Source organism: Staurois parvus, unplaced genomic scaffold (assembly GCF_062004578.1).
Source record: "Staurois parvus isolate SC_StPar_1 unplaced genomic scaffold, SC_StPar_1.0 ptg000209l, whole genome shotgun sequence".
Classification (NCBI taxonomy): domain Eukaryota; kingdom Metazoa; phylum Chordata; class Amphibia; order Anura; family Ranidae; genus Staurois; species Staurois parvus.
The window spans coordinates 7,006,525-7,078,613 of NW_028318005.1; the positions used below are offsets into that span (position 1 = coordinate 7,006,525).

A 72,089-nucleotide genomic window follows, 5' to 3' on the forward strand; every position below is an offset into this window, starting at 1 on the left:
GAGGTTGAGAGGGCAGATTGACCTTGTCAGTTTGCTAATGCTTCTTCACTGTCTAATTCACAGGCTGAATTGTGCATTGTGTTCAAAAAAATTTGAACACAATGCAAAAACAGCTTTAGTGGCATGCTAGAACTGCTGTGGTGTGTAAAACACATGACACGCACATATATACCTTCTGTAATATGGATCTCTTCTTTAATACACACCAGGAGCCAACATATGTCTTCCTATGTGCCGAGGGATTCAGACAATTCCACATTCAACCTCCTTATGATCTATGTGATCAAAATAAAGTATTCTCTGTAATTACCTAACCTACATTACTCCGCGTGGATGTTTAAGTAACCACTTTCCCTCTTGGGTGGTGTTGCTCTTGTCACACTACCATATTTTCTATTATACTCTATTGTAGATTCAAGAAGTTTAGTCTTACAAACCCAAGAATAGCTGTCACCCTGTACTTGACTTTATTTTGTAATATTCTAGAATATTCTTTAAAATATACTTAGAAAATAAAGAGATCTGTGAAAATAAAAATTGAGAAAAAAAGTAAAAAGCACAGACAACTGGTATCTTGCTATGTTGAAATAGTTCTTTTATTGTTCCATCAGTGCAAGAACATCTAGCATAGCAGGCATTGAGAGATTATATTACTCTGTCTTTTTAGTATTCGATACATCAGGCTTGTGACCAACCTATTCTCAAGTATATTTTTGTGCTGGGGCTAGACTTGATGTTCTTGCTATAATGAAACTATAAAAGAGTAGTTTCTACAATAGAAGATTCAACAATTTGGTTTCTTTGTTAGATGTATTTCCTAAGAGTGCCTCAAAAATAGGAGACATTGCATGGGGCCATTAAAATAGGTGTTAGGTATTGTACATGTACATTTTCCCTGGGATGTTTTAGTCTTTTGTTGCGAATAAAAATACACATCAGCAAAATAATACAGTAAATAATGTCACATGACACGCATTATATGTTTTCTCCAATGACTAATGCATAACCAGTCAGCAAAAGAAATTGTATCTGGATATTAAAAGAATTACAAACCCAAAATTGGCTTTGATTTTTATTGATCTATATGTATTAGTAGGATACCAGGATTAAAGTAGTAGTGTCTTACTGACAAGAAATAATTAGATTCCATCTGCCAAATTTCCAGTGCCAAAAAAAAGAATCTGATTTTTTTCTGGGGTTATGCAGGCTACTGAGATTGCTACTACAGAATTAAAAAAAAGAAAATTGAATGACAGATACTTACTGTAATATTTCTTTCCTGATGGCTCCATGTTATTACAGCTTGAAATGCCCCCCCATGCTTCCAGGATCTAAGTATTAAAATTGAGCCCATTGTAGCCTAGGTGTAACTAGTCCTACCACGCTGGGTGAATGGAACTTTGGAGAAGATTAAATCTTACTATCTGATGGAATGGATCTTTGGCACTCATTAAGAGGAGCAGAGGGTACCAAGGCCCCTTTGGCCAATCTGGGATCACCACCAGAACTCTCACCTTCCCCAGCCACAGCCACAGCAGAAAGCAGAGAGAATCAGAGAGCAGCAGAAAGACATAAGCTGTCTTGAAGATCCACTCTGGGATCAGCACCTCCACCCCGATTGCCTGTGGATTCTGGACCCTGGAATAGAACTTCAGCAACTTGGTGTTGACTGGGGATGTGAAGAGGTCCACCTCTAGAAGAAATTACCAAGCTCCATTAGATCTCAAAAGATTTGCGGCAGTCTGAACTATTCATTGTCATCCAGGATTGTCCTGGACTAATAGTTTGCCTGGAGATTCTTCCGACCGGGCACATAGGCTGCAGGAAGTTGCAGAATATTGACTGGGGCTGACTGGGGTAGAAACCTCCTTCAGGATGGAGAGACCAGTTGCCCCCTTGTTTCTGGATGTAGGCTACAGTCGTTGTGCTGTCTAACTTCACAAGGACAGATCCAACCCAGATGACCGAAGGCTAGAAGAGCCTGAAATGCCGTTCTCAACTCCAGGATGTTGGACACCATATTGAACCCTTGAAAAAGGCCCTTGGCCCTGAGCCCATTGCTCCTGAAATAGGACTCCCCAACTACTTTGCTAGTGTCTGACTGCACCACCAGCCACTAGGTGATCAGAAGGGAATGACATTGCAGAAGATTCTGCTTTTCCAACCACAAGTTTAGGCTCGCTTCATACAGGTTGTAATCCATATCTTTTGACCTAGGCCCTCTGACCCCACTTGAAAGGGGGTGAGAGTACACTAAGCTTACCTGACCTGCTGAAGCGAGGCAATTTCTGTTGCCCAACTTGAGACGTGAAGGATGAAAGATTTCCCAAAATATGGCCTGAAATACTTGCCATGAGGGATCATGCGTTTATTACCAAAGCTGTACCTATGTCCAAAGAGCAGCCACCAAATGCCCATAAGACATGTGTGGGTAGCACAATCCCCAAAATACCAGAAAGCTTCCTGATATGGAGATCTTCGCTCTTTGGATTATGTGCTGGCTTACCAGTTTATCCTGGGCTCCCAGCCAGAAATTCAGAAGCTAACCTTTCTGGAGTGAGCATGGAAACTGACTCTTGAACTTTGGTTTCCTTTAATTCAGCAGACTCTCATCTTGAGGCAGGAAGTCAAACTGACCACTTTTAATATAGGCTTCACCTTCTAAGATCAAGAACAATGCACTGATTGAGCACATCCTTGAAGGCCACAGTATCTTCTAATGGTTAGGTCATGTATGTGGCCAATCCCATAGGGGACACACCAGCCAAAGGGGTGATTCCAAATCCTGGACACATTCCTGTTCAAAGGGACATCATTTTGACATCCTACTGTGACAAACATTCTCCAGTCTTGTAGAACAAGCACTTGATTCAGTCACTATAAGGGAATTGTCAAGTTGTCCTCTGGAGCAGTGTTTTTCAACCTTTGTTCAGTCAAGGCACCCTTTAGATCTGTGTACAATCCCAGGGCACAACAGTTTGAGGCTCATTCACACAAAGAGGTGCGTCCAAGTGCCAGTGCTTTTTTTTTGCATGTTCCTGAATGTTGCATTTTTATTAGGTTGCTCTATGCTTGTGAAACCTGCAAATAGGTGCTGGCATGATTTTTAAATTGAGCCACACGTAAATGTATGGTACTGTGGCACCATGCATTTTAGTGGGTGCAAACATAGATGTAATTGGTGGATGCATTATTGGCACACACGTAACTACAAATGGCAACGCATTTTTGTGTGGTGCAGGAAAATGTGTAATTTCACACGCATTACTGGATAGTTGGACACCAGCTTCCAATATCTTCCAGACAATTCTCCAGTGATATCAGACCAGATCCGTAGACAAAAAGTCCCTCAGTCAGCTTCAGCCACTTTTAGACGGAAAGGCCCCCCAGCTAGCCCAGCTGAGACCTCGAAGAACTGCTGACACATGGCAGGCCTGTCCTGAGGGACAGAAGCCCTTTAGACTGAGGTCTCCTCCTCCAGGACAAAGGATTTGTTTGTTCAAAGACTCAGAGTATTTATACATTCTCCCAGCCACCATCTGTGCATATTCTCACCAGGGATTGGCCAGAGCTGCATAAATATGCAGCTGTTGATTTGATTTCCCCAGCCCTCTATTCTCCATAGTCTGTAAACACTCCTCTTCTAATAAGCCTGTAAAGGCCTAAGTGTGCGTGGAAACATAAGCTAAATGTTTTTACACGCTGACGATCGACTTCTGTTCAACCTTCCTGTTGGAAAGTTACCGCTTGATGGGTTTTGCAGGCTATAGACTGCAGCTCTGTTCTGTGCATTCTGATGGTGGGGAAGTCACCCTGATGTCCCGGGGGGGTTGGGTGCAGTCACTTTTTCTTATAGGGCAAGGCAGATTTGGACAGCTTTTTTCACTTAATAAATGAAGTCATCATTTCAAAACTGCATTCTACATTTACTCGGTTTATCTTTGTGTAATATTAACATTTAGTTGATATTCTGAATCACTTAAGTGTGACAAAAATGCAGAAAAAATCAGAAAGGGGGCAAATACTTTTTCACGTTTGTGTATTATAATGGAGCAGTTATATCTGCCAAAATATTTGTAGTTCTGTCCATCTATTTCTAGGATTTACACAGCTCCATGTCACAGCACAGTCCTGCCTGGAAGGGCAGGAGAACTAACTTTTCTATGCTGCCGTTAAAGTGTTACTAAACCCTGGACCCTTCATTCACTATATCTGGTCCACACTACATAGAACATGGTAATGCAATTATTTTAGTAAATATAAACTGCTAAATACCTTTTCCCATCAACAGTTAGAACAGTCTTGTGACTTCAGCAGAACACTGGTTAAAGCTTGTAGGAGGAGTTTTCTTTCTGCTCTAGGAGGATGCAAAACCCCTGACCTCTGTCCGGACAGTGCTGATTGGCCCTGTACTGATCACATGCACCCTCCCAAGAATAAAAAAAACCTCTCTAACAATAAACACTAAACTAAGCATATGCAGAAGGGCTACGGGTTCAGTTTGTCTTTTCAGCATGGACATTTGAACAAGAGGAGGGGCAGAGAAGTCAGGATCAAACAGCCTTTTTATACAATGCAGAGGATTAACCCCTTAGGTTCCACAGTGAGTATAACAAGCATGCTTTACTGCATATACAGACTGATTTTACTGTTGTGGGTTTAGTAACACTTTAACCACTTCCAGTCCGGACACTTTTACCCCCTTCCTGACCAGGGCAAATTTCAGCTTTCAGCACTATCACACTTTGAATGACAATTGCGCGGTCATGCAACACTGTACCCATATGAATTTTTTACCATTTTTTTGAGACAGATAAAACTTTATTTTGGAGGTGTTTATTTACCGGTTAGATTTTAATTTTTTTTGCTATGTAAATGAAAATGTCCAAAAATTTTGAAAAAAAAGTGTTTTTCTGATAAAATTTTGCAAATAAATAATATTTCATCATAAATCTTGGCCAAAATGTATTCCGTTATCTTTTTAGTAAAAAAAAAAAAAGCCAAATTAGTTTATAACCAAAAATTATAATTTTTAAACATTTTTTTTTACATTTTTAATTTTTTTTTTATTATTATTTATTTATTTATTTTTACATACTGTCACCCTAGCAGTACAGTGTCACCATGGTGTAGTACTTGTGGGGGGTGATGAAGATTTTTTTTTTTTATTTTACACTGATTGCTTTTATACCCATATAGGATGTAAAAGCAATCATTTCTCTTTCTCTCTGTCTGCATTCCTGCAACCATTGAGAACTACTGAGTGAGCTGTGATTGGTCACAGCTTGTCGCATGGTACAAGGCTGTTGTGAATAGCCTTGTACCATGTGACCTCTGTGATCATTCACAGATTTCACACGTAGTAAGCAATGATGTCACAAGTGACATCTTGCTTACTACTTTGCATGTGATCACTGATTGGCCAATCAGTGATCACATGATCGGGACCTCGTACAGAGGTCCCTTCCGACGATCGGTGTTCCACTGTGTCCAGAGGACACAGCGAGCACTGGATCGCGGTGCTGCGCACTCCCGGGGAGCGCGCACAAGCAGGGTGCGGGGAGGCCGTTTATAAACAGCCACCCAACCCTGCAGTGCCACCGTCCGGCCGTTTATATACAACGGCCGGTCGGGAAGTGGTTAAGCAATACTTCCAGGTCGTGTCCCTCCCCCAGCTTGTAATTGGACATTAAAGGACAAGAAGCAGACTGATGTGTTAACCTCCCTGTCACTCTATTCTCTCCTGCCATCAGCATGCTCCTCATTAGTACATGAACACGGCAGCAAACCTGGTTTTCTCCTTGCCCGGCTTATACTGTATTTCTCCCAGTCTGATGTACAAAAACTGCACGAGGCTGACACCAGGTCAGATTCTGGTACTTACACTGCTTACACACGATAATATGTTAATACATTCAAAGCTGTGTAACTTGTGTCCTTTATATCTGCCTGGAATGCAGCTTTAAATTCTTTCATATCATGTTTTAATTTTCCTTAAACACACTTTATGTCAACCGATTTAGACAGCCTTCTCAGATATAGAATTAATGACAAACCTTGTTAAAATGCGCAGCGGTCTTCCTATGCTGTCAGTGCTCTGTAAACTGCGCAGCTCTACTTCTCACCTCCTGTGCAGTTACTTGACAAAGCGACAGGTAATAAATCCCATGTGATGCCCCCTCCCCCACCCGTCACAGCTATATTTTGCTAATCAATGCGCAATATAATACATTATAATTACATTTTGAGGGGAATAAAAGCTTGAAAACAGAACACTAGGCTACGATACTATCAAGGTATGTAGAAACATGCAAATTATCGACACTAAATTAATGATACTAAATGTATTGCATAGAAATTTTCACAGAAGTTTAAAATAGAAATGAAAGGCAAAACTTTTGTGTATAGATATAAAAAAAAATCATAAATACCCTTTTTCCCCTTTTTATAAGTGATCACATCCCTGGCCATGCAGGATCTCCTGCATGGTAGGGGTTGGGGAAAGACCTGGCAACCTACCCTGTAAAAATAATTGCTAAGAGAATTCATGGAAAAAGTCGCTTACGAGTGACGGTCCATGCAATCGCCAAGGGTCGGATACGACTGAATGGATAGATAGATAGATAAGTGATCACATACCCTTTGTTCTCGGCTGCATAAGGAGCTCAGGGAGGAGAAACAGCAGGACACTAGTCTTCCCAGTGAATGGTTCTGCAGGTTGTGTTTCAGCAGACGTCTGATCATTGGAGGAGAACAGGCTGAGTTCCCAGCATACGTCTGCTGAAACACAACCTGCAGAACCATTCACTGGGAAGACTAGTGTCCTGCTGTTTCTCCTCTCTGAACTCCTTATGCAGCTGAGAACAAAGGGTATGTGATCACTTATAAAAAGGGGAAAAAGGGTATTTATGATTTTTTTTATATCTGTACACAAAAGTTTTGCCTTTCATTTCTATTTTAAACTTCTGTGAAAATTGCTATGTAATACATTTAGTATAATTTCATTTAAAACTAGCTAGAGAATGGATCACGTTGTGCTCTCATGCCTAGTGTGGTCAGTAGGAAATAGGAAAGGAAAGAAAGCAGAGGAACTGGCAGGAACACCAGGGATTTCATACAAAGGAAGCAATACAAACAGAACAGTATACTTACTTATACAAGTACATGGTACAGCAGGCACATATCAGGAATATGAAGTGTTGGGTTTACATATTCTTTAATACTCAAACTTTATTTCTTAGTAATTAATGAAGAATGAAGGGGAATACAGAACAGAAGGAGATACTGAACAGTATTGTTACTTCACTCATTAGAACAAATCTTTACAGTCTGTCATGGATGAGGTAGACCTGTATTATTTAAAGTGGAAACCCAGCCCAATATTTTCCATCAGTTCTATTTTAGGGCCATTTCACACAGGTGGCAAAAGAAAGCAAAAAAAAAGAAGCAGGCAGATGATCTACATTTTTCATTGCGGCTAGATTGTGTATTCACATGGATTGGCCGCTGCAAATTTAACAGCTTGCAGGGTTTGACAGGTAGCACAGCCTGTCAAACTCACTGACTGAGGTCAATGGGTTTTTCCTGTGGGATTAAAAATAAAAATGCAAGAAAACAGACATCCAGTAGTTGACTGGATCACCTCCTTAATTCCTGCCAGTTCCTGCTCTACTATCAGGGCTTTTTTCAGCTGGAACTTGGTGGAACTCAGTTCCACCACCTCTGGCTCAGGCCCCCTGCTCCTTGCTCACCACTATCACTTGTAAACACAAAAGTCCGGAGAAGATGAGGGCAGGGGAGGGAGGGTTGTGTGCAGAGATCAGAGCTGAAAAGTGGCGAAAGTGAGATTTGGATGGGGGATACAGAGGTAAGCAGCTGTGGAAGAGGGCTGAACTCTGCACTCTGTGTGTAGCGCACCCATGAACTCTGCACTCTGTATATAGTGTACCCGTGAACTCTGCACTCTGTATATAGTGTACCCGTGAACTCTGCAATCTTTGTGTAACACAACTCTGAACTTTGCACTCTGTGTGTAGTGTACTCCTGAACTCTGCAGTCTGTACATAGCACAACCCTGAACTCTGCACTCTGAACACAGCGCGCTCCTGAATCCTGTACTCTGTATGTAGCGCTGCCTTGAACTCTGCACTCTGTGTGTAATACACCCCTGAATTCTGCTCTCTGGACCTAATGCATTGCTGGTGTTTAATGCCCCTTTAAGACCCTTTCACTGTTAGCCACACCTACTATTTAACCGCCTCCTGCCCGCCATATAAGGTAATGACGGGTGCAAGGCGGTTCTCTCATTCTGGGAGGACGTCATATGATGTCCTCCCACTCAAACCGCGCGTGCGTGGGGGGCATGTAAATAAGGAAATGCCAGTAAATAAGGAAATGCCCTGATGATCAGTGTAGCCCCATCAGTGCCACCTGTCAGTGTCCATCAATACCACCTGCCAGTGGCCATCAGTGCCACCTGCCAGTGCCCATCAGTGCCACATCAATGCCACATATCAGTGCCCATCTGAGCTGCCTTTCAGTGCCACCTATCAGTGCCAGTAAGTGCCACCTATCAGTGCCAGTCAGTGCCACCTATCAGTGCTGCCAATCAGTGCCACCTATCAGTGCCAGTCAGTGCTGCCTATCAGTGCCTGTCAGTGCCGCCTAACAGTGCCCATCAGTGATGCCTGTCAATGACCATCAATGCCACCTACAAGTGCCACCTATCAGTGCCCATCACTGCAGCCTCATTAGAGCACATCAGTGAAGGAGAAAAATCACTTATTTACAAACTTTTATAACAGAAACTAAGAAAAAACTTTTTTTCTTCAAAATTTTCTGTTGTATTTGGTTTGTTTAGCAAAAAATAAAAAACCCAGAGTTGATTAAATACCACCAAAAAAAAGCTCTATGTGTCTCAAAAAAATGATAAAATTTTCATGGGTTCAGTGTAGCATGACTGTGCAATTGTCATTCAAAGTGCAACAGCACTGAAAGCTGAAAATTGGCATGGGCAGGAAGGGGGTATAAGTGCCCTGTAGACAAGTGGTTAATGCCGTTTGACAGATGTGTGTGTGTTGGGGCTGGGGGAGGGGGGTTGTGGGAGGCATGATTGAGTTTCTACACTTATTTTATGAGAAAAAAAGACATGTCTACTATCCTTTGAAAAGCAAACCACAACAGATTGCTTTTCAGAAGGCGGTAGAGATTTCTTCCCATGTGAAAGAGACCTTAAGAGTGTGTTGACATCCATTTGTACTGCTTTAACTACTAAAACAGTTCAAATTAATCTCACAGCATCCCAAATCTGGAGCACATGCATGTTTTTATGCTGCTTTGCATTCCATTACTTTGCCTTTCTAAGGCTGTGTGCATGGTCTATTACCCTAACTGAGTTGCTGGCTCCAGCATCACTTCTGTCAGTCAGAGCAGGGACAAGGATAGCTGCTGGAAGTAAAATTCTCATCCACCATCTCTCCGTTCTCCGGAAGAGGAGGTAAGCATCCACTGCCAAAGGGTCTAGGTTTTTAATAAATAGAGGATCATTTTGGAACACTTGAAGGTCTTCTTCTGGATATTAAACATTAGTGCTCACCAGTAGCTGCCATTCATGCGGAATGTAAACAAAAAGTGCTACTTGCCATGGAGTACATGCATCCAACCCATCATTTTGAACAGGTGAGCTTTTTCTTGGTATTGATGTCCGATGAATACTGAACAGGCGGATGCACTTAGAGGAGCCTGCATTTGCCTTTCAGAGCTACATCCATCAACTAGGGGAGACCATCAACCTAATTTCGATCATTGCAAGCTTGTTTGCTGTGGTACAATATATAGTGCTTTCCTGGCTGGAAATTCAAGTTTGCCTACACCATTTAGTGTCTCATATGGCACTGATCAAGCTTGTGCCCTTATATTACTTATCTCCCATTTTCCCTATACACCATTGAGTGGTATACAGCATGCTGACAGCCTCGAAAGGCTAGTATTGATTTATTGTTCATCAATGTGAAGGATTCCTTTGCTCCCCCTTTTTCTCAGGGGTATTATTAGGAAGATTCTCCCCCCAACAATGGAAGTTTAGTATAGGCAGAAAAAGATCAGAGATAGTGGGAAGTGCCAGAGCTGGCATCATCATGGGGAGATGTTGGAAAGCCTCCCTAGAAGCATAGCATTCCCTTTGGTTGCCCATTTGGTGCTGTGACTCAAATAAACGTCTTGGATTTGGTCAACTGCTCATCTTTTCATCTTCCCCGTCATATGAATTATCACAAAATATGGTGTTATTTTCATGAAAATGTAACGATAATGTAGTGTGGTGCCCATTCGAAAACTGTAATATACTGCTGTCATTTATCTAACACAGATTTGTAATTAAATGCGAACCGCTTGTTACTTGCTTAGGGAAACTCCCCCATTATTAATTTCCCCCAGTTTATATAAACCTCTTATAAGTCATGTTGCCGCCACTTTTACATTAAAGCATAAGAGAGAGTAAAGATAACACATCACTGCTTATTAATCAGCCAGAACCCTAGCTTCCTATAATTGCTTGTCCCTTTGATGTATCATCACTCATATCCCCAGGTGGATGCACACTTCCCTCATCTAGTTATAATCACATGCTGTGTTTACTGAGCCAGCAAAGTTATAGACAGAAATATTGATCAACCCCCTGAATTAATTTCACTCTTTAGTTGGAGATTTTAATTTCTTTTAATAGGCAGTTATGCTAATAAGGCAAACCCTTGGTTGTGGATGAGTGTTGTCCTAAATGGCCTGCAGAGGTTGGATTTGGATTGGCACAGTCATAGGATACAGAGGATGTGATGCCATTCGCATTTAATTGCCATTGATATGAGATGGTGTTCAGAAGAAACAGAAGATTATTGTGAGAAAGATTAAAGGCTTAGAAAATATGTCCACACTCTTTAAGATAAAGTTGCCATGTAATACAGGTGATGCCAGTAGATCTAAGGACTTGCCAAAATGTGAAGGAAAGCATTTTACAGGCAAGCATTGTACATTATAAAAATCTGGAAATTATTTTTTTTATTTTACTTTTAGGCAATACACCTTTAAAATCCTAAAATTCCATTAAGTTCTGCCTGTATACGCTGCAAACATACTGTATGTCACATCCATTCCCTCAAAATATTCTGTAATTCCTGTGCCACAAGTGAAAGTCTCACAAATGCACATACAGTATACCCCAGGACTTCATTTTTAAACAAATCAGACGCTCTCATTATAAAAACTTTAGTGAAGTTCAGTGGCGTAATTAGAACTTTCAAGAAACCATGAAGGGCCCCCCTAACCCCTGGCTGGGGCCCTTCCCTCCAAGCCCGGTGGCAGAATGCCAGGGCCCAGTCGCAAGTGCGACCTTTGTGAACCTGGTAGTTGTGCCACTGGTGTCAGAAGTTTTTTATTTTTGTTATTTTGTACAATAATATTTTTTTATTATTTTTTACAATTTTTAAGGAGCCCCATTGGAGGGCTTTGGTTTAATATCAGGTGTATAAACAAAACTCTGATGTTCCAACTTTGAGACAGAGTAGCCTGCACAGAATGAATGGACAGAGCTTCCTGCCCATTCATAAACTAATACATAGTAAACACAGCGATCACTGACTCTTTTCATTAAGACAAGGAAAGGGTCGGTAAATCACACAGGCCCCTTACCCACTCTCTATCCTGACAGCATCCCCCACAGCAGCAGGCGGTATTGAAATATATTTTGAAATATATTGAATATGGCCAAAATGGTAGCATTTCAAATACAGTATATGTCAATATACTTGGGAAGAATATTTTAAAAATATTTTCAAATATATTTTCTTCCATGTGGGGTCCCCCACCTCCGTCCATATTCATCTGAGCTCAATTTAAATCTGACCTTCTTTTTCCGTCTTGTACCATTGTACAGGCTTCTCCTTGCCTAGCCTCCGAGATCGGGTGCGTGTAGGATTTCAAAATATATTTCAATACACACATATATATATATCCCTCACATATATATGTCCCTCCCTCCTAGATTGTAAGCTCCAAGGAGCAGGGCCCTCCTATTCCTCTTGTATTGAACTGTATTGTTGCTGTATTGTCTCCCGTTATATTGTAAAGTGCTGAGCAAACTATTGGCACTATATAAATCCTGTATAATAATAATAATAATATATACTGCATGTTGAAATGCGCTGTTTACATATTACAAAATATATTAAAAATATTTTTAAAAATATATTTTTTTAAAATATATTCTTCAGATTTTTTTTAACATATAAAAAAGTCATTTTAACATATATTTTTACATATATTTGTAAACGCATTCCAAAAATGTAGATTAACCACTTGCCTACCAGGCACTTATACCCCCTTATTTACCAGGCCAATTTTCAGCTTTCAGCGCTGCCGCACTTTGATTGACAATTGCGCGGTCATGCAACATTGTACCCATATGAAATTTTGATCATTTTTTTCTCACAAATAGAGCTTTCTTTTGGTGGTATTTAATCACCACTGGGCACTTTACTTTTTGCGCTATAAATAAAAAATTGCCAAAAATTAAAAAAAAAAAAAAAAGTTTCTTTGTTTCTATTATAAAATTTTTCAAACAGGTAATTTTTCTCCTTCACTGATGTGCGTTGATGAGGCAGTACTGATGGACACTGATAGGCGGCACTGATGGGCACTGATAGGCAGCACTAAAGGGCACTGATAGGCAGTACTAATGAGGTGGCACGGATAGGCGGCACTGATAGACAGCACTAATGAGGTGTCACGGATAGGCGGCACTAATATGCAGCACTGATAGGCGGCACTGATAGGTGACACTGATGATGGGTACTGATAGACGGCACTGACTGGCAGCACTGCTGGGCTGCACTGGTAGGTGGCACTGGTGGGCAGCACTGGTGGGTGGGCACAGGTGGGTGGCACTGGTGGGTACAGGTGGGTGGCACTGGTGGGCACAGGTGGGTGGGCACAGGTGGGTGGCACTGCTGGGCACAGGTAGGTGGCACTTCTGGGCACAGGTGTGTGACATTGCAGAGTGGCACAGGTGGGGGCACTGCTGGGCACAGGTGGGTGCACTGCTGGGCACAGGTGGGTGATCTGCTGGGCACAGGTGGGCAGAGCTAGTGGGCGCACTGCTGGGCACAGGTGGGCGGAACTTGCGGGTGGCACTGCTGGGCACCGATCATCAGGGCACTGATCATCAGTGCCCTGATGATCGGTGCCGAACCCCGCTCTGACAACTGCCGGTTCTCGTCAGTACTTTCCTCACGATCTGACAGCGTGAGGAAAGTGCAGCCGAGAACAGGCACTTGCATTTCCCTCTGATCAGCGTGTCATTGGACACCGCTGATCACGTGGTAAAAGGCCGCTGTGATTGGCCTTTTACCACATCACGTGATCAGCTGTGTCCGTAGGACAGGCAGGAGAGCGCGTTCTGGGGAGACGTCATATGACGTCCACTCAGAACTGGCCGGCCGCAGTGCAGCCGTCATTCGGCTATCTGCGGTCGGCAACAAGTTAAATTAACTTTTAAAGACATATAGTATGTTTGAAAATGTATTTTTAAAAATATTTTTCATATATTTTGTAATATATATATATAAAAAATTATATTTTGAAATATATTGAATACGGCCAACATTGTAGCATTTCAAATATATGTCAATATATTTCGGAATAATATTTTTCAAATATGTTTCAAATATATTTTTCTTCCATGTGGGAAGGGACTGCGAAGAACCTTTTCATACGTTATCTTATCCCTCCTTACTGTACCTACCCTGAATTACAACAAAGGAGTCTAGACTGTGTTGTAAAAGGACAAAAAAAGGGGAGAAATGGGGATAAAGGAAAAGCGGAGGTAAGGGAAGCAAGGGAGGGAGGCAGGAAAACCAAAACACAAGGAAGGCATACAGTATAAGGGACTGGGCATAGGGAAATGTCAATAGGATGTTGGACTGTGCCTCTCCCCTCCAAAGCCCACCCTCATGTACCAACATTAGGCCCCTGCTGCGGATGGGGTGCCTCTACAGTGCCGTAAATTTACAGGCATTTCTGTTGACAAAGGCAATGCATCTCGTGTGTTGACCGCAGCTTGCCCCTCAGGAGCCACCTGCAGGGAGCATTCGAGGCTAAGATGTAAGATGTTTGTATTCATCAATCGGTTTTTGAATGAAGGCAGCAGGCCCATGTGTTAGAAAAGGCAGAGATTCCATCTTGAGCAGCTTAAACCATCTTCTCTAGCCTGCCCAAGTGCACTCACTTACCCTGGTGGGGGAGGATCCTTCCAGTGCAAGGGGACACACAGCCTAGCAGCGTTAATCATGTGAAGTAGTAAGGAACAACTATACTGTCAAGCAGGGACGGACTGACAACTCATGGGGCCCCCGGGCCATAGAGGATCATGGGGCCCCTGCGTCCTTGCCCAAACTCAAAAAAGCCTATGAAAAAGGTACCAGGGGCATCTCATGGGGCCCCCTACTGATCCTGGGCCCTCGGGCAGTGCCTGAGTTTCCAAATGGTCAGTGCGCCCCTGCTGTCAAGTGGAAAGTTTAGTGTGATGTAGCAGATATTGGGCCTGTGAAAATTGTGTCATTACCATTGTTAATCTATTTTTTGCTTGCCTAGTTACCAACCATATTCGGTGACAATATATTAAAGCGGAGTTCCACCTGGAAAAAAAAAAAGTCAGCAACTACAAAAAAATACAGACACTCACCTGTCCCTCGGTCCAGCGGTGTCTTCACAATGGCTGGTTTCACTGTCTGTCTTCTCTCCCTGGGGCCGTCATCTTTAGTGTGGGCACCCAGCTGTGACAGCTTGCGACTTCAAAGCCGGGTGCCCACTGCGCATGCGCAAGAAGCGCTGCGCTTTGTGAATGGCCCCATAGTCTTCTGGGACCTGTCACATGTCTCAGAAGACTATGGGGAGGGAGGGGGGGAGACAACTTCCGCTTCCTAGGTAATCGCAGCGGAAGTTGGAGCAGGTACCTGTCAAATTAGGGTACCCCCTCCCCCCCACTCCCCAAAGGTGTCAATCCTTAATGGGGAGGGATGGACAAAGGCTTAAAGCGGAACTTCCCCTTTTGGGTGGAGCTCCGCTTTAAGTTTGCCTTTACTACCTGCTTTGGTGCCTATTTTCTTTGATATAGCACTACCATTGGGTACATAATATTACTTTCAGTGATTTCTTGTGATATTTTACAGTATGTTTATACACTCAACCTGATGTGTCAGTGGGGCTGAGGTTTTTGAGAAGGTCGAGACAAAGAACAGAGGACCCATCCTATCTAGTGGCTCTTACGGGATAGCACTACAATTAATTTCACTGCATATTATTTGATACTTGAGTTGACCAAAGCTATACTGAGCCAAGTTAACATTCTCCTCCTCTAGTATATAAAAAATAAAGTATAGAGGTAAGTGCATGCTATTTCAAAAAAATCAGGAGGAAGATAGAGGGCCCTACTAAGCATGTGTTTGTTATTCTATAACAAGCATTTTTTATTACGGTCTTGAAAGCTGGTTTTGTAGTAGAAGGTCACATGTGGCCCCCACACTACAATTAAAGACATGATACAGCAATGTCTATAAACAAAGAAAGGTTAATGTTTGAATAATTAGACTATTTATCATAATGAATGAAAAATGTATAGCCACAGACTGCAACATTTAGGGAGAAGACATTTGTTCTTTCAAAAAAGGCCATATGATATCTCATCTCATCTCATCTCATCTCATCCTCTATTTACAGACTCCCAAAAACCTCTTGAAAGTGCAAGTAAATAATGGGTGACACCGCCAAGGTTACCTATGCTGGGCCAAATTGGGTAGCAATGATCATATTATAATGTTTATTATAATTTACTGCTCAAAGAGACTGTGACATCTGAAAAAGCAATAATAGGCCACCAGATAGCAAGCTATTATTACATGTCAAGGACTGAAATGGAAATAATACGCAAATACTATAGAGAGCTGGTGTATGGAGCCAAGACTGTGTAAGGGTAGAGATCAAAAATAGAAAATGAAAACTCATTATGGCTAGCTCTTGATTTTCAATCGTCTCCTCTTTTACATTGTATTGTTCCTGTGATGAGGATTTTCATGAGTCATTACACTTTGTACAATCAGATTTTGTTAGAAGTGTTATGTTCAAAGAAGTGCCGTGATAACTATTTACAGTTTCATGGTCGCTTAAAAAACTCTCCTGGGGCACTATTTAAAAGCACACATAGGATAACCTCAGTGTCATTTCATAACTACCCTTTCTGTGGGAAAAAAAACAAACCAGGAGATGGTTAACTGCTTTCAAGTTACTGTGAGGCAGGGATGAGCTAAAGGTTCAGGCTAAACACAGGCTCGGACCACATTTTGCTTGTTCTGGCAGTTTTTTTCTCCTTATACTATCTATGAAAGCTTCCTCCTGCCACTGTCAAGGTTAGTCACATAGTTGGTCTGGCTGAAAAAAGACAAAAGTCTATCCAGTTCAGACATTGAAAAAAAAGTTATAATCCTATACCCACAGTTGATCCAGAGGAATGCAAAAAAACCCAGCAAAGTATGATCCAATTTGCTCCTGCAGGGAAACAAAATCCTTCCTGATCCCCTGAGAGGCAATCGGATATTCCCGGATCAACTTTACCTATAAATGTTAGTATCCAGTTATATTCTGTGTATCCAAGAAAGAATCCAGGACTTTTTTTTAAAACAATCCACTGAGCTGGCCAGAACCAACTCTTGAGGAAGTTTATTCCACATTTTCACAGCTCTCACTGTGAAGAAACCTTTCCGGGTTTGGCGATTACATTTCTTTTCCTCCAAACATAAAGAGTGCCCCCTTGTCCTCTGTGATGAACTCAGGGGGAATAACCGAGCTCACTATATGAACCACTGATGTATTTATACATGTTGATCATATCCCCCCTTAATCTCCTCCTCTCAAGAGAGAATAAATTCAGTTCCTGTAATCTTTCCTCATAGCTGAGCTCCTCCATGCCTCGTATCAGTTTGGTTGCACTTCTCTGTACTTTCTCCAGTTCCCCAATATTGTTTTTATGAATTGGTGCCCTAAATTGAACTGCATATTCCAGATGAGGTCTTACTAATGATTTGTACAGGGGTAGAATGATATCTCTCTCTCAGGAGTCTATACTTTTTTAATAGAGAAGAGGATTTTGCTCGCTTTAGAAACCGCAGCTTGGCATTGCATGTCATTATTAAGCTTGTGATGTACAGAACTCCCACATTGTGAAGGACGTGGTGGGTGCTGGCACCTGCTGGGTCATTAGCAACCACCGACACCATCTGGTGCCATTCATTTGCTGGCTGGGAATCTCTGACTATGTAAACTAAAGTGGCCAGGATAGATTAGAAAACTATCAATAATTCATACCAGGCTCTTTAGGTCTGGTAAAATTCAAGAAAAAAGTGTGGGATCCTTACCTTCTCCATCAAAATATTGGCTCCAAGACAAAATACAAAATAAAACTTTTTAAATTCATAATTAATGCTGCAAGAGATCATATTCTACCTTCCTTTAATATACCACTGCCTTCCAAGATTAAAGGTGAATGCAAGGTAAGCAGTTAATAACACAGATGAAATTCATATACGTTAGCTGTTTTACCTGCCAAATTGTCTGTACTATAGCTTTTAAGAATAAAAAATGATATATAAATGGAGGATGGACTGATGAGCAAAAGGTCCACTTCCTCCATTTATACTGTAGATTGTTTTTCATTCATAGAAGCTGTAGTACAGCTCCAATCAGTAGAGGAGAGGGGAAAGGTCAGGCATAGTCGGCACTCTTGATGCATGCAAATGACAGGTCCAGCACTGGTTTTAAGCCCTGCAGCACTGGGAAACTACAGTTTCAGGGTAAGTGGGGTTTGGGCAGAGGACAGAGAATTTTTACTATTACAGCTGGCACCAGCACAATAGACACTTATGTTTAGATGTAAGTAACATCTTGTGCTGATTGTTTAAAAATATTTATTTCCTAAAGTTAATTTAGCTTTAAATTAGAAAATTTGCGTATCCTTCAAATACCCCCTTCAAAAAAAGAGAGGTGAACTTCTAGTAGTTCCAAAAACTATCCGGCTATTCTTTTCAGCCTCTTCCTTACTACCACCCTAATGTTATTAGACTGCAAGTTAAAAGTGAACTGGCTGTGGATAGCAGCTCTGCATTATATAGAACATGCAAGTCCATCTTTGTGCCAACTATGCTAAGCCCAGAGGAACAATAAAGTTTATGAAGCGTTGCCATATTTAATTCAATTATGCACAATATATGAGGCTTGAGAAACATTTGGACACATAAGTAAACTTTAGCTGGCCATAGATGGATCGAATCTCAGCCGGTTCAGCAGGGACCGGTCGAGATTCGATCCATCTATGGGCAGTTAATTGGGTACAACCAGCACGTTGGTTTTTTAGCATGTGATTATTGCTATATTGCTGGCAAAAATTGTGTTCTCCCAGCAGGGATGACTCCCCACCATGAGAGAACACTAGATTAGGAACACTGATTGTGTTGATGGAGGAATTGAGCGATTTTCCTTCCTGCAACCAAGGAAATAGCATAATCTATGGCCTACCTTTATGGGCTAAATCATTTTGACTGCTCCACAACATCCCCACACTTCATAGGTCCATAGATACTCCCAGAAACTCTCAACATTCTGACATTTGCTACACTTGCCATATTGCAAGCCTGTGTCTGATACAGGGCTTTTGAATGGCATTTTGACAGGAGGTAGGCTAATTCTTATGTATTTAGAGTAGGGGTTTGTTACTATTGCCCGCAGGCCAAATCTGACCAACTATAAGATTTTTATCTGACCGGTAGCTGATGTACACAGACTAAGGATAAATATCAATTGGTCTCTGTTGTTGGGGACGCTGATGTAAGGGGGACTCTGATGGGGATCCATATGTAAGGGGGAACTATGATAGGGACCCTGATGTAAGGGGGACTCTGATGGGTAGACCAACAAAGAAATTTGTGAAAAGAGATTCACAAGAAAGCGGCTACATTATGGACAGAATGCGATACTCAGAAATTTTTTTTTTTTTTTTTCAAAAAAATGATGCTTTATTACACATTAATGATTGACAATCGGGCAATCGCCCTGGTTTACCATCACCTCAGTATGAGACAATACACACAGACCTAAAACCATTTAAAATCACACCAAGACTGGTCTGAATATATACAGTGGGGATCGAAAGTTTGGGCACCCCAGCTAAAAATTTGTATTAATGTGCATAAAGAAGCCAAGGAAAGATGGAAAAATCTCCAAATGGCATCAAATTACAGATTAGATATTCTTATAATATGTCAACAAAAGTTAGATTTTATTTCCATCATTTACACTTTCAAAATAACAGAAAACAAAAAAATGGCGTCTGCAAAAGTTTGGGCACCCTGCAGAGTTAATATCTTGTACTGCCCCCTTTGGCAAGTATCACAGCTTGTAAATGCTTTTTGTAGCCAGCCAAGAGTCTTTCAATTCTTGTTTGAGGTAACTTTGCCCATTCTTCCTTACAAAAGTCTTCCAGTTCTTTGAGATTTCTGGGCTGTCTGTCACGCACTGCTCTTTTAAGGTCTATCCATAGATTTTCAATTATGTTGAGGTCAAGAGATTGTGAAGGCCATGGCAAAACCTTCAGGTTACGCCTCTTGATGTAATCCCCCGTGGATTTCGAGGTGTGTTTAGGATCATTATCCATTTGTAGAAGCCATCCTCTCTTTAACTTCAGCTTTTTCACAGATGGCATCAAGTTACCATCCAAAATTTGCTGAAATTTTATTGAATCCATTTTTCCTTCTACTCGTGAGATGTTCCCTGTGCCACTGGCTGCAACACAACCCCAAAGCATGATTGATCCAACCCCATGCTTAACAGTTGGACAGAGGTTCTTTTCATTAAATTCTGTGCCCCTTCTTCTCCAAACGTACCTTTGCTCATTCCGGCCAAAAAGTTCAATTTTAACCTCATCGATCCACAGAACTTGTTTCCAAAATGCATCAGGCTTGTCTACATGTTCATTTGCAAAGTTCAAACGATGATTTTTGTGGTGAGGACATAGAAGAGGTTTTCTTCTGATGACTCTTCCATGAAGACCATATTTGTACAAGTATCTCTTTATAGTGGAATAGTGTACCACAACTCCAGTGTCTGCCAGATCTTTCTGGAGGGATCGTGCAGTCAAATGTGGGTTTTGAATTGTTTTTCTCACAATCCTGCGAGCTGTTCTGTCTGATATTTTTCTTGGTCTTCCAGATCTTGATTTAACTTCCACTGTTCCTGATGACTGCCATTTCTTAATTACATTCCGAACAGAGGATATTGACATCTGAAGACGCTTTGCTATCTTCTTATAGCCTTCTCCAGCTTTGTGAGCGTCAACTATTTTCAGTTTCAGTTTTCTAGACAACAGCTTAGAAGAGCCCATGGTGCTGATTGTTGGGGCAAGGTCAGATGAGTCTGGGCATTTAAAACCTTGAGATTGACATCACCTGGTCTTCCCAGACGATGATTGAGAACAATCCATGACACTGGCAGGTCTCAGCTTTGCAAAGGGGGCAGTGCATGCTATAAATTCTGCAGGGTGCCCAAACTTTTGCAGACGCCATTTTTTTGTTTTCGGTTATTTTGAAAGTGTAAATGATGGAAATAAAATCTAACTTTTTTTGACATATTATAAGAATGTCTAATCTGTAATTTGATGCCTTTTGGAGATTTTTCCATCTTTCCTTGGCTTCTTTATGCACATTAATACAAATATTTAGCTGGGGTGCCCAAACTTTCGATCCCCACTGTATGTGCTGCAAAGGCAGTGACAACCTTAGTCTAGAGCATTTGCAGCACCGCACATTGGTTACACTCCCTGTAGGAGGTGTTTTCAAAAAATTGTACCATAGGTATATAATATCACATGCTATGCATATAAGCAAATACAGTTACCAAGTGGAGAGAAACTTAACCCTAAGCCTATACAAGGCAATGTGGGTAAAAAATTGAATGAAGAAAGGGGATATACCCCAGTGATATAGTTATGGATTCATGCAGTACAACCCTGTAAAGGCACATGTGGTTGGGGCCCATCTACCCATGGTAGATGCAAATAGTTGCAAAGATTCTTATAGATGAAAGAGTCCCTGTTGATGTCTTGATGGAAAGATGAATGTAGATAGCAGAGGCCTGCTTTATATGGTTTCTTCACCACAACATGTGGACTATAAACCACTTTGATATTAGTAATAGAATGAGGCCCAATTGGTCTTCCACCTGTTGCAATATATGTTGTATGCCTTGCATCTAGATAATGCATCATAATGTCCCCATCCTAAAATAAGACAAATAATATGATAGTCACTCTGGGTACTCTCACTCTGATGTATATATAATAAAAGTAACAAGAAGCCTTCTTTGTTTTTCTTGTAACAGTTCACTCACCACCTGTGCCATGGGTAGTAAAAAATAAAGATATCCTTCACAAGTACTGCCGTGTTGATCCAGGGAACTACCGCTTACATCAGCCGACATTTCGCGGGTTCCAACCTCTCCATGGCGCCTGTACAGCTTTGCATGACTCATGGCATGTGAAAATGGCTGCCTCCTTGTAGGTCGGCGTGCATATCGCCAATGCGCATGACCGGAAGTGATGTATCTGACGTATGACGTCAATGCGTTTCGCCAATGGGCGTATCTCACTCAGCTTCGTCAGGACCAAGGGGACTCTGATGGGTACACTGATATAAGAGAGGACTCTGATGGGGACACTGATCTAAGGGGGGACTCTGATGGGAAGTTTGATGAAAGGGGGGAATCTTATGAGGACTCTAATGTAAGGGGTGATTCCTAAAGTTTACTGTGATGTTAAGGAGCTCTGATGGGGACCCTAATGTAAGGAAGGGATTTGGGTTGTTTTACTGAAATGTTTTCTTTATTGTACTGAATAATATTGTGAGTCAAAAAGATACAAGTAAAACCCATTAATTCATTTATCAATTATTGATTTATATAACTTATTTTTTGACCCCTAATCAAGAGGGAAGTCAGTGTCCAGATTTAGAACTACCACATGTGGCCTTTAGACCTACAAACAGGTCAAACACAGACCATTGCATGTAAATGAACAGCTCCATAGTGAGCCACCCAAAAAGTCACAAGTCACAAGATTCTGACTATATACAAGCAATTATTCCTAGCCTATCTCTATGTGTGTGTGTTCACTTGGCTGGATGAAAGATCTTATCAAAACTGTGCTGTTAAATGTAGAGTAAAGCTCTATTTTAAAGGTTACTCACTGATTAATCCATTCTAGATGTGTTTGGGTGTAATATAAATGTTAAATTATGCACATTTTCCATTTTTATTTTGTTATTACCACGGTTCATCTGTTGCAGCTAAGACCTAAAATGCTTTGAATGTTTTGTTCAAATTTCTTTACTATTATCTCCAAGCATGGCCTGTATTTCATACTGTGAACTGCATATGAATACCGATGATTCCTGAGTCACATATTTGCTTGTTGAGCTTTTCAAGTCTATCATGAAAGTATATAGCTTTCAAGTCATTACCTGAAAAATGTTTTATGATCAGAAAATATAGGCTGAATATCTGCATAGCCAGCATTGGTTGTAGCCTATGGTAGCAGGACTGCCTTGTTCAACAAAAAACCACCAACACTTCGTGTTGCTGATTCTCAGCAATTCATATTCATATATAATAAAAGGTTTCAAACTGTCAATGTGATTGCTATTGAAATCTGACTAGGTCCTGGTTGCTGTCACTGCACAGTTGGATTAAATTTAGTTGGTATAATAGTGTTCTCAGTGGCTCTATACACCAAGAACAGGACTGCTAGCAGTGAAAGTTGACAGCTTTTACTACTCTTCTATTCATCAGTTTTTTTGTATACTAATGCAGAGTGGGCAAACCGTCTTTTTGCCATGTTTAGCTATGATATCTGACTTCATTAGTGTAATACTAAGGCTAGCCAGTACAATGGGTTAAGGTGAGTTGCAGAGGAAAGTTTTCTGTGGAGTTGTAAGGGTTGGAAACATAATAACCCATTTGCATCAAGTGCATTGAAATAACTGATAACTGAGATAATTATAATATATGGCATTATTGGTACATAACACCGGCCAAAACTGTGTGAAAATTCCCTATGGCCGTAGATGCATGCATGGTGATGACCAAGACTAGTGGATATGGCTGTTCGCAGCAGAAGATGAATGCCCTTATCATGCAGGGCACAATAGAAACCTTCATAGTGAAATGTAGACTTCATATTATCAAATCTTCCATCCTGCTTAAGCTGGTCACAGAAGGGTCAGTTATTTTCATTCAACAGACTGTTCAGAATACATTGATCAGTGATTGAATGAAAATGTACCAACAGTCCCGTTCAAGAGGAGTCAATCATTAGTTCAACTCCTCTTGAATGGGAATGGCCATATGTATCGAACTTCAGCCAAATTTGGACCCATCTATGGCCAGCTTTAGTCCACATCTGAGATATCTATTGGCACTAAAAGCTGAACTGAAAGCTACTTCACCAAAACACAAGCACATTATCAGAGAAGGTCTAGATCATTGCTTCCATACAGTTAAACAAATCTTGCAAGGGCACCTTAACAGTCTAGTAAACTGGGTAGCCTGTGCTAATAAATACATATTAATCTATAATTAAAAGTAATTAATAATTATAAAGCACTTAACAAGCAGTGCTTGGAATCCTCAGCAAATTATCAAAGTCAGAAATTACACCTGGGGTGAGAAAAGCTACGGCAAATATGGTAAGTACTGCTACTGGACAGATTGCTCCGAAAGCACTATGAACACTGGAATACCATATTTACCATTCATACTATACTTACTTACCATATCTAAGCTACAGCAAATATAATACGTACAGCTACTGGACAGACCACTCCAAAAGCACTATGAACAATGGAATAACATATTTTCCATACATACCATACTTATCATATCTGAGCTACAGCATTCATTTTATAAATGAAACACCAACATACTGACATTAACTGGGATTGTGACTGTGTAGAATTTGCAGGAAGCATTTCAAATGTTTAAATACTGAATAATTCTATAAAGTGCCATTTGTCTTTAAACAAACCACGAATGTAAGTACTTGCTCATATTCCTTTAATCAAAAATGATTATTGGTGAAAAAACTGATTTGCAAACACCGAAAAAGCGCCAGCAATTGTTTATTTGAATTGCACAGAAATTTACAGAGAGGAAGAGGAATTTATAACTTAAATGCCACCTCCAAACAGATGGTGAATGCTACTTGGACAGGAACAGTGTGGAGAGATGGCACAATATTTGCTAGGCAGATGGAATCCAGCTACAATAAATTAGCCTTGATCCAGCAGGGAAGGTTTACAGAATTCTGAATAACAGAGAGAATATGGAATAGTTATATTTTAATTTACATCAAGGGGAAACCAGTATAATTGTCTGAAAGTGCAGATAAATCAAGCTGTAGGAAGACAGATTTCTCTGTCATACATTAACTAGAGGGATTGTTTGTAACTAATATCTTGTAAACTTTACAGTTTTAAACTGCTTTTATAAGACCCAAAAATATTGATGTACAATTTTTTATAACATTTTATTATTACGCAACTTTTTGTACAGGTGGTTACAGTCAGGGCTTATCTATTGTTGCTGGGTGGGGAATATCTTAATAAGGGATGGGTCTATTGTTGCTTAAGGGTCAATTGTTGCTGGGAGGGATCTACTGTTAAGGGGGGGGGTCTTTTGTTGCTGGCTGCTAGGAAATCTATTGTTGCTGGAGAGCGTCTATTGTTGTTGGGGGGTATTTTGTTGCTGGCAACAGGGAATCTTTTTTACTTTTTTTATATGTTATCATTAGCAAATTCCATACAAATTACTTAACACCACAAAATGATACACAAGGATGGTGCTCATAGGTAGGTAGGGGGCAGAGACAAGGGGTGACTTGGAAGGGGGGAGTTCCTGCACCTATTCTCTGGAAAAAAAACCCTGGTTACAATCATTATCTATTTACTAGCATTACTAAAAGAGCTATAGACAGTGGATGACACTCTCCCATTTTGGCCAACTTTGATTTAATGTCAATGGGCAGCACGTAAATCTGACCATACATGGAGTGAATTCCGCTCCTTCCTGATGAACCAGACAAAATTCGAGCCATGGGTGGCCCTGGTGGTAAATTCCCACCTGAAATCCTTTGGCCTGAAAATCTAGGGGCTGAAAAGTTTTAGCTGAACAGCGGCTGCATCTGCCATTGCTTGGGTTTCAGAAAGCCTAGGGTGGCAACAATCAGGATACAATGGCTGGCAGTATGGCAGTAGAGATTCATCCATTCATGCTGTTTAGTTTGATTGGGGGAATCAAGTGATTTTTCCCTCATGCCTAAACATAACTTTTATTTTGTACAGATTAAAAAAAAAGCATCCTCCTCTGCATTTCTATGAAATGTGAAAGTGGCACGTGATGTTTTTTTTTTATTTGTTCTATTATATTTTATTTAATTTTATTATGTTTTATTTATTTTATTACATAAAAGTGATTTTTTTTAACATATCAAGCTCCTTCTATCAGTGTACTCTTACATTAATATATTTTTATCTGAATTATGCTCTTGCTGTTAACAATCAAGTAAGTTTCCGACGACTCTTAGACACTGGACTGAACAGTCTCCTCTCCTTTGTAGATTCATTTGCAGGTCCAAGCAGATCCAAGAAGAACAACAAGCTTTGCAAAATAAGAACATCCTGTTGGGTTATAGTTTCTAGATGTACAAAACTCTTAAATTACCCTAGGAAGAGTTTATATTCTTGACCAGGAAAAGAATATGTAAGTAAACATGCTCCAGCAGTGTGTGAAAGACTAAAAAGAGGGCGCACAGGCCTAGTGCATTACCTTAAAAATAGGATTTATTGATAAAAAGTAAAATACTCACAAAATAAAATGATGTAAAATCAGATATACATGGGAAGCATGTCACAAGGGATGCAGAGTGGTACAGGAACCCCTGTGGGTGGTCTGGTGGGAGACTGTGACACACACTGGCTTTGAAGAAGAGGTGCTTCCTCAAAACGCGTTAGCCACCAGCTATCCAGAGGCTTCCAGTCTCCCACCAGACCACCCACAGGGGTTCCTGTACCACTCTGCATCCCTTGTGACATGCTTCCCATGTATATCTGATTTTACATCATTTTATTTTGTGAGTATTTTACTTTTTGTCAATAAATCCTATTTTTAAGGTAATGCACTAGGCCTGTGCGCCCTCTTTTTTGTCTTTCACACACAGTTTATTTTGGATATCCCTGGTCCATTGAGGGCAGCAAGGCCTGCGTTTCTCTAATCCATGTGGAGACAATAATAGCGGGGAGTCCACAGTTTAGCGCAGGAGTACATGCATTCAGTTGCTACATTCTTCTTTTCAGACATGCTCCAGCAGCCTTCACTAGGTAGATGAAAGGTTAGATGAGGAAATTGTTCACCATTGTCTCGTTAAATTGTCATAAACAGTATTTACAGGCAAATACATTCTATTAATCATTTTTCCAATAGGAATATGATCTCCTTTTAAGAACATTGACTCTTGAATACTGATACCACCTAAAATCAGTGTTATTGTCACTTACTTTGATTTTAAATTTTATCTTTTTAAAAGTTCTCAAGCAAAGGATCATTAGGGACAACAAAAGGAGTAATAAAATATAAAGAAAAGCATCATTAAATAGAAAGTCTGAGCAGAATCTTGTGTGCCTCGGGCAAGGAAAGATTTGGTTTCCGGTTAGCTGGCTCAGTGGCTTCCCATGTAGTGATGAGGGGGAGACACATTTAATTCCGCTGTCTAATTCCATGTCTCCATCAGAAAGCCACATAATTAAATACCAGATATTGCAGTCACAATGTAGTGGGTTGGAGGTTAAATTCAACTTTTTCAAGTTTATTAAGTTGTCAAAGGCCCCAGCGGGGATTGTTGTGAGTTTGTTCTCCTGCAATAGCAATTCTTTTGTTTCTTCCGGGAACGATGGAAGACTATCCAAGTTTCGAAAACTGCAGTCCACTTTTAGTGCACCTTTGTCCTGATTGTTACATTTACATTTTACTGGGCAGTCATTTCCATACGTAGCTATCAGGAACCAGAGCCCCAGCAGTATTAGTTTTGGATAAACCAGCATCCTGAAATAAGAAATTCAAAATTATTTTTAGAATGTATGATGCATATTGCAAGAACAGAATTATAATTCCATGTAGGTAAATTATTCATCATTATAGTTTTACTCTATATTTTTCCTTGGCATGTTCTACCTTATACACTTCATCACTATCATTGAGTCTGACTTATGCCAAATGGAATGTGTCAACAACAATTTTATCCTAGTAATTTAACCTTGTTATACTAATCATAAAAGTATGTAAAGAGTTTATGAAAAAAAGACTATAAACCATTCATTTAGATATTACTATGTTTCACTGTGAAGCAGTTTGATTTTTAAAGTGGGATCACTTCTTTATATGCAATATAATATTAAATCAATTAGCTTACCTTACTACTTAGATGCCCATAGCAGGAATGTGAATTTAGTGCAGTTACATAATTACACTTATTCTGCTGAAACGCGAATAGCTATTATCACCATAAATAGGCACCAAGTGCCCTGATATGGCTACACCAGCAATAAAGTACTTAAAAGCTCCAGTCTGGAATTTCTTAAAAATTATGTTTGCTGTGAGATGTACCAGCACTGCAAGGGTGAATTGCTCATTAAGTGTAAGGGTAAAGGAATAATGTAATAAATTAACACCGACCTTATACTTTGCTCTGGCAGGCTTCCAGCAAACTGTGTGGCTGACCCCCCCAAAGCCAATTCTCTTCAACGCTCTGCCCAGCGCTCACACTCTGATATCATTACAAATGTAATTCCCTCAAGCTTACCTAGATAGCAGTTTATTGTTTTATTTTTCTAGGCAGAGTCTGAGTAGCAGTCTGGGATGAGTCAGCCTGTGAGTGAGGCAGCAGTTCACCTCAGGACAGGCAAGGAAGGCTTTCTGGAGGAAGAATGAAGGAGGGGAAGAAGCTTGGATTTGCTTAAGGGACATTGAATAATCCCCTGACAGGAGGTTGGGCATGGTGACCGAAGCAACCGTTTAGAATCCCAGAAGCTGGGAGTGGCAGGGTCAGTGTCGGCGAGGGGGCTACGCTAAGAAACCCTCTCGCTAGCAGAGCATCCCTGCCAAGTCACAATGTATACCTGCCAGATGGCAGTTTTAGCACCAAACACTCCGCTGGGTATCCATGGCAAGCGCAAGATGGTTTCCCTCTATTCAACATTTACCACTTTTTAACCCTTGGCAGTGCTTATCCCCTGTTATAAGCTCTGTACTTTTAGGAACTTCGGTCCAGGCCTTTGGGAACTTTTGCAACATTAACTGAAGATTCTTGTAGTTACAAAATTAATATGCAACAGTTTCTCACAGTATTCCCCATACACAGCTCAAGTTCATCCTAGCTTGGGCTGCCCAGTTCATACCTCTTAGATAGGAAGTATCCTCTCAATAAGATCCAAGATCTGACTTCTGGTGCCCTGACAGGGTACCTCAAAAGGGTCTCACAGTAGGACTACATTCTGCAGCAGTCCTTTCTGTCTGTTCCCAGGGGGAAGGTCAAGCGCAGATAGGCTTCCTTCCCTTGTATTTATAGCCCACCACAAGAAGGCAGAGCCATGAACACCAAGGAGTTGGTAGTATTAGCCAGGCCAGGGTTGTGGAGAAGAGACCCTTGTTCTCATCAAACATAGGGACAAAGTACTTTGCCATGGGGGTCCCACCTGGCAAAGTGCCCCCCCCATCCCACCCCATGTTGAGGGCATATGGCCTGGGCTGCATAGACCCAAAGAGCCTGGTATGGATTGAGGGGGACCCATGCAGTTTTTTTTCAAGTTTGGCTTTTTTGCTCACATTCAGCTGTCAGAAGGAATCCCCGCTGACAGCAAGGATGGCTCATTGTTCTTAGGAAGCTGGCTGCTGCTTACAGCAGGGATGAGCCACTGATAGGACGCTAGCGGGTGCCTGCTCCTAAGAACCAGCACAAAACGCTCCAAATATGCACAAAAAAGCACACAAAAATGCTCAGAAATGCACAAATCATGCTTTTCAATGTATTTCTATGAAGAAATGAATGCTTCAAAAACTCACCAATCTGTCTGAATTGAGCTACAAAAGTAGCTACAAAACTTTTTTTTAGCTTTACACGTTTGGCTTCAGGTGACTTGCAGTAGAGATGTGAACCATCTCTATTGGGAATAATTGATTTTTGTCTCCCTGAGCATTTTGGAGCTTTGAGCTACAAAACACTCAGATGTGAATGGGATCTTAAACAGTTACAGCAACAGTTTTTTCCCTTTTGGGATAAATATTACATGTAAGTGAATAAAGCTGACCATTGTAAGCATCCCTGTCAGTGGTAAATGGTTTGTCTCATCCCTCTAACTGCTACTTTGTCCGGACAGCTTGGCCTGTTAAAGGAAGATGAAAAATAACTGACTTACTGGCAGGATCACCTGGTGAAAATAAAAGGAAGAAGCCTTAAAAAAGAAAGCTAAAACACCTATCACATTTAAGAATTGGTAAGCTGCAATATAATAACTGCTTGCTTTTGGGTTGTAAATGCTGATTTCCTGGTGCCAAAGAAATTTTTATTGAATGGATCAACAGAGCATGGGATCGTAAATGATACATAATTAAACAGTTGTTCAAAAGAAAAAGACAATGTACAGATTCATAATTACGAGAATGACCCACGCAGGAGTCCATGTAACAGAGAACAGCGTAAGGTTTGGTTGTCTAGAGTAATAACTTGAAGATACACGGAGCTCAAGGCCAGAATTATAGCGAAACCTGGTAGTCTACAGTAAGTATCCACTGTAGAATCATAGAACCTGATGTATCCCATCAATATCCCATCATTGGCTCACTTCGGGAAATGTAAATGCTGATTTTCATGAGTGAAGATTGATAGGAACCTCTTCGTCTGATGCTAACAGAAAAATGAGTGAAAATGAGTGACCTTGTTAATTAGGAGTCAAATAAAGCTATAGAGTATCTTCTACCTTTCAAACTTCTTCACATTTAACCTTCTTTGACTTACTTATGTTTAGCTGGATATTAATTACCTTGAAGATGCATTGTGCTTCTCTTACATAATCTCTTCCAGAAACCTATTGAAGAGGCATTTTAATTGTCAAATTGTTTTGCTTGCATGTGGCTCCATTCCAAAGTCGATAAAATTGTAAGAGGTAAAGATGGCAGTTAAGTTTATGGGGCATGAAATTAAAAGGAGAAAATTTGATAAGGTAAATATGATATAACATATTTAGAGGAGAGCTTGGATTTCCTGACACTGCTGGTACGTTTAGCTAATGAATACAGCAAAAAAAAAAAAACCCTCAATATGCAGGATGTCAATCGTGAATTTAGGCCAAAGATGCAAAGCAGTAACTATAAATGATTCATTTTTAATACAAGGCTTCATGATTTTATGCTACTTCACTACACATAATTGATTCTAAACATTACATTCCTTTGTAAGAACCTTAAAGCAAAACTCCAGCCAAAATTAACACAGTAAAAATTAATAATCCGTTTATTAGTAAAATAACAAATCCAGCTTTTGCTGCAATATTCACTACATCTAGAGATTTCCAATGTGGTACTTTTTACTGCCACTAATTGTCATCATTCTGATGGTCTGCATTACTCAAGCCACTTCTTCTGAATCCAGCTTGTCCTGGACCCTTCACAGTCTGTGATTGGACAGTGTAAGGAGAAGCAGCTTAGGGAAGATCTCATCTCTCTGTCATGCTGCTCTCTCCTCTTATCAGCATGCTTCTTGACAGCACATAAATTGATTGGCGTCTTGTTCTGCTTCTTCTTTTCACACTCCAGCCCTGTTGAAGAGGGACTGCATGAGGCTGATACCAGTACAAATTTATGTACTAACAAAGCTTGTGTATGAAGGTGCTTGCATATGGGCCCCTTTAATGGTAAAAGAAAGATGAACTTCACAGATTACGGTTGTGAGACAACAAGTCCTGACATGTTCATTCACTATGATCCCATTAGCACTGTATGTACTGCATTGCTTGGACAACATTAGAATTTGGAAGAGGAGATGGAGGAGGAGATGCTATAAATAAAAAGGATTGCGGGAGGTGTAGTTTCAGGCGGAACTGCTCTACAGATGGGAGGAAACTACAGTTCCCACAGAGCCAAGCGGCCAGAGGGAAGAGTGGAGATATTCCTAGTGAACTGCTCAAGGAGACTCAGGGCTGTTGATGGCAGAAAAGCGGAAGAGAACAGACATCCAGGCTAGAGAGCTAAGCCGTCCTACTTGCTTACCAGTGCAGCCTAAGCACCGGCGGCCACAGTGTTCCAGTGCAGGTTTGTCATCTTGTGCATCCACAATGTTCCAGTGGGGGTTCGTCAGCCATCTTTTGTATCCACAGTGTGCCAGTGCGGGTTCACTGACCATGTTCAGTATCTCTCGCTTCCCAGAGTGGAGTCATCAGAACTCAAGTCATAAACCCATGGGGCCACTCCACCACTGACATTCACAGCTGAAGAGCAGAATTGATGAGAGAGTTGTCAATCCATTGCTCATGCTGTACAGCAGGAACTGAAACTTTAGCCCAACAGACCCTCATCTTCCTACTCCCTGGGCATTGACCTGCCTGTTTAGTCTACCATAGAACACTATCATAGCATCCATCCAGGATTGCCCCATTAACATAGAATTACCTCTACTTTTTTTAAACATGTTCCATTTCTTGCTACAATTAAGTTCTTCTGCAAAGTAACACCACTAAACACCTCCCTGATAGTTTGTTCTTTTGAATTGAAAGCAGACGGAAGCCACCAAACATCACAAGCTGTGCCCCACCGTAAGGGCCCCAACAATAGCCAGCAGAAATATATATAAGTCGCCGCTATATAAAGAAGCTATATAGAAGTTGCCATCTTTAATTCTTCAAAACTACTTCACCTGTTATATAGTGAAGTCCTGCAGGCAGACTTGGACCTAGCACGGTCACTCCAGGGTTCTAGTGGCAGTGTAGCATTCATCAAGCTGCTCCTTTGCACTCTTGATGACCCTTTAATAGTGTAAGTTGGTCAGGGTATATGGTGAAACCTGGGTCCAGTTACCTCTGATGTTGCTCTCTGTATGCAATTTTGGTATAGAATAACAGTACACAAAACAGCACTTCTGATAAAGTCCAAAGTCCCTTTAAACGTTCTTATAAAAAAACAATACTTCCATATATGGGTTATTATATTCTTCTCATGCTCTAACCATACAGAAAATAAATAAAGCCTTTCAGTCATTACACTTGTGTCTTCTCTTGAGTGTCAGTATTCCATATGATCCCACTATGCTCCTCTCCCAACATGAAAAAAACACAAATTGCATATAGTGTAGTAGCTTAAAATATGTAAACTAATAAATAAACTGAATTGGAATGCTCACGTGAAAAATAAAATGGAATGTAATACTTTGTCTCATATTTCCTTGGTACATGTAATGCTAGCTGCGATGTATGTAAGGAGACGGCTGCTTTACTAGCGAGTGCCCATCTGTGGCTCCCGCCACTTCAAACACCAGCATGAGGAATGCAGAGGGAGATGAGGATGATACTCCTTTGGTGCACACCAAGTGAGTTCATATCCTGTTTGCCTATTGAGGAATATATTCAAATGAAAGTTTTTGTGCCCAGAATACAGCTGTAAAGGTTAACTAAACCCTCCTATCCTTTACAGCCAAGGAAGCTGCCATCTTAGTCTCTGTTTCATCTTCAGTTAATAGGGTGCTGCACATGTGATCAGTTATGGTATTGACCATCTGGTTGGGAGCACAAGAAGCTGTGAAGGTTATCATTTACGGCATGCCTTGAATGTAACAGTGAAATTGATGGGTTAATTCTGCTTTAATGATGTATTAGAAATACAAGACTGCATGAATTTGTATCTGCCCAGAGTTCATAATAAGTATACATCACAGAAGAGGAAAAGGCTGTATAGCAGAAGAGCACAACACGTATATAGCAACAGTGTCCGTAGAAACAGGACAAGGCTGCCAAACAACCCAATTGTTCTCTTTTCATTCTCTTTTCATGCTGTCTGTTCCCTTTCTTCTGCTGTGTCCAGTTGCTAAGGATATGGTTGCTATGCTTAGGGCGGCTCTGAGTAGAAAAGCAGAATGTTTTGGGCAAATTTATTAAAGAAAATGGGAAGTACAAAGCGCAGTAGCCCATAGCGATCAGATTTTATAATCAGTTTAAGAGATTATTTCCTAATGCTTGCCATGGGGTACTGCACTTCGCACATCCTCATTGCACTTTGCACTGCTCCTCTAAATGAGTTGAACCAAACTGACCCAACAGCAGGCAATCATATGAAAACAAGCAGAAGCTTCCATACAGTCACAGAACTTCTAACATTCTTAACAAACCTTATTATTCTGTATACTCAACTTTATTGCCCATTCCAGTATTGTACATCACATTAGTGATGCCGTAACCCAGGGCTGCTGATAAAGGGGGACAGCCTGGATCCCATCAGTTCAGTAGGGTGGAGGGGGAATCAGATTGTGGACAGAAGGGGGTGACTGGTGCGGTGTAGGGGGCAATTACTGGAACCAATCCCCCTATGTGGATTTCTCTGCAGCAGCTGACAGCCAGTGGGAGAGAGAGGATGAGTAGCCGGAGAGAAGTGATCAGGGTGTCTATACTGCACACTCCTTTCTCAGCACAATTCCATCTACTCCCCTGGCTACTGCACCTGTCACAATGACAAGTACATAGCTGAGGAGTGTAATAGGGTTGGGCAGAGCCTGATGGGGAACTGAGAGACTAGTTCCATACATGGCTAGATCTAAGGACAGGGCCGGATCTAGCCTGTCTAATGTGGGGGTGCAGTAAAAAACATCAGGGGGGCAGAGGATGCAAGATAAACAGGGCAATGTATAGAAGTCAGTAGGGCAGTGTACAGGGGGGCCAGCAGGGCAGAGAGATAGGGAAAGCAGTTTGTAGGGCAAAGTACAGAGGCCATTAGTTTGTAGGGCAGTTTACAGTGGGTTATCAAGGCAGTTTACAGGGGTTAGCAGGGCAGTGTACAGGGGGTCAGCAGGACAGAGGATGAGAGGTCAGCAGGGGAGTGTACAAGAGTCAGTAGGGCAGTGTACAGATGGACAGTAGGGCACAAAATAGGGGTCAGCGGGGCAGAGGGTGGGAGATCAGCAGGGAAGTGTACAAGAGTGAGTGGGGCAGTATACAAGAGTTTAGTAGGGTACAGGATAGGGGTCAGCAGGCAGAGGACAGGGGTCATTATTAAGGCAAAGATGGGGCAGTAGGGCAGAATACAGGACAGTAGGGCGGAAAAAAGGGGGTCAGCAGAGCAGAGAAAAGGGGGAAGCAGGATAGAGGATAGTGGTCAGAAGGGCATTGTACAGGGGTCAGCAGGATGGAGGACAGGGGTCAGCAGGGCAAGGTTCAGAAGGTAAGCAGGGTAGAGGACAGGGGTCAGAAGGGAAGAGGACAAGATCAGAACTGCAACATAGCAGCCAGCTATATACTGCAGATAGAGGCTGTGTCTGAAAGGGCATCTGATCTCAGCTATATACTGTGGGGAGGAAGAGATCTATTGAATGCCCTGTGTGTGGTGCAAGGACAAAGTCATCTAGCTCCCAGGGTGAAGATGACAAACTAAGCCCCCTGTCAGGGTCCTGTCCACGGCAGAAGTTCTGGAAGATCTGGCATTTCTGCCAGTACTCTGCATGGCTGCAGAAGCACACATCAGCCTCAGTTTGGTGCCAGACGGCCTTCATAAGGAGGCTCATCACTTCCTTAAGTTGCTGGATGACCTCTAGCTCCCCATGCCCTGGTTCCTGTGATTTTGACCTGTGATTTCCTGTTACCAACTCGGCTTGCTCCTAGACCTGTCTACTCTGCTTTACTCCTGATCTGACCTCGGCTGGCTTACGGATACTCTCTCTCTCGCTCCTCTGTGTATGACCTCGGCTATCCCATCTGACTACGTCTGCTCTGATTCCCACCTGGTACCTGACCTTGGCTTGAACCGACTACCAGGTTAACATCTAAATCCCGGAAGGGCTTGCATACCACGCACAGGCGCCTCCTGTCTAAAGACATATCTCCGTGCACCAGCTGTGCTTCTGAGTGGACCACCAACCAGCACTCCTACAGGATACCCCCCCGTCTCAGCATAAATCCCTCCCCCTAAAAAAAAAGCACTAATCAGCACACTCCCCAAGCATATCTTCTGTCTGCAAACCAAAATCTCCCCAAACAACAATGCAAAAATTCCCCCTCCTCCCAGTGTAAACCCCCATCCCAGCACAAATCTTTGCTCCCAAATCCTGCCTCCAATGCACCCATTTCCCCCCTCCTAGCACAAATCTCCCTCACCCAAAAAATCACCCCTCCATACACATATCCACAAATCTCCCCAAAATTCTCCTTCTTAGCATAAATCCCCCCATCCCCCCTCCTAGCACAAATCCCCCCTCCTAGCACAAATTCCCCCACAGTCCCCCCTCTTAACCCAAATTCCTTCACCACCTCCTAGCACAAATCCTCCGCTAATCCCCCCTCCTAGCACAAACCTCCCCAATCCCCCCTTTCTATCAAAAATCCCCCTAATCCCCCATCTAACACAAATCCCCTTGCTAATCCCCTCCTCCTAGCACAAATCCCCCCAATTCCCCCTTCTAGCACAAATCCTGTGTTAACCCCCCTCCTAGCACAAATCTCCCCAATCTCTCCTAGCACAAATCCCACCCCACCCCAGATCTCCATCCTCCAATCTCCTCCCTATGACAAATTCCCCATAATTCCTACTTCTAGCACAACTCCTTGCCAATATACCCTTCCCAGCACAGATCCTCTCTCTTTCCAAATCCTCTGCCCCTCCTACCCCAAATCCCCCGCCCCCTCATAGCCCAAATTCCCTGCCCCCTCTTAGCCCAAATCCTCCGCCCCTCTTAACACAAATCCTCCGCCCCTCTTAGCCAAAATCCCCCGCCCATCTTAGCCCAAATCCCCTGTCTCACTGTGCTATTGTGTTCTGACAGCGAGAAGTTTCTCTGTTGTTAGAATACAATGATTACTGCTGTTAGCTATAACCACTGGCAGTAATTGTATGAAAAAAACCCGACAGGCTAGTTGTACTGAAGTTGATTGATAGATTGATTTCAGTACAACCAGCCTGCTCTTCAATGGATCAAAATTCGGACAGTTCAGCAGGACAAACTTCAATGCATTTTTGGACAGCTTTAGAACCACCCACCCACCAGAGTTGCTGGTTTTAATTAAGTTCTTCTTTAGGGTAGGCTTACACTTTTGGTGTGCGGAAAAGCATATATGATGGAAAAGTATACATTTTTAAAAATTATTCTTCTTTCTGAGGTTTATGCGTATCTGTGAGACTGTCACTTGTGACATCGTAAGTAGTATTTTATGGGTACAAGGACTGTGCTATATGTGTGCAAAGTATACTAGACATAGATTTTGTTTAATCATTCCCTTTAAGCTCCTTCTCCTGTAAGCAAAATCTGTCATGTGCATCACTTAATACTGACCTCTGAACTCTGGCTCATCTATTACTGATATGTAGCAATATTGCCAGCAACTCATTTCTTCATCATAATAACTTTATTAGCACACAGTGGAAAATATCAAATCCATGAAAGCCGACGCGTTTTGGCCACAGCCTTTCTCAAAGCTTACACCAAAAAACTAAACTACAAACGTAAATAGCATAACAGCCCACAATAAATGGGGGTGGTACATACTTAATGCAAATCATCATTTAGTCTAAGTAATTACAGGTGAAGGTGAATCAATGAGACTTCAAAGAGAGAAAACATCGTCCCATAGAACATAGCTGTATGCATCCCGGTATGAGAACAGCACAACAAATGCCCTACGGCAACACTGCCCTCATCATGGAAGCATGCATTTCAAATATGGAATCATCATTCATTTATCATTTCAAAAAAAGATTAACATCCATTCTATTATTTAAGCCAGAAGGGACCCTAGACCCTGGATCCACCACACTTCACGCTTTAGCAGAGTGCGGTGTACATCACCTCCTCTTCTAGGTTTCCTTACATGTTCCAAGCCAAGAAAAGAAAAGGAATCAAGGTTCCCACATGCTTCTCCCTAAAGTGTTTAGAGACATTAGAAATATTTTTAGCATGTGGGTTGTGAGTGTCGTTATGTTCAGATATTCTAACTCGTAATGGACGAATGGTACACCCCACATATTGAAGACGACAGGCACTACATTCTATAATATAAACAACCATTCTGGAATTGCAGATAATATAACCTTTCACAGCATATGTTTTCCCTGTAAAAAAAGAAAGGAACTACAGTGCTTTTTTAATGTCTTTTACATTGTCTACATGTGTTTGTGCCACATGGGTAAGAACCCTTAGTTTTTAACCATTCGCTATTTTGATGATGGGTTCTTTGACAAAATAAACTAGGTGACAGTAAGGTACTTAAAGTGGGAGCTCTCCTACTGGAAAACATATTATTATTATACAGGATTTATATAGCGCCAACAGTTGCGCAGCACTTTACAAAATGAAGGTAGACATTACAGTTACAATACAATTTGATACAAGATGAAGCAGAGGGCCCTGCTCGTTAGAGCTTACAAAAATTACATCCATCTTTTAAAATGTCATACAACGCCTTATCAGCATAGAGAATCAGTAAGCATCTCTTAACAATGCTGACAATTTGATTGTATTGCATGGAATATATGGTCACAAAATGAACTTTATGACGTGATTTATGTGTATGAAATTTGTCTTTCTTTGAAGGCTCAATAATAAATTATCCCAATGTTTTTCTAGGGCTGCAATCTTTCCTTGATCTACCAAATGTTTGCAATACTCCCGCTCTCTTAGTCTGACTGAGACTATATCACATTCCTTTAAAAACTCAGATTGGGTAGAACAATTCCTTCTCACCCTAACAAACTGACCTTTAATAGTATGCGTCGAGTGACAGCTAGAGGCAAGCAATAGGGAATTACCCATACACTGTTTTCTATATGTTTTAGTAGTGACATTTCCACTCTCCACATGGCCTGTTAAAGTAAAATCTAAATAGTCAATGGTATTCGAATGGCAGTTATATGTAAATTCCAAATGGAAACTATTATTATTCAGATATGCAATGAAATGTTCTATCTCCTAAACTGTACCAGTCCACACTAAAATCAGATTGTCAATAAAACGACTGTACCAGGCAATATGAGATCTTTATATGTTATTATGAGAAAATACTACTGACCTTTGAACTCTGCATCACTTACAACTGACCCCTGTCCTCCGCCATACTTACCCCACACATTGCCCTGCTGACCCCTTTCCTCCACCCTGCTGACCCCCTGTGCACTGCCCTGCTGACCTTCCATCCTTTGCGTCCCTAACATTTTTTACTGCACCCCCACATTAGACATGTTAGATCCAGCCCTGGTTTCCTATCAAGTCCGCTTTACTTTTGATTGGTAGCACATGGCAGTGGGCAGATCCATAGCCATTATTCAGTCTAATAGCAGCTTTTGAATTCAGCCACTGCCATGTGCTTTCAGTCAAAAGTAAGGTGGATCTAATGGGGACTAGTCTTTTAGTTTCCTATGAGGTTTCATGTACCCAGTGACAAGTAATTTCTCAAATATGGGTATTTCCCATATTTATGGGAATCCCTTGCCTCTTTGTGTACAAGTAGCTTTTGACCAGGGAATGTTCTGGCAAACAGCTGAATGGGGCAGGGGACAGAGTCATGTGTGGTAAACTCATTTAATACCAAAATACTTCCCTCTGTGCTCACCAGCTACACTATATTACCAAAAGTATTGGGACGCCCCTCCAAATCATTGGATTCAGGTTTTCCAATCACCTCCATGGCCATAGGTGTATAAAATCAAGCACCTAGGCATGCAGACTGCTTCTACAAACATTTGTGAAAGAATGGGTCGCTCTCAGGAGCTCAGTGAACTCAAGCGTGGTACTGTGATAGGTTGCCACCTGTGCAATAAGTCCATCTGTGAAATGTCCTTGCTACTAAATATTCCATGGTCAACTGTTAGTGGTATTATAACAAAGTGGAAGCAACTGGGAACAGCAACTCAGCCACCAAGTGTTAGGCCACATAAAATGACAGAGCTGGTCAGCGCATGATGAAGTGTACAGTACGCAGAAGTTGCCAACTGTCTGCAGAGTCATTAGCTAGATACCTCCTTCATGTGGCCTTCAGATTAGTACAGCAACAGTGCATAGAGAGCTTCATGGAATGGGTTTCCATGGCTGAGCAGCTTCATCCAAGCCTTACATCACCAAGTGCAATGCAAAGTGTCAGATGCAGTGGTGTAAAGCACGCCGCCACTGGACTCTAGAGCAGTGGAGATGTGTCCTCTTGAGTGACGAAACACAGTTCTACGTCTGGCAATCTGATGGACATGTCTGGGTTTGGCGGTTGCCAGGAAAATAGTACTTGCCTGACTACATTGCGCCAAGTGTAATTATTGGTGGAGAGGGAATTATGGTGTGGGGTTGTTTTTCAGGGGTTGAGCTTGGCCTCTCAGTTCCAGTGAAGGCAACTCTTAAGACGTCATCATACTAAGACATTTTGGACAATTTCATGCTCCCAACTATGTGGGAACAGTTTGAGGATGACCCTTTCCTTTTTCAACATGACTGTACACCAGTGCACAAAGCAAGGTCCATAAAGACATGGAGTTTGGGGGGTGGGAAACTTGACTGGCCTACACAGAGTCCTGACCTCAACTGGACAGAACACCTTTGGGATGAATTGGGATGAAAGCAGAGACTGCAAACCAGGCCTTCTCATCTGACATCAGTGCCTGACCTAACAAATTCACTTCTGTGTCTATGGGAATGATCAAACATTCCCATAGACACACTCCTAAACCTTGGGACATCCTTCCCAGAAGAGTTGAAGCTGTTATAGCTGCAGATGGTGGGCCACCTCAATATTGAACCCTACGGACTAAATATAGGATGCCATTAAAGTTCATGCAAGTGTAAAGGCAGGCCTCCCAATACTTTTGGAAATATAGTGTATATATGGAAATCTTTTTATATGTGTGTTGCAGTTGTAACATTGATATATGCTCCCACATCAATAAATATTCAACCAAAAACAAGTACAGTGCAACCTCCAACTCATATCCAGAAATTTGACATTAAATATATATATAACATTTATTTTGCAAATCTCATCTTATATTTGATGTAATCACATATATAGGTGAGTTGGAGGTTATGTTGCACTTTAATGGGAAACTGTCATTTACATAACAGCTTCCCAGTATAGGCATGCCCCACTGGAGTACCTCCATATGTCAGCTCAGAGTTGATATCTATCATTTTCCTATTTTGGGAACCGACTGTAATTTTTTTTAAAACCTGTCGCTGCCACAGTAACAGGTTCTTAAAGTGGTAAGAACTACCTGAACTTGGTAATGTTACCAAAACTGACACAACTGCTTGCCTGAGTTAGGCTCAGGTGGTTGTTTTTGCTTTATTGAATTCCCCTGAAATGGTGTTAACATGATCAAACTAGAAAGAAGAGTTGAATTTAAAGCACCACACCACTGCTAAGAGGTCCAGATACAACTTTATTTCATTAAAGGACAGGAGTACAATTTAAAAAGTAGCCAAAGTGTTTTGGGGGTCTAAGTGCCCCCTTCATCAGGGAAATTCATGTTCTCATTTTTGTGTAATTATTTTGACACTTTCATTACTATTAACTGTTTGGTTATAATTATGACCATAATCCATGGAGTGGATATTGTATCGATACCAGATTGATATAAAAATCTTCCTATGTTCTTTCTACCCTGATGAAGGGGGCACTTAGACTCTCTAAATGCCTTGGCTAATTTTTTAACTGTTCCCGTGACCATTAATGGAATAAAGTTGTATCTGGACCCTTTAGCAATGGTGTGGCACTTTGATTTAAACTCTTTTCACATCACACTACAAGCCAAGGAGACTGTGGAGATCCCATGGGGTGTAGAAGCCGCCTGCTCGGGAACCAGATCATTTACACCAGGGGTCTCCAATCTTTCCTAACAAAGGGCCAATATACTGTCCTTCAGACTTTAGGCTGGCTGGAATGAGGCTAGCGGGCGTAGAAAATGCCCAATGTCAGTGGAAGTAATCAATGTCCCATCACTGGTACTAGTGGGAGAAATAGTGCTGCTTCACTGGTTTCAGTGAGAAGAAAAGTGCCCAATTATTGGTGTCAGAGGGAGTAAAAGTGCCTTGCTTCAGTGGGAGGAATAGTGCCCCAAGGGCCAGATAGAGGCAAGCAAAGGGCCACATCTGGCCCTTTGGTCGCAGTTTGGAGACCACTGATTTACACCAACATTAATACGTTAAGATAACAATACCAGTAAAATAAACCTACAGGCCTAGTGCTATCTTTCAGCTTTCCAAAACTATAAAGAAGGCAAAAATAGGTGGCTGAGCTGCGTTTTTATTGTCCTCCAATCACCCCCCTAAGCTGCAAAGGCAGTCATACATAGGGGTATACATATTCCATGGCCATGATGCTTAGCATTGTGGCTGGCAAACATGATTCCCCATCATATTGGGTAGGCAGTATTTCTGAACATGACCATTCATGTGAATGAGCCACACTGCAACCGTGTGCAATGCATGTGGTTGTGGTGTGGAATTTTAAGGGTTAAAATAAGCAGTTAGAAGGTGACATAATGCCCCCTCCCCACTTGTGAAAAATTATCTGAAAAACAATCCAACTTGGATTGATCTTCAGAGGGCTACCATATGTGTCATTGAGCCCTTAGACAATTGTCACTGTAACAAGCGTCTCTTCATTGGAAGATTTCCTCTCATTCACTATTATGGTAAGAACTATAAACTTTGTGAACTTATTACAATAATCACCAAGACAAATAGAAGGGGTAAATCTCTCCAGCAGGGACATAGACAGCACTTTAAGGTCACTGAGAATGTAAAGACTGTTTAGCAAATATATCACGGCTGATAAATAAACCTAAAGCTGAAGTCTAAGTACAAAGACTTTAAAGCAGGGATCTGGAAGAACAAGGGCACTTAAGTAATTTGGTAACCAGTCATCGGCCACAATGAAATGGTTCCAAATTTTGCATTTTTTTTTTTTATTAGCATAATGAAAAATTTCCTCCTGCAGCTGCTGACTGCCGGAGGGAAGGAGAGGAGGAGAAGCCAGATTGCATGTTCTCCCTGTGCCTGTGTGGGTTTCCTCCAAATACTCCAGTTTCCTCCCACATTCCAAAGATATGCTGAGAGGTGAATTGGCTCCTGTCTAAATTGGCCCTAGTATGTATGAATGTAAGTTAGGGACCTTAGATTGTATGCCCCTTGAGAGTTAGGGACTGATGGGATTGTACAATATATATGTAAAACGCTGCGTAAATTGACGGCGCTATATAAGTACCTGAAATAAATAAATACATTTCAGAAGTTGCAGGAGAATAATGGAGAGGATCGGTTCCTGTATATGTCACTTCACCTGTTCAAGTGTAAAACAGAATGTGACAGGGAGGCTGCACAGGCTAGTGGTTGGGGGTGTGTAGTAAAAGCACGTCTCAATTATAGGGTTTTACCACCCCCATTATAATGTACAGCGCTGAGAAAACTGTTGGCGCTATATAAATCCTGTATTATAATAATAATAATTAAAAAGCTACAATTTCTGGGGAAATTGTGTGAAGTGTTCTTGCCTCCACCACTAGTCTACAGCTCACACTCTAGCTTTTGTCACTCTGCTGCCTGCTCACACACCTGGGTTCCTATGGCAACTCACTCTACAGCAAGGGCAGAGAAGAGCGGTTAAAAACAAACTGCTCCAACTTGCTCACTTCACTGGCGGTTGCCATCTTCAAACGGTTGTAGTTTAAAAATTATAAATCCTACCGAAGAACTTTATATTGTGAGAATCACAAGACCCAGACCTACATTTTGCTGCATAGCATGTCTCTGAAATCTTAAAAATGAAGGCACAGTCGCAGTTTAGAAATTGCCCTTCAAATTTGAGGTGGCTAGATCGGAGTTTCAATGAATGTCAATGGGCGGCATGAGTTGCAAACAAATGGTCATATTGTGAAAACTATCAGGTCTATGGCTTAGCCGTGGACATTTTTCATGGCAGCAGGGATAGATGAACGTTTTGATATAAGATTTGTGTTAGGTGGGCTTGAAAATGACGGAGTGATGGCAGTTTAGAAATCATGTCCTGATTTTTCAGCTCACACTTTAGCTTTGAACATTCCGCCATTCATTCCTATGGGACCAATTTCACCACAAAAATGCTGATATATCGTGAACCATTAGGCGAAATGTCCACAAATTAATAGCACACCAATCGGGAACAATCCGCACGTTTCGGTATATTACTGTCTATGTAGTGTAAAAACTGTGGGAGGAGTTAGGGTGGTAAATTTGGCTATAATAAGAATATATATGTGAGATAAAAGTAAGTGGTCTTGCCATGCAAGAACACTTAATATTAGGAAGCTCCTGCACAGGGGCAGAGTCTCACATTGGAATACTGCACAGATCTGGAAGAAATACACAAAGCACACCAAGATCTAAATAATACACAACTCTTGTATTTAGACAATATTTGCTTGTCCCGGAGTTCAGCTTTAACCTCTCCTCCCTAGTACCATAGAAATACCTTTCTTTACACCAGCAAAGGAAATGTAGTCCCCTTGTATGTGATTTAGTCCCATTCTTCCTACATGACAATACTGATGCACAGTGATTGGTCCAGTGATGTCACATGAGCTGGGAAGCGAGTCTTTAGTTCTGTGTAAGCCATGATTTATAGGTTACAGAAGACTCCTCATCTTTGCTCCTGGCAGCTGAACAGAGAAGAGGAGGTAATAATGTGCTGCTCAGAAAAAGAAAAGCCCTATCAAGAGACTATCCATTTCAACAAAATCTTCCCATAAGATTATATGTGCACTTAACATACTTCATGTATATTGTTTGCCTGTGTAGACATCAAAAACTCTAAGGGTCCAGAACACTGTGCGGGAAACCCGCGTTCCTTGTGCGTTTCCTGCACCGTGTTCAAAACGCACTGTAGTTGCGATCTGCAATGTGTCATTGTTAACTTAACGATGCCCCAAACGTAGTGTGTTTGGCTGCACCGGATCAATGGTACAGTAGTATCATGCGTGTTGGTCACTGTGTGTTTTTAAAAATAGTGCATGCACTGCTATTGGTGTGGTCCAGCATGATTTCAGTCCATTCAGTCCATTCAAATGATTCATCCTCTGCAATTCATGGTGTGAACTGGCCCTAAGTCAGCTGCTGGGCGCTGCCATCTTGGATGTGATGTCAGTAACCCCAGCAGACTTGGAGCTGTCACTCTTTCTGCAGCTACCTAAAAGGTAATGTATGGAGGTTCAGGAAAGGACAGAGGAGCACAGAGAATAATTAAACACCCTTGGAAGAGGATGAGGCAACTGAATAAAAATAATTTTTGTAAAAAGTAAGAAAAAGTAAGAAAGTAAAAACACTGTAAGCATTTAAAATACATGACATATATGTGTTTTAGCTGCATTTTTTAAAAGTTGCACTTCAAGTCACAAGCTTTTGGGGTATGGGCCCTATATGCTATGGGGAACTCGCTTCTAGTGGTAGAGCTTCTTCAAAGCACAAAGCAACTCGCTTCTTTTTAAGGGCCTTTTTGCCCAATTTTATTTAAAGAATGTCCAACAAAAATGCTTCCCACGCAGGGGTATCCACCATCAATCAAATTAACAGTATTCAGCCTCCTGGCTTGTACACAGTTTTAACTCTGTCTCCTGCAGAGTCTTCCCAAAATATGGCACTAGCACACAGCTAGTCTGGCTTCCACCTGACTCCAAGGCAGAGACCTCCCGTCTGCCGGGGTGGAGCCCTCCTGACTCCTGTCTGCCGGGGTGGAGCCCAGAATCATGACCTGGCCTCCACAAAAAGTCCTGCACACACCTGTGCAATCAGCACGCTGGCTGCTCCCAAAATATGGGCCCAGGATTGGAGATTTCATCCCTCCCAAATCTCTAAGAAATCTCCAGGCTACAGGTCCCAAAACAGGCTTTACCAACCAAAGAGGAAACTGATAAACCAGTTTCCTCTGCATTATGAGATCTGCCTGGAGCCCCTCAACCTCTATGGTTGAGAATCCTGGGTCTCCATCGTGCTTTCCACCGTGGCAGGATACTGCACTGCCACAGCTGTTACACAGTTAATATTTATGTTAATGTACATGAGAATTCATATAGTTTATTTTTTGTACCATTTCCTATGGACATTTCTATAGTTAGTAATGCTGCCATCCAGTGGCCTTATTTGGTATGCATTTGTTTTTCATGTTGCCTCCCTGAGATCTATGACACAGTTCCTTTGTCATGGAGGCAGCTAACAGACCACATGTAACAGGGACACATGTACTCTGCATAGTACGCTACAGAAATTATCATCTTTTGACCGCATAATACTGGAAACCATTCATTCTGCTATATCCTGTTGTCACATGTACAGAATAAAGCAACTTCTGGATGAACACAGTATTGGTGAGTTCAGCTATCTGATAAGGATTGCCCACAGTGATTATATCTGCTTATACAGGCTAGGCATAGAGGTCTCACAAGGGATAAATTGCTATCACAACAATCTGAGTCAGAATAATCAAAAGATGCATAGAATCCATACAGCCTGCTGTGTATATGTGTGTGCCTAATCTGCAATCAAGCTCAGTGCCATCCGCCATCTTGCAAAGCACATGGTCGCACAAGCGTACTGCACTTCATGTGAATGTTGAAAACTGTTTCTCTGCATTGAACTGTGTTACCCCACCTGTCTAAGCTGTTGTTCGTCTTCTTAAAGAGACAGTACCAATTTTTGCAGAACAGTAAAAAATGTCTAGACAAGGCTCTGAACACTCCTTTATGGCCGAACCAACACAGATACATCATTCCTCTGAACCAGCAGACGTACAGGGAGCAGATTCTGCAGACATTCCCGAACAGAGCGTAAAACCCAAACGTACAATAAAACTGACACAGAAACTCAGGGAAAACTATGAAGCCACTAGAGATGAGTTCTCCAGTAATCTGTCAGACCTCTGGGACCGAACTTCACAATGCATGTCAGTTTTGTCACACTTTAATGATCAACCAGCTGAATTAAGAGACTCTATAAATCGCCTATCTACTGCGTATGAACGCTACCAGCGGCTGTCTGTAAAATATTCAGCTTTCTTGCAGGACTCTAATATAGAGGGTTCTTCAACAGAACTGACCAGGACTGATGCACTAAACCAACAAAGGGATCTTGCAGTGCAAAATGCTAAGTTAAAAGCAGAACTCCGCATTACTCAACTGCAGGAGACCAGATCTCACAGATCCACCTCAACCAAGCGCACTGCACTTTCTTCTAGATCCTCTCGCTCCAGCAGTTCGACGTTAAGCGATAAGCTAATAGAGGCCCGCGCTGATGCTGAATCAAAAAAGGCGCAAGGCTCTTTTACCAGAAAGGAAGCAGAGGTAGAAGCACGCAAGATAGCTCAACAAGCAGAGATGATAGCTCAGCAAGCAGAGATGGAAGCTAAAAGCAAAGCTCAACAAGCAGAGATGATAGCTCAGCAAGCAGAGATGGAAGCTAAAAGCAAAGCTCAACAAGCAGAGATGGAAGCTAAAAGCAAAGCTCAACAAGCAGAGATGGAAGCTAAAAGCAAAGCTCAACAAGCAGAGATGATAGCTCAGCAAGCAGAGATGGAAGCTAAAAGCAAAGCTCTCCAAGCACAAATGGCTTCTCAACAAGCAGAGGCAGATTCCCAAATAAAGATTCTGCAGATGGAAGGGGAGGAAGCAGCTTCCCTAGCAAGGCTGAAAGTCCTTGAACAAGCAATGGGACAAAGTACTAATTCAGACTGCCTTATCCCCGCAGAACTGGAAGATCTAGTTGAACGCACCAGTGAATACGTATTAAAGCATAACATTTGCGAAGATACAGAGTCATCTCCTGTACCTCCTACTAACAACACTGTTCTGACTCTCAACACAGAGACCTCTCAGCTCCATATGCCTAAGCCTCTTCAAATCTACAACACAAGTACATCTATGCAGCAAACCACATCAACTCCTGCCAACAACAAGGTGACTTCCAGTGACAAGTCTCAGCTCAAGCCACAGCCAGCACAAGCCTTAGAGACTACACCACAGTTAAACGCTCATGCAACATCATTTTACCCTGGTAAATCTCACCCTACATCACCAGAGAACTTTCACACCCAAGGGGTTTCACAAGTTACTTTGGCACCAAAGAGTGAGAGATCAGACTTGAATGACTTTGCCAGATATTTGATTCGCCGTGAGCTCATTAACACCAGCCTCTCAAGGTTTGACGACTGTCCAGAGAGCTACAGGGCCTGGAGATCAACCTTCAAGGCTGCTATTGCTGATCTCAACCTTACTACTAAGGAAGAACTTGATTTGCTCATAAAGTGGCTGGGACCAGAATCTGCAGATCGTGTTAAAAGACTGAGAACAGTACATGTTGACCACCCAGACGCAGGTCTTGTTGCTGCATGGGCAAGACTTGAGCAAGCCTATGGTAGCTCTGAAGCCATAGAGAGCGCTCTATTCAAGAGACTGCAAAACTTCCCAAAAATAGGAAACAAAGACTATTGCAAGCTCCAAGATCTAAGTGACCTCCTCATGGAGCTAGAGTTAGCAAAGACAGACCCACGTCTATCTGGACTAAGCTTCCTGGACACCGCTCATGGTGTCAACCCAGTGGTGTCTAAACTGCCATAAGGCCTGCAAGAGAAATGGGCACAACAGGGCTCAAGGTACAAAAGAGACTATAACGTATCCTTTCCTCCATTCTCATACATTTGCAGGTTCATTAGTGATCAAGCCTGGACGAGAAACGATCCCAGCTTCAGCTTCAGTGAACCAAACTTGCCTGCTTCATCCTCATCATCATCAAGGTATGATAACACAGCAGCTAAACGTAGAGACTGTACTAGAGCAATATCTGTTAAAAGGACAGACATCTCACCCTCCACAACCTCGCCTACTGACCAAGGCATTGTGGATGTCAGAGATAAAGACCCTAATCGTCAGTGTCCTATTCACAAGAAGCCTCACCCTCTTAAGAAATGTCGTGGGCTTAGGGCAAAGACTTTACAAGAGCGCAGGGAGATTCTCCAGAAACTTGGAATATGCTACAAGTGCTGTGCTTCTTATAACCACTTTGCTAAAGACTGTAAAGTTGTCATCAAGTGCACAGAATGCGGTAGCGACAGACATGTTACAGCCATGCATCCTACTCCACTTCCAGACAACCCGCAGCAGCTACCTACCTCAACCCCTGTCTCAAATTATGGCGGGGAGCAACAAAGTCATGCTCTAGCCAAAAGTAATGTTTCTTCTTCATGCACAGAAGTCTGTGGAGAGGGACTGGATCACAAATGCTGTGCCAAGATATGCCTAGTCAAGATATACCCAAAGGATCATCCTGAGGAAGCTGCTAGGATGTACGCCATAATAGATGAACAGAGTAACAGATCCCTGGTTAAGCCTAAATTCTTTGAGATCTTTGGCTTAGAAGGTCACGCCACACCGTATACTCTCAGAACCTGTTCTGGTCATGTAGAGACCTTTGGCAAAAGGGTCGATGCATTCATGGTCTCTCATATCAAGGATGAAGAAGGCATACCCGTCCCAACATTAGTTGAGTGTGATCAGATACCAGACGAAAGAGAAGAAATTCCTACTCCAGAAGCTGCATATCATCATCCTCACTTAAGGCACCTTGCTGATGAGATTTCTGCGATGGACAAGAGTGCTGAAATCTTGGTCCTGCTAGGAAGAGACATTCTCAGAGTACATAAAGTACGCGACCAATGCGATGGACCTCATGATGCCCCTTATGCACAAAGACTTGACCTAGGCTGGGTAATAGTGGGCGATGTATGCCTGGACAGAACGTCATCTGAGATCCACTCCTTCAAAACTTACATGTTGGGAAATGGACGTGCATCCCACTTCAAACAGTGCCCTCACCTTTATGAAGTAAAGGAGAAGCCTCTTGACATCATCCAAGTACCAAGGAACATTTCATCGCTTTTATGAAAAGAATCTTTGACAATGATCACGCCGAACCAGCGCCACCACTTCAAAGACACGATGAGTGCTGGTACCTGCCTTTCTTTGGAGTGTATCATCCACGTAAGCCAAAACAAATCAGGGTAGTATTTGACTCCAGTGCCAAGCATCAAGGCGTATCCCTGAACAATGTTCTTCTCACTGGCCCGAATCTAACCAACAACCTTGTAGGTATACTTATGAGATTTAGAAGAGAACCAGTAGCCATAACTGCTGATATTGAGCAAATGTTTCATTGCTTCATTGTACGTGAAGACCATAGGAACCTCCTAAGGTTTCTGTGGCACCGTAACAACAACATGGACAATGAGATCATTGAATACCGCATGAAGGTACATGTTTTTGGAAATAGTCCCTCACCCGCTGTTGCAACATATGGTTTACGAAGGACTGCCCTTGATGGAGAAAAGGAGTATGGTGCGGATGCTCGACACTTCTTTGAGAGAGACTTTTATGTTGACGATGGACTTAAGTCTTTACCTACGGACGAAGAAGCCATAGACCTGCTCCAAAGGACACAAGGTATGCTTTCCGAGGCTAACCTCAGACTACACAAGATTGCCTCGAATAGTGTCGCTGTTATGAAAGCCTTTCAACCTGGCGATCATGCCACTGGGTTTAAAGATTTAAATCTTGGGATGGACATGCCACCTGTACAGAGAAGTCTGGGCTTCCGGTGGGACTTATTAAAAGATACCTTCGGCTTTCAAGTCGGCTCTGCAGACAAACCATTTACCAAGCGTGGTGTTCTGTCAGTGGTGAACAGCTTATACGATCCATTGGGATTTGTGGCTCCCATCACCATACAAGGTAAAGCCTTACTTAGACAGTTCTCAGAGTCTATTAAAGATTGGGATGCTCCGCTGCCTACAGACAAGCTTCCAAAGTGGGAGTCCTGGAAACAATCTCTACATGCCTTAGATGGAATCAGTATACCACGCTGTTACACCTCAGCTTCCCTTGCTACAAGTCAGAGGAAAGAGCTTCACATCTTCTCAGATGCATCTACTGAGGCCATAGCAGCTGTTGCCTACCTCAAGGTAATAGACTCTAATCAAACCCACATAGGGTTTCTGTTTGGGAAAGCTAAGTTAGCACCTAAGCCTGATCACACAATTCCTAGGCTTGAACTTTGTGGAACTGTGCTAGCTGTAGAAATTGCCGATTTCATACTGCGCGAGTTGGACATTCAGATAGATGACACCAAATTCTATACAGACAGCAAGGTTGTTCTGGGCTACATATACAACCAGACTAAACGTTTTTATGTGTATGTCAGCAACCGTGTAGAAAGAATCAGGAAATCATCTAAACCTGAACAATGGCATTATGTCCCATCTGAAATGAATCCTGCAGATCATGCCACCAGGCCAGTGTCTGCAAGTGTCTTTGCAAATTCTTTGTGGTTAACAGGTCCTGAATTCCTGCTGGATCATCCAGAAGAAACCTCAGCTGATATCTTCAGTCTTCTGGAACCTGACAGAGATCCAGAGATTCGTCCTGAAGTCAAAACCCTTGTCACCAGAACTGAACAAAGACTCGTCTTGGGCTGTCAACGCTTTGAACGTTTTTCTAAGTGGATAAGGCTTGTACGCACCGTCGCAAGGTTAGTCCATATTGCACACTGCTTTCACACAAAGCCCACCAATGTTCAATGTCAAGGTTGGCACATGTGCCAAAAGCTTCTTTCTGCAAAAGACATTGCTGAAGGTGAAATGATCATAATCCACAATGTACAACAGGATGTCTTTGGCTCAGAAATTAAATGTATCCGTGACAAGAGAGACATTCCAAAAAACAGTTCAATTGCTAACCTGAACCCATTCATTGACAGTGATGGCATGTTAAGGGTTGGTGGACGTTTAAACAAGGCTGAGTTGGGAGATCAGGAACAGAATCCTCTCATTATACCTGATCGCCATCATATCACCACTCTGCTCATAAGGCACTACCATGAAGGGGTTAAGCACCAAGGAAGACACTTCACAGAGGGTGCCATAAGAGCTGCAGGCCTTTGGATTATAGGAGCAAAAAGACAGATTACAACTACACTGCACAGCTGTGTTCAGTGCCGGAAACTAAGAGGTAAACATCAGCAACAGCAAATGTCAGATTTGCCTGAACCCTAACATTAAAGTTGGAGATCTCGTTCTGCTGAAGGACCAGCAAGCTGAAAGAATTGAGTGGCCTATGGGACTCATTGTAAAGAGCATTCCTAGCGATGACGGAAAGGTACGCAAGGTGGAGGTGAAAGTTGCAAGACAAGGGACTGTAAAGACTTTCAGCAGACCTATCACGGAACTTGTTCTGCTCTTGCCCTTTGGAGAATGAACTTGCTTGCGTATGCTGCTGGATCCAACCTGTGACTTCAAGAAGGAAGTGTCTTGAACTTTAATTCGATACAACCTGAAGCCTTACATTATAATTGTTGCACTATATGCATGTTCTCTTTTTTATGTCTTTCAGGTCTTCAAGACATCAAGCAAATTGCACTGTTGTTTATTTGCAATTGTATAACTACCGTTATGGTTTAAATAGTGACATTTACAATGCCAGACGGGGAGTATGCTGTTACACAGTTAATATTTATGTTAATGTACATGAGAATTCATATAGTTTATTTTTTGTACCATTTCCTATGGACATTTCTATAGTTAGTAATGCTGCCATCCAGTGGCCTTATTTGGTATGCATTTGTTTTTCATGTTGCCTCCCTGAGATCTATGACACAGTTCCTTTGTACATGAAGCTCCTCCCTTCTTCTTGAGTTCAGCACTTCCTGTGTCATGGAGGCAGCTAACAGACCACATGTAACAGGGACACATGTACTCTGCATAGTACGCTACAGAAATTATCATCTTTTGACCGCATAATACTGGAAACCATTCATTCTGCTGTATACTGTTGTCACATGTACAGAATAAAGCAACTTCTGGATGAACACAGTATTGGTGAGTTCAGCTATCTGATAAGGATTGCCCACAGTGATTATATCTGCTTATACAGGCTAGGCATAGAGGCCTCACAAGGGATAAATTGCTATCACAACAAACTGAGTCAGAATACCCTATGTGCCTGCATGAGGGCCCTGATGGGTCATTTTTTTTTCTGGAAAGTACATAAGAAAAAAAGAACACATTGGCTAAGTGATTACCACGTATGCCTGGCAGCTCTAGGGTCATTGGTTTGAATACCAACCATAGCACTACCTGCCTAGAGTTGGCATGTTCTCCCTGTGCCTGCATGGGTTTCCTCTGGGAACTCTGGTTTCCTCCCACCCTCCAAAAAAATGCTGGTAGGTAAATTGGCCCTAGTATGTGTATGAATGTGAGTTAGGGACCTTAGATAGCAAGCTCCTTCAGGGTTAGGGACTGATGTGAATGTACAAAATATATGTAAAGCGCTGTGTAAATTGACAGTGCTATATAAGATCCTATAATAAATAAATAAGAATGCCGCAGGAACAAAGAGAAGGCGTTGTATTGACCCAAAGCAGTTTATAGTCTCAGCTTGTATTACACACTGCCTATACACATGATTTATGAGCCCTGACCATTTGAATGTAATGAAATTGTGAAAATGAAACATCTCCTGCCTCCTCCCCCTCTCTCAGCACATTAATACGTTTACATGTAGTAGAATAATAAAGTTCCATGAGCACCAGAGCAAACAAAATATTTACCTTTGGATACTAAAAGAATCCACATAGGCCCATGGTTATTTTTCTTCATATTTCCAGGCCCCCCCGGTTAGGTCTTGTCAGTAATCAGTCCTCCTCCGGTGTCGGCACTGCCGAAGATTATGGCATGGCCTAGATGACGGGCAGCTTTGGTGAATACAGAAAACTTGGCATTTGTTGGAGACGCGTGACGCAGCTGATGTGACATGTCCTGTTGTCAGGAAAAGATAAGAGCTGCTGTTCAGGGCTGGCAAAAAACTAATGTTCAGGAATGATAAGCAACCCGGAACATAACTTACTACAGAGCCGTTAAACTAAACCAGAAATAACAGTTTGAAAGGAAAATGTGTTTTTATCCTGTTAAATAATTCTCACTGGGATGACAAACTTATACTGACACTAAACGATATCCTTTTTCTCCAAAAAATAATCCATACACATCCACTACTTAATGGCCCTGTAATCTATTGTTCATGAAAATGGATCCTGTGTTTTTCTGCCTCCTTGTAACGTCCTCCGCGAGCTCCCGAACCTCTCATTTCCCTCCCCATGTCTGTTTATGCAAGTTAGTAGTGATTCTGTGCACTGTACTACACTACAAATCCCATAGTGAAGGGAGTGAGCAATAGAGGGTACCTATGGAGATTGAAGGAAGCTGTGAGCAATTGAAGGGATTTTTTTTTAGTTAAGATTACACTGAATTTAGTACCACTTTAATCCAAATCTATACAATGTCCTTTAACAGCTTTATATACCACCCAAAAAATAAAAATTCCGAGCTCTAACTTGCCAGCCAGCCTGCTAAGCACTAGGTATATTCTGTGCACAAAGGTTGCATATACATATAAAGTATAATATATAGCCTGCATTAAAGTGTACCTAAATTAAAAACTAAAAAATTTAATATATTGCAGATTACTAGTCCTTGGTATGGCTTGTTTTCTTTTTTTTAAGCTTCTTTATTATCTTCTCTGGGTAACACACTTCCTATTCTTGGGTAGCTACATCACTCCTCCATTATATGCATGGAGTGAGCACCCTAGTCTGCTCTCTTGATATGGGCTACAACGATGTCCATATCTCTTTATATCCATTGAATGGGGGTAAGGCAATTGGTACATAGGCAGGTGCAGATTTTCCTCCAACCTGCAGATGGCACTGTACCACTGTAGCAGATGTGAAGTTGTTTCTTAAGGGAATTGTCCTCTTATGAACCCAGGGAAGACAGTTCTCTGATTGAACAATGAAAACCCTTGAAATTTCAGGCAGCCATTTTAATGACTGACCTTCTATATAGAGCTGTGGTGCCCAACTTCCAGCTCAAGGTTCGTATGCGGTCCTTTGGTATGTGATGTGCGGCCCTTGGACCCCAGCAGTCTGTAATTGGAGCATTGGTTAGGGTAATAGCTTTGATCTCTAGCAGCCTCATGTAACATGTTCCCAGTTTAGTATTTTCTTCTGCAGCATATCCCCAGCCAACAATGTAGCATGTCCACGCCCACATTTCCTCTATCAAATTTTTAGTTTTTGACATTTCTCTCAAGCATTACATATATTGAACATTATGGGATTTATTTACTAAAGCTGGTTTACTCAGAATAAGACAACCACTCATAAGTTGATACCCACTGATACAGGGTGACCTGATCATTTGGGTTTGCCTAGAGCGAGTGGTAAATCAGAGACAGGGGCTCACTTGCTAAGAAGAGAGACCAGTGTAGGGAAAGGTTCCTGATGAAAAGGGGCAGTATAGGGAGAACTCCTGTAGGGTTTTTAAACCCATTGAATTACTTTTCTGGGCAGAACGCGAGTTAGCGACGCATCTTTTTAATGCTACGAAGCTTACAATAGCAAAAGCTTGGAAAACTCATGCTCTCAGTTTCCAAGCAGTAAAATATCGCATGAACGATATCATGGTCAACGAGAAACTGACGACGTCTATTCTTTCCGATTCTCATGACCAGTTCCTGCGTGTTTGGCAACACTGGATTTCATACGTATATCCTTCACGTTTTGATCATACATTAATAACATTGTGATTTCTTGAACACGTTACCCCCCCGAGACCATTCTTCTTTCTTCTTCTTTTTCTTTCCTTTTCTCTTGATGACTGTTCTTGGGGTCGTCGTGTCTCTCCTGTTTATGAACTCTTCCTACCCTAGCACCATTCTAGTGACATAACTAGGAAATAACTGCAACTTTCAGCAGGGTGTGGATGACCCTTCTTCTTTTACATTATTCTCTCTTTCCCTTTCTTCTCTTTTCTGGTTCTTTTCTAATTTTCGCTTTTCTTAACTCTTCTTTACTACAATGTATTTCATTGTCTTGGCTTCTCACCGTTATATTGGCTTTAGGGTCAAATAAGCACAGTAACTCCGTGAGATGTTATTCTTTTCTTGTATGGTAGGGCTTGTTGCCCTTAGGCTCTACTTCAATTATCTTAAGCTGTTGCTGGTTTTTATGCTTGAATTTTAAAACAAATGTCAGAAAACCATTTACACACTCGGTTTCGGTCCTTTGCAACCGCAACTTGTATAACGTCGCTTCTAATATTTTGTCATGACTTGCTGCTGTACTTTGTACTACAATGCATACATTTTTCTGATGTTTTCATTATTTGGCTCTGTATCTCTGTGTGCCATTTGTCAATAAAACCTTTTGTTAAAGAAATTCACCTGGTCCCCGATGATAAGTGTATGGCCAGTTTAGGACTAATGTACTTGCCTGTACAGAAATGAATATTCCCTGCAGCTTTCCTATAAAGAAAAAAAATATTTATTCCTACATCACACCCTAGGAGGCCAGGCCCTAACACATGACAGTATTATTCACACAGAACCCTACAGAGCTCGTTTATGTTGTGCCTTAAAACAGTATTAAACCCCAAACTCAAAATGTATTATATTTCAGTTATCCAATTATTAGATGTAGTGGCTACATTAGTTTTTTATAAATCCTTTTCCTTCTTTTCACTTGGTGATCTGACCAGTAACATACCTCCTGTGTTAGAGTGCCTTCATTCTGGATGAAGGAGCAACAGAGACTCCTTTGGACAGCAGCAGTGTCAGCCTGGAGGGGAGGGGAGTGGTATATGCAGTAGCAGATTTAAATATGCTACCAAACTGAATCCAAACTCCAGCTAACACTTTATAAGCAGTTATAGCAACAGTTTTTTCTTCTCTGAATAACATTTTTACATACTGTATATAAAAGTTGATCATTATAAGCACCTCTGTCAGTGGTAAATGGTTTGTCTCAACCCTCCTGCTACATCTGCTGGACAGCTTGAGCTGTAAAAAAAACCCAACAGACTTACTTGCAGGATCACCAGGTGAAAACATTTAAAAATTAGTAAGCTGTAATATATTAAATGTTTGCTTTTGCGTTTATGACCACTTTAATTTAGAACAAGAAAAGTCCATATTGTTGGACTAGAAATATGAACTATAGCCACCTTCACTTTATTTCTATTTCACCCATTGATATCTTTATTGTTCTGTAACCACCAAGCTTCTGAATTATTCTGACTGAATATGTGTAGTGATAAATGCACAGCGGACTCAGTTTTAATGGTTTATTGATCAAGTAATTTATATAATACTTTGCTGTCCAGTACTGCCTGTTGCCCATAGTAAATATCCAATCCACTTCCTTCATATGCAAATGTTTAACTGCCCATGATAGAAGTCCAATAATGAGAGAGAAGAGGTGATTCAACCCAAATTAGAATCTTCTTGATTTGGATGTTATATAATGGGAACTCGTGGGCTATTAGGCTTTTTTTGGAGGGTTAGTAACTTTGCTTCTCAGCTATAGTAGAATTGCAAGCACCAGCATGCTTTGATTGCAAGAGAGTAACACCACATTGAGAGATGAGTTAAAGGGACAGTTTTTGACACAAAGTACAGTATGTCAAAAGCACCCCAATTTACACCCCTATTTGTGTGGACTACAAAAGAAGTAATTGGTTAAACCCATAAGATTTTTTTTCTTTATACTGGCTTTCCAACAAAAGCTGCTCAAACATGGGCTCTTCACAGCAATGTCTCTGGCTCAGTCGGAGTAACGTGTGGCTGCACAGCATAGTCTTGCTAGGATTCTGTAACAGGAGAGTCTAGCTGAGAATCACTACTTCAGGAAAACAGTACAGAACAACTACTTGAGATTATCCTCATAAACAGCTCCCCTTTCAGTGAAGTCCAACTTATCTGTAGAAACACAGGTGAAAAGCTGGAAGGATCCAAGGCCTGAAGACATAGGGCCACTCCACTGGAAATGGAGTACTCTGGTAACAGTTGGAGAGATGTTCCCCACAGTAGCTAGGCCTTCTGGAGAATCTGTGTGCTTTTAAAGGCAAAGTAGGGCCAAAGCTCTTTTGGCCTTTTGGGGATCACAGGAGTTCACTTCATTCTGCAGTCCTGTGGCCAGGGGCGGACTGACAACTCATGGGACCCCCGGGCAATAGGGGATCATGGGGCCCCTGTGTCCATGCTAAAACTCAAAAAAGCCTATGAAAAAGGTACCAGGGGCATATCATGGGGCCCCCTACTGACCCCGGGCCCTCGGGCAGTGCCCAAGTTTCCAAATGGTCAGTCTGCCCCTGCCTGTGGCCCCTCTTTAGCTGTCAGATGACTTCACTGAGCTGGCTCTGGAGAGATCCCTACTTTAAAGTTGGGATCCATTCAGATGACTGGACTGGCAGCTGGCCCAGCCTCTCAGTGAGCTTTTAGAGCCTTGGCCATCCACTCCCGCCCCCCTCCACAGGCCAGCGCTCCACTTAGTGACAATCACTGGCTCTCTGCAGGCTGAAGACCAAGAACTGAGTGATCAGCAGCCTTTGATCACACAATTCATGGTGTAGAGGCAGCAGGAGTCAGATGCAGTACTGGATCAATGCTACATCCACCTAGGTGAGTATGACTGTAAATTTTTTATATCCTGAACATCTCTTTTAAGCTTCTTCCTGGCTGTATGTAGGCTGATTCTGACAGTGGAGGGTCTCTGACCTGACTGAAGATTGCTTGTCCAGCTAGCTGTGCCTCACCAAGTGTGGCCTCTCCGAGCAGCTGAAGGAGGGAATCTGGGGAACATATCTATCCCAGGCATGTCTAGAAGCCCAGGGAGTTGTGGGGCAAGGAGTTAAATAGGCCTGCACCTCCATCTGAGCATGGTTAGTAAATGGGCATTCCACTATACATACATCAGATCTAAAAGTGGAGCACCTGAGAAGGAAAGAAGGACAGAAGGATTTGTTCCAAAGGAGGTCCTCAAAATAAGGGGTAGATGGGAGCCATTGATATTGTCATAGAACGAAAAGCTACTTCTGAAATCACCATATATAACCAACTTAACTGGATCTATAACCTAGTTGGATTACACTTAGTTTGCTAAAGCACTGTGAATAATAAAACAATTGCTGTAGATTACTGTCATAAAATACAGCTTTCACACATTTTGTTCATGCTTTTTGTAACTTAGAGCTGCTGATCTCATCTAACCTCTTTGCAGCCACTTCTTGTGTATATATATGCACTCCAGCTTCTGCTGTCCGTCATTGCTCTTGCCCAGCTCTAGGGTTGCCACCTCACCCCTTTAAACCCGAACACATAGTAATTACACGGGTTCTTTGGCTGATTAAGATGGTAATTAAATTCATTTATTTATCTGCATTAAATTAGCCTCAGAACCTGTGTGATTAGTATGTGTTCAATTTGTGAGATTTCTGTGATTGCGGTTACTTCTATTTTATCTCCTTTACCTCCCTTCCTTACAGTGAGGGAGCAGCTAATATGCAGGTAGGACCATCTGCTACTACACAGAGACCTTCAGACAATTCCCTGTCACCTGTTTAGCATATCCTCTATTCAGATCATAATTGAACAATCATTCTGGTACTGACTATGAGGCTGTAATCAAGACTGCAGGGTCATCCGCTTTCATCTCTGCTTTATTAGGAGAGATAAAAGGAACAACGGACAAAACTCCTACCTGTCAGATCACCTATGATGCTGATGTTGGCCTCCAGAAGCCTGCTAGAAGGATCACTGATGGTCCATACAAAGAAAGTTTGTAACATCATTGTATATTCTATTTATATAGTGGTATATTTTTAGTCTGTGTATGATCTTCCTTACCCAGCGCAAGACAAAAGGAGACCCTACTGTATCACAGGATATTATTTTCTGGTTCAGGGCTAATCAGCTATAACAGTCCGAGTGGAAGAGCGGTCACAAATACATTTGTATATTTCCACATGTGGATTTTGTTGGAATATGAGCATCATACATGCTAATTCTAGTTTCTTTACATTCACTGTACAACAAAGCTTAGACTGGGGGAGGGAGAAGCAGCACAAGGAGCATGCTGATAAGAAGAGAGGGAGACAAAGAGATCTGCTCCTCTGGGTGCTGCTTCTCCTTTCACTGTCCAGTTACAGGATGGGGGAGGGATACGACTTGTATGTGTTACTTAAAGTATAACTAATGCAGACCATACATGGAAATACATGAATTCCGAACAAATTTTCTTTAGAAAATCGGAACTTTTGTGCGTTTTGTAATCCGATGGTGCCACCATTGATTTTGAAATTCAACCAACCAAGCCTTCAATTTCTTCTCAGAAAAGAATTTTCGTGGCCAAGAATTTTCTTTTTTTTTCCAGGACACAGCTTTATATTTCTTGCATCATGATTTGAAATTCGTTTGTTTTTCAAAAAATTTCCAACATGCCCAATCACTCAAATTCCATGGTCAAAATTAATCGTTTCTGTGACCCACTAATGGTGCAAAATTCGAACAAAAATTCTTAGAAAAAATTTTAGAAAGAAAATTATTTCAGAATTCGACCCATGTATGGTCGGCTTAAGGGAAAAAGCTTTTTCTTAGTTTTGGATAGAGTGGAGATGGATTAGAACCCCTGCCAGTTTTTAAAACAAAATTAAAGATAGTGTCGCGCTCCGCTAACAATAGCAGCAAAAATGACATCAAATAGGTGAATGAAATAAATTATAGTCCAACATCAAATTAAAAGTGACAATGCAATCACACTGCTGCTGCTGCAAAAATGTCCTTAATTAATCCGTGACTTTTGAAATTTCTTCTAGTAGTGTGATACGAAGTAATTAGCATGCAGTCCACCAATCATACAAATAGTGTACTTTCACCGGTTGTGCTCTCACCTGGCATATATGACCAAACTGTTAAGTGAGGTCATAAAAGGCTTGTGTCCCTTTAATTGGGCTAAGGGGTAAATGAATCCCCTCTTTCCTGGGGATGGATGGAGTTATCCCTCTTTCCAGTAGGGGGTCTTCTCGCTTCCTTAGGAATTTTCCTGGGGGTGGATGGATGGAGTTATCCTCTTCTCACTAGGGGTCTCCTCGCTTCCTTGGGAATTTTCCTCCATAGGTATAAGTGTCATGAAAGGTAATAAAAATATATATAGTGCCTTATCTTCTTTTTAAAAATTATTTATTAAATAAAGTAGTGCACTCACATCTATTACAGGTTAAAATCGCTTTAAAATGTTGAAAATTGAATCCACGTGTGTTTTTTGAAACTGTAGTATGCTTGCTGTGTGTGTTGCCTTCAAGCGCCATGACATCTGTCAGGGATCCCCTCGATCCCCGCCGCGATGGTCCCGGCGCAGGCGCAGTATGCCGCCCTGTGCAGGGACTCGAGCACTGGGTCCGGGCCGGCCGCGGCGTTCGAGTTCGCGCATGCGCAGTAGAAGCCGTGGCCGCCCGCTGGGCACCAATGGCAGCACAGGGCGGGATATTTAAACGACCCTGAGCTGTCATTCAGTGCCTTCTGGTCTTACCTGTATCCTGTATCCGTGAACCTGTGTATTGTAAGTTGCTGACCCGGATTGTACCTGACCTTGCTGTATTTCTCCTGCCCAGACCCTTGCTTTGCCTGACCTCTCTCCTGAATGCCCCCTATTGGATTTGACCTGCTGTTGCTGACCTGGCGTGTGACCCAACTATTCTATGCCCGCTGCCTTGTACCTTGCCGTCCTCTCTGTTACCGACCCGGCCCGTCTGACCTTGCTCATCCATCCATCCATCCCGTGCAGTGGGGTCTGCTGACCTCCTCATATCAGACTCTTCCCCGTGGGAGCCCTTGGCGCATACCACTACCACTGACGGACGCACCCAGTAGCCACGACCTGGTCTCAGAGGGCTCCAATTCCATCCCCACCATCAGGGGCCCTGGTGAACAAGCACCCTGGGACTTAGACTCCGTGCGCTGGGGACGCCTACTCAGTGGAGTGCTAGTGGTACCGCCAGGCGGTCCCTTACAACATCGGAGCCCCTCCCCTCCGTGTTACGCCTCTGGGTCACGTGTCTTCGTCAGGGTTTTAGGACCCTGTCAGTTTTTATTGCTGTCTGTGCACCTGTTAGGGAGATCTAACTCACCTCTCTGTTTGTTCTGGGATGTTCCCAGAAAAGTAACAGAGGGGAAATCTTCCAATGGGGACACTAATTCTGGTGACCTGGGGGTCCTCAAGGGATTCCCTTAATTTGCAGGGATTTCATTTCCTGTTTTGGCTATGGAATAGAAAGTGAAGGGAAACCTCCGAAATGGAACACAGATGGCGAAAAAAAACTTTGAGAGGGGTTCCAACTCTTCCTTACTCTATCCAAAAGGAAAGAAAAAAATAGCCTATAGTTCTATTGTAATCTTCTGCCCTGCCAGACAGTACTGTGCTGTATGAGAAAGCTGTGTAAATCTCAGGACTGGATGGAGACACATAAAAATATTTTGGCAGATAAAACAGTCCCCATATGTCATCAGTGTTTTCACTTTGTTTCACTTTTGAGATAAAGTAAGGGACTGAGAGCATAGATTCCTCCATCTACATCTCTTTCTCTGCAGCCTCAGCTACACTGGAGATGAATAAACAGAAGGCGCACTATACAAATGCCTCCTGTTCATCCACAAACTGAAGCATAGTAAACACAGTTTACTGGGCTGCAGGGGAAATCAAATAGTGGACAAACAGGGTGATCGGTGAAGTGGAGGCAATTAAAGGAACCAATCTTCTGTATGTCTCTCCCTGCAACAGCTGAAAGCCAGTGGGAGGAAGAGGAGAAGAAGCCAACTTTCCACTGTTGCAGGGAGAGACACACAGGGGATTGATTCCTGTAATTGTCAGCACTGTTCAACCCCTTTCCTGCCTACATCAGATTCCCTGCCTCCTGCTCCCCCCTTTTGGCCTGGGCCCAGTAAAAGAGAACTGGTGCTATCCCCTTATCATGGGCCTTGACAGGAAGTCTATTCCTGGCAGGATCACCAGGTGAAAATAAAGAAGAAAAAGTGTGAGAAAAAGAAAAACTCAGCCACCACATCAAAGGAAAGGAAAGTTTCAATAAATAAAATTTTTGTTCTTGGATTTAGATATGCTTCGTAATCTAAGAACTGAGAATTCAGTTTGGGGTGGACTGACCCTTTAATGGACATCGCCAGTGCACTAATGTTGACCAATATTTTAGGGCTCATGTACACTGCAGCTGATAAACTCACATTTAGGAGCTGTTCAGCGTTTTTTTCAGCAGCCCCTGAACTCACCCTAATGCTTTCCTATGTGTCCATGTACACATCATCGTTTACAGTCGTTTACAGGCAGTTGAGTTTACAGTCGTTTTTTTAAATGCAGAAAACTTGCATTCAGTAGATTTTATCAGTATTTCAAACGCCAAACGCTTGTAAACGCGTGTAAACCACGTTTATAAGCGTTGCGTTTGGAAAATTTTTTTAACTCTTCCATTTCCAGATGCTGTCCAGAGCCTTTTTTCATCATGAAAAATGCATGCAAAGTGTTTTCCCGGTACTCAAATGGACCTGGTACACCATACTTTGAGGTTTTGCATAAAAGAAAATATGTTAGACACTGCTGCAATAATTTCTGTACAGAAATGAGCTGCAACACATCCAAACACCACAAACAAAAGACAGCTAATAACAAATACTGCTCTCTCTGCTTCTGCTCTCTCTATTTCTCTCAAAATGTCTGAAATAGTTAATTTTTTACTGTTTTTCAGTGCATTCTGGGCATTTTGGAAGGTCTCCTGAGATTATCTTTAAAAAGCACTTCTAAACGCAAACGCTCATAAACGTGGTATGCAAACGCGGCTAAACAGACATTTTTTAACCAGTGTTTTCCAGCAGTCAATTTCCATCGTTCAGAAGTGTCCCGTGTACATGGGGCCTTAGGCTCTCATGGGCAAAAAGGGAGGTTTTCAAGGTCAGCAAAACACACTTTTCATAGGATCGGAATGTTAATGTTCTTACAATGAGAGACTACAGGAACTGGTTCTATACTGAAGACGTAGTCTTGTGATGAGTTTAGAAGTATTAATGGTGTTCTCTATATAGTTATCTATGCTTATAACCATATTTATGGTAGCCTGAGCTATAGGTTGAGACGGAAATCATTTCAGCTGCAATTACAGCTAGATTACTAGGTCTTATTTTAAACTCTATGATAGGTCATTGCACTTTGCCTTGTTTGTATGGTAGCAATTACAACACCATAAACATCAATAACCATATATTTCCTTAGCACAAATGAACTAACACACAGCCATTCAATATGAACCTTCAGTGAAAGGAAACAGCAATAATAGTGTCTTAAATGGTGATGTAGGGTACTGTGTAGAGAAAAACACCGGAGAGAGAGAGAGAACGCTAAGATGCTAGTCATTAGGCTTCACTTTGACTGTGTGTAACAAATGGCTGCTTATAGGCAGCCAGGCCAATCATTCAGTAGCCGTGTGCAAAGAGCAGTGATGCGCAGTAATGCATAGCAACTCATTATAAATCACTGTTCATTAACCTGGCTTCATTAAACTGTGTTAATGCATTTTTCATCTTGGTGTTAACTAAAACATTTTAATGCCTTCATATTATTTTTGGGCTTGTTTAAAGTGGAGATCCAGTCCCCAGAATAATTTTTTTTTAAAAGCAGACCCAGGATTTCCTTTCCGTTAGCATTATCAATTGGATAAAGTTATTAGTAATAGCCTTCTAATTACTTTCAGATAAATTAAACTTTACCTGGATCTTGGAAGCAGGCAAGCGCCATGATGGCTGTGGGCATCTGAAGCCCACAGGTGTTTACTTCTGGAATTGGTGCGCTCGCTCTTGCACCTGCGCAGTACTGACACACTCTGCAAGTCCAGCTAACCGAGAACAGCGCAGTCCGCAGCATACAGCATACACGTCTTCCACCCACAGGACTCCGGTAAAATGGCACCAAACTCCTCCCATTCACGTCATTTCTGGTTTCAAAGTACCCCAATATTAGGTCACTAGGAACCCAAAGTCATCGCCTAGGCGGCTGGGACCGGAACTGCAGTCCTAAAAATGAATTTAAAGGTATTTATAATACGAGAAAAAAAAAAATTACCCAAATCGTGCTTTACAACACAGGTACAATGTACAGAGATGCACTTTAAAAAATGCCAGGCAGGTGGAATTCTGCTTTCAATAAGGCAGCGCAAACTGCAATAACTATGTGAATACACAGCATTGTATATGAACCAATGATAACTCAATCTTTGTATTGACCTGACTACCTGCCAGGAATTTTAAATTGGTTGCTGTCCGTTGCTGAACTTTGCACACAGTCAGTACAAAATACTGTTCCCATCAAGTCCCATGTCACACAACTCATCAGCAACACATTAACCAAGAGACCACAAGCCTTCTGCTATGGTGTTGGGTAGAGGAAGAGTAGCAGCCAGGGGCGGATTGACAACTCATGGGCCCCCCGGGCAATAGGGGATCATGGGGCCCCTGTGTCCTTGCCCAAGCCTATGAAAAAGGTACCAGGGGCATCTCATGGGGCCCTCTACTGACCCCGGGCCCTCGGGCAGTGCCCAAGTTTCCAAATGGTCAGTCCACCCCTGGTAGCAGCACAACATTTTGACCACGCCGCCGGCACAGGGGCATTGATAAGGCATTCATAAGTGGAGTTAGAGGGGTCCAACCTCCCCCCCCCAGAGTATCCGCAGCACTGTAGCTATTGCTGACATTCTCGACAGCAGAAGCGCTGCAACTGCTGCCGCCTGTCAGAACTCAGAGACAGGCAGTGACAGTTGAAAGGGAGGGAGCCTTCTACAGCCAAGTGAGAAGTAGCGTCATCTCTGAACTGCTTGGTTTGGCAAGTCGATTTCTTGAATATGGGAGAGCTTATCTGGGGGCAGAGATCTGTACTTTGGGGAGCTGTTCCGGTGGAGAAGGGGGAGATCTACAGTATACTGTGGGGAGCTTTACTGGTGGGGAGGAAGTGACCTGGTGAGAGACGATCTAATCAGGGGGGGAATATCTGTACTGGAGGGAGGAGGATGCAGGATACCCTGAAGAATCTTGGTCCAGCAGTATTTGGCCCTGTAGTAGCAGCCTCAAAAATGAATGCTGAAGAAAGTGTGGACAGCCACTAAATCTGAAACCCTATGAGAACAGTCACAGTCACGGTTGCTGCCCGTTGCTGAACTTTGCACACAGTCAGTACAAAATACTGTTCTTCATCAAGTCTCATGTCACACAACTCACCAGCAACATGTTAACTAAGAGACCACAAGCCTTCTGCTATGGTGTTGGGTAGAGGAAGAGTAGCAGCACAACATTTTGACCTTGCTGCCGGCACAGGGGCACTGATAAGGCATTCATAAGTGGAGTTAGAGGGGTCCAACCCCCCCCCCAGAGTATCCGCAGTACTGTAGCTATTGCTGACATTCTCAACAGCAGAAGAGCTGCAACTGCTGCCACCTGTCAGAACTCAGAGACAGGCAGTGACAGTTGGAAGGGAGGGAGCCTTCTTAGCTTCTACAGCCAAGTGAGAAGTAGCGTCATTTCTGAACTGATGGTTTGCCAAGTAGATTTCTTGAAGAAGGGAGAGCTTATCTGGGGGCAGAGATCTGTACTCTAGAGAGCTGTTCTGGTGGAGGGGGGGGGGGGGGTTCTACAGTATACTGTGGGGAGCTTTACTAGTGGGGAGGAAGTGTACTGGTGAGAAAAGATCTAATCTGGGGGTGGGGATATCTGTACTGGAGGGAGGGGGATGCAGGATACCCTGAATAATCTTGTCCCAGCAGTATTTGGCCCTGTAGTAGCAGCCTCAAAAATTAATGCTGAATTGTGGACAGCTACTAAATCTGAGACCCTATGAGAACAGTCACAGTTCTTGCAGCAACTTCTAGTGTTTCACCTACAAGAAGTGCCTCCATACTTGGAGCTACAGGCAGAACATGCCCCCACTTCTACAGCCACGTTTCCTTTGGACAAGCTTTTTTTCATGCCCTCCATTTCCATCGCAGATGTTGAGGCATAATAGCAGTAGTTCTCTCGAACACACACAGGCTCCCTCCCAGGGGAGAACAGAACCTGATCAGATCCTCCCAAATATTTATCTTCCTCCAAACCACACTTTCTGGTTCAGCCTCTCAAGGACTAGCTAGGGTTAGATAACTATTCAGAACCCAGGGACTGACCCTCCCAAACCTTGCTGGAACATTCTTTTTCCAGCAGCAGGCAAAAGCAGTTAACTGCCAGGCTTAAGGAAATCATGAACAGATATAAATAATTAATTGCAGCTTAAATACTAAATTTAGCCAGCACAGCCCACATGGAAGAAAAATATATTTGAAATATATTTAAAAAATATTCTTCCCAAATATATTGACATATATTTGAAATGCTACAATTTTGGTCATATGCAATATATTTCAATAAATATATATATACTGTATGTTAAAATGCGGTTTTATTACAAGATATATGAAAAATATTTTTAAAAATACATTTCAAATATACTGTATGTCTTTAAAAATACAAATCTACATTTTTGAAATGCAAAATCTGAATAATATATTTAAAAAAAAATTATTTTTAAAAATATATTTATTTTTTAAATATATTCTTCAGATTTTGTTTAACATATAAAATAATTTTAACACATATTTTTACATATATTTGTAAATGCATTTCAAAAATGTAGATTTGTATTTTTTAAATAATTCTACATGCAATATTGTTGTGGTGCATGTGCTCCTGTTAAACCTTTTGGTTAAAGGCTTAGAAGCAGATGGCTCCCCCATTAGGGCTTTTAGAGAAAAGGTGAATAGGTGCAGTACTCTGAAGTCCTGCTGATTGAAAAGTGTTGATGAACCTCTGGAAGCTGGCCTGTGGTATGTTGGAATAGAGGAAAAGAAGGGATTTGGCACCAAGCTTTTTTTTTAAAGGTCTGCTATCCTTCAAAGAATTACATTTGAGGCTGGGTGCTGAGTTCTATGTGTGTGCATCTGCAGGCATTCCCCCTTTCTCTCGCTGTTACACAGAGAAAGAGTATCTGGAGGAGTGGGCTGTGTTTTTGTGCCCGCTCTCCTCTTTCACCCCCCACTGCCGCAGCACTGCACTGTGACAGATTAGCTCTGTGTGAATTCCCCACTCCTCTTCCCTCCTGGCAGCAGCAGATTGGATCCAATCAGGGGAGGATAACACTACAAATTGTACACTGGGAATTGTAGTCCAAAAAGGAGTGCTGGGCAGTGGAAGCTATGGGCTGTGGACTTTAATACCCAGTATTCCCTGCAAATAGGAGGAGGAAAGCGACAGCATTTTCTCAAGCAAATTACTAGAGATCAGGGCAGACCAGCGGGGAGAACAAGACAATGCAGACCTGTTGCTGGGGTATGTGCACTGCGAGATAGAGAGCTAAGAGACTGAGCATTGTGAGAACCTGATTGGGAGGATTGGAGACTTCTGGGATGACTGATCGCCGAGTGTACTGGACCTGATCTGTTAAATACCTGGAGTGGTCAACAGAACTACTGAGCTTAACCCCTTTGCTACCCACAGTTAATGCCAACTGAGTTTTCTCCTTCCTTTGCCCCTTCCCTAACAGCCCAATAGCCATTCCTTGTGTATAGTCTTAAAGGGACAGCTACATGTGCGCCATCTACAGAAGGGCCCCAACGAAAGCTGGCCAACACTGACAGGTAAGCAACAGGTACATTGCAGTCACCTCCAGGGGTACCCCTTTATTAGGAATGTGTACACCCACCCACTAAAAAGCTGTACATGCAGAGTGCACTCAGGAATACTTTTTGAAAAGCCATTGCCAAGGTTTACAGTGAGAATTTTACTTTGTGCTGTTCATGCTTTCATGGTTTTTGATGTTCTTACTAATGCTGTGTATACTAGTTCAGTAAGGGTTTACCTTATTGGGGTGAAAGTCAATGGCCTTCGGTGAGGCTAATATTCCAGTCAGTTACCTCATGTATTTGTTGACCTGTTTATTGGTATGTGTATGGTGTTCATTTTACTTTGCTATAAAATACTTTGTAAAGGAAATGTGCAAATTCTGTATAAAATTGTATTCTGGTTTGCTTTCTTTGCCTGTGTATTGCACACTGCACTCATTGTGCTCACGACACTAATATATTATTTATTACGTTTGCATTCTTTTGAGTCCTGATTAGAAATTAGCCTCCCTATGTAAGACCCCTTGTTACCATAAAAGTACAATTGTAATATTAATATGATATCTCCTTGATCATGTGTACAACATTTCCAGAACAGATGATGAGATTTTGCCTAGGAGGGGATTTCCAGGTGACCCTGAGAATCCAAAATGAGGAGCTTGAGATGATCTGGGAATTTCTGATAATTAGCTGGCTGTTGTAAGCCCTTTGCTTACATGTGAGTTATCAGACTTCTTTGAATGGTAAGGCATTTTTGGGACAGAGGGTTCCTATTTTACTTCCCTTAATTGAACTGTATTGATTAGTGGTTATGTGTTGTGTTGTCACTGTCTACTGTCCACCTGAGTGTTATAGATAAAAAAAAGGAAGAATAGTGCTAACAGGTTACATGAAGCACACATCTGCTGTAATAGATCTAGAGGTAAGAGGGTATAGGCACAAGAAGAGAAGAGAAAAGACTGGCCAGTCATTATGGACATTAGATAAGGTAAGGCAATGAATGGTAAGAGACTCTCAAAAATGCCCAGTGCATGTGGAGCTCTAGAGAATATATGAATCAAAGGTGCGGTTCCACCTATATTGAGCCCCTAGATAAATGGTTAAAATGGATAGGGATCCATAATGGGTAACAGGGTTACCAAGCCCACAGGGACAAAGGATCATTCAGATTAAACAGCTAGAGAAACAGCTATCTGTTTGAGCAAAATGGATGAAAGGTGACAGACCAGACATAATGGGACATTTTGATGTTGACTTCTGGGATGAACTTAGGGTCAGGCACTACAACGAGTAGATTGTAAAACATGGGGAAAAGCCAAAACAGAGAAATGGCAATCAAATTGTATAGGAATAACATATTTTTTGCCCCTAGCCCAAACAGAATATTTTATATGTGTCAGAGAAGAAAGATGGGATGAGCACTATGGCTACCTGACTGATTATAAAAGCTAGAGTAAGTTAAGTATGGGATTGTAGTACATGGGATACAAGGGATATCGGAGAACAAAATAAGCAAAGGAGAATTTATGGAGGTAAAAATAACATAAAGTGTTAAGGGGTTACAGGGGTTAATCCTCTGCATTGTATAAAAAGGATGTTTGATCCTGTCTTCTCTGATCTTCCTCTTCTACTGTCCACAATCTATCTGCTGATAGAACAGAGTGTTGGGGGCAAGCTGCACATGCTCAGTTTGGTGTGTATTGCTAGAGAGGTTTTTTTTTTTCTTGGGGGAGTGCATGTGATCAGCACAGGGCCAATCACCATTGTCCAGACAGAGGGTTAGGGGTTCTGCAGCCTCACAGGACAATCGGGGAGAATGAAAACTCCTCCTACAAGCTTTAACCAGTGCTCTGCTGGACACTGATAGAAGTAAAAACACTTCTCTAACTGATGATGAGAAAAGGTGTTTAGCAGTTTATATTTACTAAAATAATTGCATTTACATGTTCTGTGTTAAAAGAAAGTGAGATAATGATGTGCATGTGTTGTGTAAAAAAAAAGGGAAAAATGTAAGCGATTTTAGAGAGATAATCGTATGTGTGTGAATGGGTGTGCTTTCAGTCCTACATCTTTTGTGTGTCCTGTAGCTCTGTACAGATGTGCCCCCCTCCCCTTCTCTTTCCAATGAAAATTTGTAATGTGAAATTTTTTAATTGATATGTGCTGGATGAGACATGTGTGATAAACTGGCAAAGACACCCATGGTATGATTACGAGTTTTAATGAAATCATGTGCCAGCTTAATTAATCTGATACACCATGTCATCACAGTAATTTTGAATCTGTTTTCCAAACATGGAAACATGAAGGTTAAATATAAAAGTGCACATAATATAAAAAAAACGTAATTAAACATCCTTTGATAGTGGAAACAGTGCATTTAGATAAGGGAAATGAGGTAAAGTGTCCTCCTTTAGGAGATGTATCTGTGTAATTGGAATTAAGGTGTGATATTGAATTTATCACTTGAGTATTCATTTCTGATATGATGTTAACAATTTTATTAATGATATAGATATATTTTAATTGGTTTAGACAACCTTTGGTTGGAAATGGAATACAGGTTATTGGGAAAATATGTATTATTGGGTTACTTTAGATTAAAGTGACACTAAAGCCTCTTTTTTTTCAGATTACAAACATGTCTATACTTGCCTGCTCTGTGCAGTGATTTTGCACAGAGCAGCCACAATCCTCTTTTTTTTGGTTCCCCGCCAACACTCCTGGCTCCTCCCCCTTGAGCAGTGCCCCCAGGGAAAGCTGCTTGCCCTGGGGGCACCGCTGTGTGCTCATCCCCGAGCCGTTGCTCTGTGTCTATAGGACACATAGAGCCATGACTCAGAACCGCTCTCTCCTCATTGGCTCACTGGCTGTGATTGACTGCAGTGGGAGCCAATGGGCTCCCACTGCTGTCTCAGCCTATGAGGAGGAAGAGTCCCCAGACAGCAGAGGCTGTTGAGAATGTCGATGGATCAAGGGGGGCTCAGGTAAGGATTGGGGGAGCTGTTGCACACAGAAGGTTTTTACCTTCATGCATAGAATACATGAGGGTAAAAAACCTTTAGCTTTTACAACCACTTTAAGATGAAGTGTATACTACAGCTGTCTTAATATTCAACAGAGCCTAGATGGACGGGTTACATGAGAACATTTTCTATAAAAATTAAAACTAAAGGTCTGATAGTAACTTTATGTGTGGTCCATGATGTGAGACTAATAATTACAATTACAGACCCATCACACCAAGTCCACACACCCTGTTAGGATGCCACCTGCAGCCAGCTGTTTTATAGTTTTTGATCTGGCTGATGATTTTTATGTTCTTTCATGAGAAGATTGTTGTTATTTTTTGTTTTTATGTATTTTTATTTTTGAACTCCAAAGCAGAATGTGTGGATTGTGAAATGATGTGTCCTTGTAAGTGCAGTGGTAAACTGAAGAACACATTGGTTTCATGGACATCTCTGCATCCCCAGACCTGTGAAGCGGCTTTCTCTCCTCTACTTGCAGGGATGACAGTACAGGCTAGACAGCCTCTGATTGGTCAGCACCATCCATGTGACGGTGCTGTCCAATCAAAGCTACAACTGAGAATTGCAGCATCTGCCTCCATCTGCCACCAAGGTATACAACCCAACATGCCCTTCTCTCCCACTCTCCACTGCGGGAAACCTACCTGCACCGCTCCTGTGTGAGCTATGATAAGCATAGGTTCACATAGAAGCAGTGGGGAAACCAAGTGATTTGGACAGGAATCGCATTACTATTCAAATTGCATGCTATTTTTGCAGTGCAATTGCGTCGTTACATTTTGTATTGACACAAATGGCACCGCAAAGTATTGATACTCGGTATCAGCAAGTACTTGACCGAAAGTATTGGTACTTATATTCGTCAGTCAAAAAAGGGGAATAGTGCATCCCTAGTTATTTACATACAAATTTAACAATGAAAAATACATTAATTGAACCCAGCCAACTTATTGCCTGTGTTCGAGGAGGCTGGAGACAAATGAAAACCAAATGTATTAAACTGTTGTCGTACAGGGGCATAGATAAGGAGTGGGGGTCTGAACCCCCC

At 41.9% G+C, this 72,089-nt stretch overlaps 1 protein-coding gene across 1 annotated transcript; it reads right to left on the bottom strand.

Annotated features, from left to right (window-relative positions):
* Nucleotides 1–26,318: 26,318 nt before the first annotated feature.
* On the bottom strand, nucleotides 26,319–53,252 carry LOC149461131 (platelet glycoprotein IX-like). Its single transcript, XM_089678811.1, has 2 exons — nucleotides 53,030–53,252; nucleotides 26,319–27,237 (listed from the first exon to the last, which is right to left on the bottom strand). Exon 2 carries the CDS (start codon nucleotides 27,234–27,236, stop codon nucleotides 26,601–26,603), a length of 636 nt encoding a protein of 211 aa, XP_089534937.1. The 5' UTR covers nucleotide 27,237; nucleotides 53,030–53,252; the 3' UTR covers nucleotides 26,319–26,600.
* Nucleotides 53,253–72,089: the final 18,837 nt, after the last annotated feature.

What these genes read in the sequence shown, in the direction of transcription:
- LOC149461131 (XM_089678811.1), bottom strand. Translation starts at nt 27,236, where the DNA reads ATGCTGGTTTATCCAAAACTAATACTGCTGGGGCTCTGGTTCCTGATA.